Raw genomic sequence first — 72,089 nt, forward strand, 5'->3', positions numbered from 1 at the left:
GTAACTGACGGGAGGTTGAGAAAAAAATTGCCCTCGTATTCAAACATGGAGGTTCAAATGGTTCAAATGGCTCTGAGCACTATGGGACTCAACTTGTGAGGTCATTAGTCCCCTAGAACTTAGAACTAGTTAAACCTAACTTACCTAAGGACATCACATACATCCATGCCCGAGGCAGGATTCGAACCTGCGGCCGTAGCGGTCTCGCGGTTCCAGACTGCAGCGCCTAGAACCGCACGGCCACTTCAGCCGGCACAAACATGTAGGTAAAGTACACGTTAAAGGTGGAAGTTGTGAACGAAGGAAAGGTATAAGACAATGAATTCGCGGAAGTATGGGAAAAATGCAGTATAATGTTTAAACCACTCTCATATACATAGTCAAAATGGCACAAGAATACGTAGAAATTAATTTACAGATATATTAGAAATAGCCTTACGAGCAGAGGATCTGTTTGTCACTTCAGTGCACAGGTGATAACCCAGAAATGGATGATATTAAAAGAGAGAACAAAGACACAACCTCTGCCATAGCATGTACGAGTTCAAAATGCAACGCTAAAAGAACACGATTTTACACAATTTAAACACTCTCGCGGTTTCCAGCCATGTTAATACAACCCGAGTGCTCGCATTTTTATACAATTTCACCGTTATGCTGAAGATTGCTGGTCGAATGCGTCCATATCAGATACAAGAGTTTGGTTGGGTTGTTTGGGTGGAGGAGACCAGACAGCGAGGTCATCGGCCTCATCAGATTAGGGAAGGAACTCGGCCGTGCCCTCTCAAAGGAACCACCTCGCGATTTGCCAGTCGCGGAAAACCTAAATTAGGAAGGCCGGACGCGGAATTGAAACCGTTGTCCTCCAGAAGGAGAGTCCAGTGTGCTAGCCACTGCGCCACCTCGCTCGGTAAATAGTCGAATGACGTCTACTCTGGTGTGGTGCCGAGAATGAGAGACTGTCTTGTGCTTAAAAACTGCACGAGCAGGCCAAGCGAAAAACCATGGAGGTAAGAATAAGGGGAGATGGCGCTACGTATCCCAGCCGTACTACGTTTTGAAGCCATGGGGGCGTGGCTCGCTACCATGACACTCTGACCAAAACATTGCCAGTGTGCTATAGCGCTGCGTGTATTACAGTCGCTAATTGCACCATATACGCATGTAACGTCATCAGATTGGTTGTTTCGAAGTTTTTGTGTAAAATAAAATCTCGTAAAGGCGAAATTCCGTGTTTCTTCTGATTAAAAATAGTTTTTAATGTAATATTACGAATAGCTAACCTTCAATGTAAACGATACAATTTTGTTAATTCAGTAATAAACGTGTATCACAAACTAAATAATAGAAACTGAAAACTAAGTTAGCTATACCCTCCCTCCAAAGCCCCATAAATACACCTCGTTTGTAATACGTACTGGGACATTTCAGTTACGTTACACTACTGGGAAACACTGTTCATTACCACGAATATTTACTGAAATGCCGTACATAGAATGGCAAATCTACACAGTGTCCTGTTTAGGCCTATACTTTACGCCAGTTAAAGCAGTGTTAGCTTTTAATTTGGTACATGATGAAGACAAAGTGAGTTACTCAACACTTCGATTATCGACGATACGTACGTATTATACTGAAACGTGAACTTATAAACTAACAATTTAATTCTTTGAATTAACATACCTTTTGCAAATGTTTTGGGCGTGTAGGGAAAACTGATGGTACAACATTTTCTCGGAGCCTTACTGTCCGGTCTATGTCCTCTTCTCCGAAATGCTTAGAACATATAGTGCTCCATTTAGACGCACGCCAATTCTTCCTCCTCACGGCATTCTCCCACAGATCTTTCCGACTTTCATTTTTAAGAAATCTAAAATCATACAGGAGAAAAACACGCTGCAGTACAAGTACCGATGTAGCACACGTTCATTCACAATGAAGTTGTAAAATCACACTTAACGAGACAACTTACACACGAAATGTTATTCCCTTCGATTTCGCATCACAATTAGAACGATTCGTACATCCGAACACCACACAAGTCACCATAATAGCACAAAATCCTTCCAAAAGCGAGCGACAAGCCTATGCACACAAGCTTACAGCAGCAATGTTTTGGTCGGACTGAGATGGCTACCCTCGGCTTCACATAGCTTCACAGCTGTGACGTCACGGCGTCTCCCTCTATTCTTACCTCCATGCGAAAAACACTTGCTTATTTCTCTGATTGTCCAGCACTGGTCAAAGCTCCGGTATTGCCACAAGAGATACCTACCATTTCCTTTGTGCAAAGATGAACCGCTCTAGCGGCTGGTGACAGATCGTCTGTGAGTCGACAATCGAATTACGCACAGCGCCCGGGTGCTCGTTTTATAAGGGTCTGAGAAACGAAACTGATACAAATGGAGAAAAAGTAAGTTAGCTCTTTATTAATTCGAAAGTAATCTCCAAACTTGTCTCACGTCGTCAGTACCTTCACGAAAAAATGTTTGCAGTTGCCTACGGGATTACGATCGTACCCAGGCGCGTGCACCTCTTCGCCTGAAGAAAATTGGCGGCCTTGAATGGCTTTCTCCAGCGCTCCAAAAATATGGAAACCGCGTAGGGGAAGAAGTCTTCCCAGCGAAACTTCCCCAGCGTAGTCGAAACATCCACGGTAACGTGTGAGCGGGCATTATCTTGCAGTAGATTGATGCTGTCCATCATTGTTCCTGGGCGTTTGGACTTGATGACAAGCTTCAATTTTTGCATAGTGTCCGCCTACCATTATGCGTTACCTATCGCACCATGTTTTGGACAATCAAAGACAATGGTCATCATGATTTTCGCAGAGATGGCGTGCCTGTTGTTTCGACTGTGCTGCAGAAATTTCACTGAGAAGCAGAAAAATTTCCGCTACCAGTCACAATAAAAGATTATTTATTCGTCACACGATCGGTTTCGGGCTTGTGCTCATCCTCAGGTGCTTAAACATTCATGTATATATTGGTGGAGATCACTGTTTGAATACAAAGAAAAGTATTTGCTGGTGACTAAACAGATGCAAGTTGAAACATTTGTAAGTGGCACGTCAGCATTTGTCGAAAATATATCTGTACTTACACAAAGGTGAAGCATCCTTCCTATAATTATGCTGTGATGACAGTGGAATTTTCATGAATGCATAGACACCTGAGGATGAGCGTAAGCCCGAAACCGGCCTTGTGACGAATAAATAACCTTTTATTGTGACTAGCAGCGGAAATTTTTGTACACCCTATAAAGTATAAAGGAACAGTCACGGAGCTCAACAACATCCACTAGAGATAAAATTCACTCACTGGGAAGTCCTTAAACATTCTCCATACAGCCCCGATGCCTCCCCCTTGCGATTTACATAATTTTGAAACATTGAAAAAAGACAGTCAGTCGTGGTGGCCATCGATTTGCTTAGGAAGAAAAAGTGCACGCCTGGGCACAATCTTAGCTCTCTAGCAACGGCAAACATTTTTCCGTGAAAGTATTGACTGTTTTGCCTCACACTGGAATATGTGTGTTTTAACAGGTATAGCGATAGCTTTTGAAATATATGTTTACTTACATTTTTTCCATCTGTCTCATTTTCGATTGACTGCTGTTTATACGAAAAATGTTCACGACAAAAGGGCCGCTTTTTAAGGTCCCAAAACTCGGCCTAAGCCACTTGAGGGAATCACAGAATATTTTGATATGAATGACCCAATGGGGATCTGAACCACAGTCGTCCAGAATGCGAGTCAGGGGACTGAATCACCTTGTCAGACTTTCGAACCGCGGTCGAGCACCTGTTCAATGCACTTCCGGCGTACTCTGCAGTCTCCCTTAGAAGGCAAAAAATTGCTGCCGATGTCCGCTTTTCATAAATGTTGTGGAATTAAGATGGTTATCCATTAAGACGCGACAGTTTCCAATATTTCTGAATGATAGACACTTTGGGGAGCCTCATCCTCCAGTTTTTCTAACAGGAAATGTATTGAACTCGTAAATTCGTTTATAGGGAGTGGAGGTGTCCGGTAAATTCTCGGAAGGTGTAACAAATCCTGTAAGATCGTATACAGAACTCATTTACGACATGTTGTGGCAGTTCTGATTATATGCATGCCGTGATGCACTACGCTACTCGTTCCAAAAAACAGTGTCTATGTTAAACAAATCCTGTAAGATCGTATACATAACTCATTTACGACATGTTGTGGCAGTTCTGATTATATGCATGCCGTGATGCACTACGCTACTCGTTCCAAAAAACAGTGTCTATGTTAAATTTGTTCAATAAAATCCTACCTATTTTCAAGCCGTATCAATTCAGGTAAATTTCTCTAACTCACTACAACTTACATCATCATGACTTTTAGGAATTGGAGCTATTGACCACTAGAATCATTGTTCCCTCTTGATAGTCTTTAACAAGTATTATAAATTGCCTCTCCTCTTAATTCCCATTAGAGAAAGCTCAGTCACCTTCTTATCCATACACCGGTATATATAGGCTGCGAGTATAGTAACAAACCTTTAAGTGTTCGAGTTTGAATGTCGGGGGAGTAAGATATGAAATGGTAGCAGCCTACGAGCTTTTCCTTTTCTAAGGATATGTTTTAGTAATTTCTATGCCCATATTAACTTATTAATTCATACTCATATAATGATAATTAATTTCCATCTTGGTGTAGTAGGTACGTGAAATGAGACGAAAAGTTTGAGGTATTTGTTCATTGACGGAAAGGTGTAATAGATGGTTATATCACCTGAATGCAAATTGTTCAACATCATCCGGTATTAGGTACAGATGGACTTACGAAAACATAACTTATTGCGCATAAATAGACAGAAAGACCGCCGGCCGCGGTGGCCGTGCGGTTCTAGCGCTGCAGTCCGGAACCGCGGGGCTGCTGCGGTCGCAGGTTCGAATCCTGCCTCGGGCATGGATGTGTGTGATGTCCTTAGGTTAGTTAGGTTTAAGTAGTTCTAAGTTCTAGGGGACTGATGACCTAAGATGTTAAGTCCCATAGTGCTCAGCGCCATTTGAATCATTTGAACAGAAAGACCCATTAATATTCGATTTTAATATTGGTGATAAGTCACTGGAAACAACAGCACCAGTAAAATTTGTAGGAATATCAGTCCGGAGCTATCGAAGTGGGACTGCTACATAAAACAAATTGTAGAAGTAGTTACCAGACTGATATTAACAAAGGAAACAGTGAAGATTCACATAACAGCTTTAGTTTCGCTCCCCCTGCGGGTTCGGGGGTAAGAATAGGCCCGCGGTATTCCTGCCTGTCGTTAAGAGGCGACTAAAAGGAGTCTCAAACGTTTCGGCCTTATGTGATGGTCCCCTCTCGGGTTTAACCTCCATCTTTCTAAATTGTTCCGAAGAGCGAGCCAATTGGGGAAGGGCGCCTTACATGGTGCACTGTATCTGTCGTGCATTGAGACCTTTAGCCGGCTTTCTCGTCGTTGCAACAGTGTCCCGCTAGTTTTTCATCTCTTGGGCGAGGATACGTCCCTGGGTGTGATTACCACGCTGCATTGTGCAGTGTTGCTTTTAGCTGCGACGACGACCTTATACATTTTTGCACCGAAGATCCAGCACGGTAGCCAGTCCGTTGTGGTGCGGCCGCCATGTACCCTGTTGGTTGTAGCCCCCTGACAACACAGGGATCGCTCTACTGATGCCTGGGCCGTTTACTCCCCATGTATGCCAAGGAGTAGATGCCCATCTCCCTGGGGCATCAGGACTTCCGGCAACGGCCATCCTGCCAGGTGGCCCTTGCTGTGGCTGGGTGGCGCCCATGGGGAGGGCCCTTGGTCGGAGTAGGTGGCATCAGGGTGGATGACACGCAATGCAGCGTAGCACATCATCTCTTGCTGGTGGCCAGCTACCAGCAGTCTCTAAGTGTTCGAGGGCTCATTTTAAAGCTAACGTTTATGACCCCAAATCGTTCCCATCCCTGGCCACACCATGGGAGGAACGAAAGGCAATGAATGACAGTGACATGTATTCGCCCAGGTATCTCGTCTGTGCCAGAGCTGATGGGGAATCCTTTATATCGGTGAAGCCTCAGTTCTTTGTAGAGCATTTAGAGGACAAGTTTTGGGAGGTGGAGGACTTGTCCAAAATGCGCTCTGGTCAGTTTTGATAAAAACGGCATCCTCCGCCCAGTCACGCAGGTTACTTGCTTGTGACAAGTTAGGGGATGTTAACGTTACCATCACACCACATAAGAGTTTAAATATGGTCCAGGATGTTATTTTCCATAGGTACCTACTTTTGCAGTCTGATGACGAGCTGTGCGCCAATTTAGAGCGTGGAGGTGTGCATTTGTCCAGCGCGTTCATCGGGGTCCGAGGGGCAATCTGGTTGCTACCGGTGCCTTCATCTTGGCCTTCGAGGGTGATACATTACCGGAGAAGGTCAAGGTGATGGTCTACCGTCGTGACGTCAAGCCCTATATCCCTCCCCCGATACGGTGCTTTAAGTGCTGGAAGTTTGGCCATATGTCTTCCCGCTGTACTTCCAGCCTCACATGTCGAGATTGCGGACGCCCATCTCATCCCGATACTCCATGTGCTCCGCCTCCCATCTGTGTCAACTGTGGAGAGCCTCATTCACCTTGCTCGCCAGACTGCAGGATCTTACAGAAAGAACTCAAAATCATGGAATATAAGATCCTGGACCAACTGACTTACACTGAGGCTAAGCGGAAATTTGAACGGTTCCATCCTGTGCACATGATGTCATCTTATGTCTCCACTGTCACTCCTGCTCCAGCTCCTTTAGCTGCACCACAGACAGTCAGCTCTCAGAGTCAGAGGACCTCACCTGCCCCCTTGACGATGGGGGCCCCTTCTCTCACTGTTGCTCCCACACCATCTACCTCGGGAGCAGCACCCACTAAACCACCAGGGACGCCAGTCCCCACTTCTAAGCCGGAGAAGCGTAAGTCTTCTTCGGCTTCTCTCGCTCGGAAGGGATCCCTTGGGTCACTCCCTTCCCAGGTTCCTACCAGCGGCACAGTAGACATCAACCAGTGGCTGAGGAAGCCACAGGTCGCTGGTCGTCGAGCTTCGCGATCATCTTCGGTCCTGGAGACTGACTCCAATAAGCCCTCTCAACAATGGCAACCAAAGGAAAAGCGAGAGAAAACGACATTGAAGACCCGTAAGACCAAGGCACCTGCAGTGGCACCTACTCCACTGCTACCTACAAGCTCTGCGTCTGAGGCTGAGGTGCAGATTCTTGCGTCCGCTGAGGACCTCGATCTCGCTGGTCCCTCAGACGCAATGGATAGCACTTGCATGGGTGCTCCATCGGAGGCAGCAGGTGACCCAGCGGCGTAATCTGCCTTCCCAGTCCCGTCATGCCTTTCTCAGACATGGACAATATCATCCTCCAGTGGAACTGCAGCGGTTTCTTCCATCATCTAGCTGAGCTCCGACAACTTATCAGCCTTCACCCTTTCTTCTGCATTGCTCTTCCGGCAATGCGAACTCCCACCCTCCGTGGCTATTGGGGTTATTATAAGAACCGGGCAGCTTATGAAAGGGTGTCTGGTGGCGTCTGCATCTATGTCCTTAACTCTCTTTGCAGCGAGTCTGTCCCTCTACAAACAGCTTTAGAGGCTGTCGCTGTTCGGGTGTGGACGCCATGAGCTATTACCGTCTGCAGTCTTTATCTTCCACCGGATGGTGATGTCACGCAGCATGACCTGGCTGCGCTGCTAGCCCAATTGCCGCCACCTTTCTTGTTACTGGGCGACTTCAACGCCCATAACCCTCTGTGGGGTGGGTCAGTGGCAACAGGTCGAGGCGCCACCATTGAGCGTTTATTGGCACAGCTTGATATTTCCATTTTAAATGATGGTGCAGTCACTCACTTCAGCATGGCGCATGGCACGTACTCCGCCATCGACCTTTCGATCTGCAGCCCTAGCCTCTTACCTTCTGTCCAATGGAGGTTGCATGACGACCTGTGTGGTAGTGACCACTTTCCGATCTCTCTGTCACTGCCACACCGTCACTCTTCTGGGCGCCCTAGCAGATGGGCTATGAGTATGGCTGACTGGGACTTGTTCTCCTCCATTGCCGCTATTGAGCCTCTCTCTAATGCCGCCATTGATGCGGTGGTCCACTCTGTCGCCACCGTCATCGTTACTGCCGCAGAATCTTCCATTCCCCGTTCTTCTGGGTCCCCTCGGAGGAGGACTGTGCCTTGGTGGTCGCCTGAGATTGCTGAGGCGATTAAAGATCGCCGGCGGGCGCTACAGCGTCACAAGCGACATCCCTGCATTGAACACCTCCTCACCTTCAAACGGCTGCGTGCGCGGGCCCGCCGCCTAACCCACCAAAGCAAGCAGGAGTGCTGGGAGCGGTATGTGTCCACCATTGGCCTCCATGTCTCTCCATCACAGATCTGGGCCAAGATCCGACGTCTCTATGGCTATCGGACCCCTGTCAGCGCCCCTGCGCTGTCACTGAATGGAGCAGTTTGTACAGACTCCGACGAAATTGCCAACAGCTTGGCAGATCATTTTGCTCGGAGTTCCGCTTCCTCCAATTACCCACTGGCCTCCCACTCCATTAAAGAGCGGATGGAACTTCGGAGCCTTTCTTTTCGCACTCACCATCCTGAATCCTACAATGTTCCATTCAGTGAGTGGGAATTTCACAGTGCCCTCACCACTTGTGCTGATACCGCTCTTGGGCCAGATAGCATCCACTGTCAGATGCTGAAACACCTTTCAGTGGACTGCCAGCGACGGCTCCTCGACCTTTACAACCGTATTTGGGTCGAGGGTGAGTTTCCGTCGCAATGGCGGAAAAGTATTGTTATCCCCATTCTGAAACCAGGCAAGAACCCTTTGGAGGTGGACAGCTACCGTTCCATTAGCCTCACCAATGTTCTTTGCAAGTTGCTTGAACAGATGGTGCGCCGGCGGTTGAACTGGGTACTGGAGTCTCGGGGCCTTCTGGCTCCATCTTAGAGTGGGTTCCGTAAAGGCCGCTCCGCCGCCGACAATCTGGTGAGCTTGGAGTCGGCCATCCGTACTGCCTTTGCCCGCCGTCAGCACCTGGTCGCTGTCTTTTTCGACATGCGGAAGGCGTACGATACGACATGGCGTCATCACATCCTTTCTACGCTTCATGGATGGGGTCTTCGGGGCCCTCTGCCGATCTTTATCCGCAATTTTCTGTCGTATCGTACCTTCCGCGTGCAAATCGCGGCCTCCCATAGTTCCTCCCGAGTCCAGGAGAACGCGGTACCGCAGGGATCTGTCCTCAATGTCTGCCTGTTTTTAATTGCAATAAACGGGCTCGCTGCAGCGGTGGGAAATTCTGTCTCCGCTTCCGTGTATGCTGACGACTTCTACCTTTACTACAGCTCTATTGGCATTGCAGCTGCTGAACGTCAGCTACAGGGCGCTATCCTTAAGGCACAGTCTTGGGCTGTAGCTCATGGGTCCCAGTTTTCGGCGGCCAAGACCTGGGTTATGCATTTCTGCCGGCGACGCACTGTTCAGCCGGAGCCGCGGCTTTATCTTGATGGCGAACTTCTTGCTGTGGTGGAGTCACATAGGTTTTTGGGTGTGGTTTTTGATGCCCGGTTGACTTGGTTGCCTCATATTTGGCAGCTTAAACAGATGTGTTGGCGGCATCTAAATGCTCTGCGATGCTTGAGCCACACCCGCTGGGGCGCCGACCGAGCTACCCTGTTACGGCTCTACCAGGCGTTAATCCAGTCCCGCCTGGATTATGGGAGCCTGGCTTATGGCTCAGCATCTCCATCTGCGTTGCGGGTGCTGGACTCTATCCTCCACAGTGGGATACGCCTTGCCACTGGTGCCTTCTGGACCAGTCCTGTGGACAGCATACCTGTGGAGGCAGGTGTCCCTCCACTGCGGTTACGGCGCCAACGTTTGCTGGCCGCTTATGCTGCCCATGTTTTCAGCTTGCCCGGGCATCCTAACTATCGGCTACTATTCCCACAGTCACACGTCCATCTTCCAGAACGGCGGCCCAGGGCTGGATGTACGATCGCGGTCCTCGGCATGAGCTTCTCTCCGGGTTTGGGGCTTTACCTCTTCCGCCTCCTTTCCGGGCACCTCTGCGTACACCCCCGTGGTGTGTGCCTCGCCCTCGCCTTCAGCTGGAATTTGTAAAGGGCCCGAAGGACTGAGTCCCTCCGGAGGCCTTCCGCCACCGCTTTCTTTCGATTCTCGCAACGTATCAGGGCTCTGGCATTGTTTACACTGACGGCTCAATGGTTGCTGGTCGTGTCGGTTATGCGCTAACTCTAGGGGACCATTCTGAACAACGTTCATTGCCGGCTGGCTGCAGCGTTTACACTGCTGAGCCTGGCTAAAGAGGCCACCAGTACACCATCTCTGGACATTGGCCTCCCAGAGACTGATTTGAGGGCAGTCTTACGCCGCAAAGTTATCTCGCTTTGGGACGCTGAATGGCGTGGTCTGGCCACCCCTAACAAACTCCGTGCCGTCAAGGAGACGACGACTGTGTGGCACTCCTCCTGGCGAGTCTCTCGCAAGGAGTCTGTCGTCCTCTGCCGACTGCGCATTGGGCACACACGGATGACGCACGGCCACTAATTGCGCCGTGAGGACCCACCTCTATGTCGCTGTGGCTCCGTTTTGTCTGTTGTCCACATTTTGTTGGAGTGTCGCCTTTTAGCTGTGCTCAGGCAGACATTTGCGCTGCCTGACACGCTCTCTGCCCTTTTAATAGATGACTCTGCCATGGTGGACTTAGTTTTGCGTTTTATTCGGGCAGGGGGTTATTATCATTTAATCTGAGTGTTTGTTTTTTGGTGTTGATTCTGGCTTTTGGCCTCCGATTTTAAACTGAGTTTTTAATGTGTTCTCGGTGGTTGGCTTTTCCTTTTTTTTCTCTATGGTCGGCCAACCACCGTCACACTCTGTGTGATTTTAGTTTGTTTTGTCTGATCTCTGTCTGAGTCTTTCTTGTCCTGTGTCGTCTGACGTCTTTTCTGTTGTTCGTTTTTTATTCTCTGTGGGTGATTTTAGATTTTTTGGAAAAAGGGACCGATGACCATCGCAGTCTGGTCCCTTTAAACCCCACAAACCAACCAACCTTTAGTTCCGTCACGGTTTTTTTAGGAAGCTGTAGACGCTACGGAAATGCTTCATAAACTTCAGTAGCATACGCTATAAGAGAGGCGTTGCTTATCACAGGGAAGTTTGCTGCTAAAATCCTGAGACCGTACTTTTCAGGAAAAGGTATTCAACGAATTGCTTCCTGTTGCATACATCTTGCGCAATGACTACCACAGGAAACTCAAAGAAATTAGATCTCATTAAGGAGGCTTACAACATTCGGACTTACTATCCACCACGGACGAAAGGAACACTTAACGATGAAAACGGCATCTGTGTCAGGCGTGCCCTCCTCCAGATAACGTAAAGTGGGTTGCAGGATGTATATATGTACAGCGTTGAAGATACAAGAGCACAATGGGCAGACAGCAAAAGGGTGGTGCGTGTGACAGTAGAGAGAAGTGCAATTTGCATGAAAATACTATGAGTTGGAGCAGCCATTTGGATGCGCTTACATAACTTTCAGATGTCTTAATCACCCTTCTTATTATTTCCATAACCGCCTAATGCATTTCGGCATACAGTCATTTTCAAAGACTGAAAACTACAACACAAAACTCGTATCAAAAGATATGAAAAGATAGTTGCATTTAACTACTGATTAGCGACATGGAATGATGACTAAGATATGACTTTCTAGGTTACCATTGTTATGTCAATCATATAAAATTGTTCAAAGAATGGAAAATCCAGGGAGGGATAATAACAGTATTATGGAAAGGATAGATTGCTACTTACAATATAGTGCAGATGTTGAGTCGCAGACAGGTACAACAAAAGTATTACTAAACATATTAGCTTTCGGTCAGAAGACCATCTTCTGAAATAAACATATACACGGATGCACGCAAACGTAGTTCACACACGCATGACCACTGTCTCTGGCTGCTGAAGCCAGACGCTGTGTTTGCGTGAATGTATGTGTCTATGTTGTCTATTTCAGGAGAAGACTTTCTGGCCGAAAGGTAACGTGTTTAGCCGTCTTTTTGTTGTGCCTGTCTGCGATTCAGCGTCTCCGCTATATGGTGAGTAGCAGTCTATCCTTTTCATGATATTGTCGTATAAAGTTGTTCAGCAGGAACATCGCATATAAAATTGTCCAGTAGAAACATCGTATCTCGTCAACATTCTCAATCACGAGACAAGTGCCTTTGCCCCCACAGGTGGGAATGGCAATGCATGGGCGCCACCTGTTCTTCACAAGTGAATTCTTCACGCCTCACCTGTTATTTTTATACTTTGTAAATTCTTATAAAATGGTATTGAAACGTCCCCTTTTGAAAATTTACTGACACACAATATTTTTAGCGCAACGCAATCTGACTTTCAAAAAATCCCTACGAAAGAATGGCCCTGACTAACATTAACCTATACCTTTCACAAATCACTTACTTCACAAAAATCTTCGTTACTCGAACTACTGCAATACAGCGAGCGCCACTACTGCCAGCTAAATAAAAGATTCAAACTACGGAAGGCACTAACTACTGATAGGCATAGTTAGCAAATGAAAGATTTTAATAGAGAACAAACAATGTATTTACCTTAATAGTCATAATTGACATCCAGTCTTACAAATTTCAAAACTCCGCCATTTCTCTCCCCACATCCACCACTGCTGGCCGCTCACCTCCAACTGCGCAACGCTACGCGCTGTTGACAGCCCAGCTGCCCAACACTACAATGGCAGACAACAATGCAAACCAGCCACAGACTGCACACAGCACAGCCAGTGATTCTCACACAGAGCGCTACGTGGCGTTACCAATAAGAAAACCTAAACAGCCTACTTACAGTATTTATGACCGCTTACTGATTCTAGTAATTTACACATTGTAAAAATAAAAAAAAAACAAAAACTGTTAACTGCGGCCTCTAACTATGTATTACTATCCACCATTCCAAAGATACGCTAGGCATTGTTTTGTAATGCTTTTTTGTAAAACATTGGAGTTCCATGAATTGTTTATTATGAAATTTTTTATACGATAAATGGAAATGCCTTGTGACTAGGTAGACCGTTCACCGGGTGCAAGTCTTTCGATTTGACACCACTTCGGTGACTTGCACGTCGATGGCGATGAAATAACGATGATTAAGACAGCACAACACCCACTCCTTCAGCGGAGAAATTCTCCGACCTAGCCGAGAGTCGAACCCGGGCCCTTAGTATTGACATTCTGTCGCGCTGACCACTCAGCCACCGGGGGCGGAAGTTTTTTTACGATGTACGATGAAAAAGTACTTGTAAGCAAACAAATGCAGCGTTCACCTTGTACCCAATGTCGCCTAACAGTTTAATCCACTTGGTTTCCAGTTTGTCCCTCTGTAGCAGTTTGCCCTTGTTTCGTGACTGAGAATTTTGACGATATAAAATGTATCTATTGAACAATTTTATATGATTGGCATAAGATTGGTAAGCTACAAAGTCTTATTCTACTCATTATACAAGTCTCCAATCGATGGTGAAATGTAACATCGTTTCATATCTTTTGTACCAATTGTGTGTATTTTATAGCCTTTGAAAATGACGGAAAGTCGAAAAGCGTCAGGCGAGTCTGAAAATAGTAAAAATTGTGTTCAAGACGTCTGAAACTTATTACAGTTGTGAGAGGACTTGGCAGCCATGTTTGTAAACTTGCGGTTGTCGCTCCTCTTCCAGGAAAGCACTAGTCAAGACCGCAATCCCTAGGTTCCAGCGTGAAGGCAGAGATCTGCGAGGTTTGCCATCTCACCGGCTGTTAATGGCCAGTTGTGCAAGCAACGCCTGAGCGTAACGGCACGGGAATACCCCGGCCCGTGCTTCCCCTTCATGTGGAGGGATTACGGCCCGTTGCGTGTGTCAGGTAGAGCCTGAGATACATCTCGAAAATGCTTTCCGTGGTTCGTCTCACCTCATTGTTTGCATTACGAGCTCATCAGAGCCGGCCGCTGTGGCCGAGCGGTCCTAGGCGCTTCAGTCCGGAACCGGGCTGCTGCTACGGTCGCAGGTTCGAATCCAGCCTCGGGCATGGATGTGTGTGTGATGTCCTTAGGTTAGTTCGGTTTAAGTAATTCTAAGTCTAGGGGACTAATGACCTCAGATGTTAAGTCCCATAGTGCTAGTCCCATTTGAACTCATCAGAGAGAAAGCGGAGATACAGCACACTCTAAACTACATTCGCTGTACGGGGTGAACTGAGCCAACAAAAATAAAGACGAAGTTCGCATGAATTACGGGCCTACAACGTGGCATTATCCACTTCCTACTATGCGGCACTCTTGGGGAAAACAGAGGAAGACTTCACTCTTTATAAACCGAACACTTATTTCTAACTGAATATTCTTGTTCTAAGAGAAAAAAAGAACCTTTCACTACTGAATCACCTTTTTTAAATGAGGCACAAAACCCAAGCACAATTCCATACAGTGTTTAAGTTGTATTATCATTACCCCAGAGGAGTGATGTGTATGTTTATGTAAACATTAACGGCGTACAGACAGCTCTGAAGTACTATTCCTACTGTTCGTATACACTCATTCTTGTGAAAGAATGTCGTATAGGTAGACTTTCATGATAAGTCGTCATTGTGTGATATTTGAAAGTAAATAGCGTTGTTCTGTGTTTATTTCAAGCCTGTTTTGTAGAAACCCGTCCTATAGTCGTTTCAGCCGTGTTTCGGCATGAATATGACTTTTTACAGATTCTGGTTGTGTAAGACGTGTATATTTCTATTGTCTATTGTCAAACCACAATTTATGAAAGATGTTTATATTTTATTAATAGGATTAAGTAGGAATAATTAATGTTTGTCATGTTGGAAATAATTGTGGTAGCAGCACCAAAGTATTGTTGATATAATTTTAAAAAGGGCGGGAGAAACCGCGTACGGATACGTTTTAAGAAAAGAGCTGGAAAGACCGTACATTGATACATTTTGTAATGGTAGCAGGGATTGTCTGCACCAGAAAGCATTGTTGGCAGGAGAGACGCACTTTAGCGTTCGTAGGAAGTCAGTAGTAAGCGAGAAGTGAAGCGAGTCGGTAGAGGGTCTGAAGCGAGAGGTTGAGAGGAGTAGTGTGCCTGCCAGCCACTAGCTATGATTTACAAGAGATTATAAACGGATGTACAGAGACATCAGCTAACTATTATAATAAGAGGAACTAATATTATTGAATTAATTTTTTGAGAAACTCAAGACTACTGAAGGTATGTTTGCGCATTGCTAGTTGTAAGATTATTGTAAAAAGTAAGTCCCATTTGAACGTTTGTAATTATTGAATTAATTTTTTGAGAAACTCAAGACTACTGAAGGTATGTTTGCGCATTGCTAGTTGTAAGATTATTGTAAAAAGTAAGTCCCATTTGAACGTTTGTAAAATCATTTCATTCAGAATATAATTAACTTTTGCGAGCAATATTGCATATCTAATTATGTCCATTCCAAAAACCATCAACGTAAAACTTTGCAAAATTTTATCGTTGCCAAGAAAAAGTTTATGAATTACGTAACTTCAGTCAAATTAATTAAAGAATAACGTCAGCTTTGCTATTAAAGAATAACGTCAGCTTTGGTAATAAATACAGCCACTCATTATGAAAGCCCACCAGCAGCTAATAGAATATAGTAAAACAGAGTAAGTATATTCACGTCGCGGTAGCAGTCAGATGGCGATCCAGTAACAGTAAAAAAGGTAAGGAACAGTTTTGGGTTATTGCAGATAACGACTGAGGGCCACACGACGATGACACATTCTATGTTTCGTCGAAATAATCCGAAAATCACTTTTAAAAAGCAGCAATTAAATTTGTATGCGAAAACTGAGAAAGAGAATAAATTTCAAAGGGAAGGTTTCATTTGTTATTATTAAGCAAGGGGTTAAAATCCTAAGGAAAGGTTTCATAGGTTGTTGTAAAACGGAAGGTTGCGTAACAACAAAAGAGATATAGAGGAGACGGTTATTGCGTAAAAAAAAATAAAAAAAAAAAAAAATAAAAAGAGAGAGAGAGATGTAGAGGAGACGGGAAGGTTTCAGTTGCCAGTAAAACGGAGTATTCTGCTGCATAACAACTTGAAATGTTTTTGGTTTACAGAGAACACGGAAGAAACGCCGTTAATGCTATCACCTTAAATACTGAACACTTCCTGGTATGAACACCGTCTCCTATATCGTTTCACCGCGTTCTGAAAGAGTTCACCATTAGTATAAGGTCATAACCAAAGAAAAGGATACTCAGATGACCTGGTAAAACAATGAGATTACACTTTAAGCTGCTATTGCTGTGGACCCCTAATAGTTTTTAGAGATGCTGCTCGTGTTTCAGGAGTATCGTGTCACAAGATTTACCCTCATCATGCCTAGACCTATCAGGAAATTTGTAGCGATTGGCTGATTAATCGCTCCATGTTTAGTCAATGAGCTTGTGGTTAAATAAAAATAAATTCTGATTTTTTTTCCATCATTGTGTGAATTTTAAAATCAGCGATCTTGATCAGTAAACAATTTACGTGGATTTGTTGGCCTTTATTGTTTTGGATCAGTTATATGAACAGAGGTACGCACACTTTCTGGCCGCATAGTTCCCGTCACTACTTGAAGACGTTAGCCCTCAAGAAACGCCAAATTATGTGGTCTCGGTATTATCGTTGACTAACATATTACTCCCAAAGGGTAATTTATTACAATTATACTACCTGCTTGGATTACCGAGCGCGTTAACGAGCCGCTTTCGGGGATATGGGGAGTCGAGCCTGGCCCAGATCGAACATTAACAACTAGGGATGGTGAGCTTGCAGTAATGGTTTTTAGGCGGTTTCGGCACTCCACAAGGTAAATACCGGCTTGGTACCCACGTCAGATACACGCTGCACAAATATTTATCTCTGTTGCACACACGATTTACTGTAAATGCAGACAGATGAGGTGAGTAAGAGACTCATCTTCTTAGACGTATATTATGCAATTCCAATGGACGTTGAATTAAAGGATGGTACAGTAAACTGGCCTCCTGTATTGTCAAACATTACATCTGAGCGATATTTTTCTCTCGCGTTTCTTCAAACAGAAGTTGTTCCAAGAAATATAACACCTCCTTGAAATAAGGCAGAATGTTTGCAGAGAGGAAATGCTATTGCTTTGCATTTTCAGGAATCATCCGCAAGTACAAGGAATAGATGTCTCAGTATTGAGATTGCTGGCCATCGAAAATCCATTGGAGTTACTCGTTTATGGACTGTTTATGTTTGATAGAAATTATGTTTTTGTACATTTTTTGTAAAGTTGTTCCTTATCCTTGTAGTGCGCGTCGATGCAGTTAAAGATGGGGGTTCACATTCGAAATAAACTAAATACATTCGCCCTCTGTTTCACCATCAACAGCTCCATCCAACTGATCGTGCATTGTGCCATCTTCTAGATCACTGTTATTCATGCAAACATGATCATTGCTATTGCCTCGTAGAATGCCTAGTCCTTGCGATACGTTGATGTCTCAGCGGAAGTAGACTCGTCCCTTATTACGGAGAGACCTGGATATTACAATTCTCTCAGGCAGCTCCACATATTAATTTGGAGGAAAAAGGCCCTCAGTTGTAGTGAAATATGTGGAAGCTTTCTTCGCAGAAAGGAGGACAGTACTACTTACGTTGACTGCAGGTTCAGGTGACAAATTACCATTTCGACACGTCTGTCGTATAAATGGTTTACACTTTGCCCTTTTCTGTTCAACTACGCTCGTAGGGTTGATGCTTTCAACAGCGTTAGGAAGAAGTGCATTATTTCTGAAATAAGGAGGGGTCAATTCAATTCATCCATTGTGGACGAATAGATGAAACTGTGGTTTAAATTGGGTGTTTATGTAGAAATAACTTATAACCACTGGTGTTTGGAGTTTGATACGATTTATTGCAAGATTAACTAGTTCTCGAGCTACTACAGGCTCCTCATCACATAAAAATGTTACAGGAACATTACTTGTTAGATCATGCACAGCTAGAAACTATGGTCAGTTTTTAAAATTATATATTTCTCTGAAACACAGCTGCTTGGAAATTATGTTAAAGTGTTGTACTAAGCAATGATACAAACACATTATTATCATTAACTTAAAATGTTTTATATATTTTATTGTAATTATTATTATTGTCATTAGTAAATCATTGGTAGATATAGCATGTTAAAAGTAAGTGGGACGGCAAGTTATATTAGCGAAATGGGGAGACAGTAACAAATACGATTATACCGTGACCCCTCAAAACACACCCTGGATCCGGGCCTGTTTCTTCCTCAGTCTTGCATTTCATCTTGTGAATACTAACTGAGATAAGATTCGACGAGTATTTCACGACATATATATTTGAGGAGAGGTAGCTCGATTTAGTACAGTTGCTTGACTTACCAGACATCCAGAGGCCGTTGAGTGAACTGTCAACATTACTGATCTTCCGGTGTCCCAAATGCCTTGCAGGGAAAAGAACGAACAAAAAACATGTCAATATAGCGAACAAACCCGAATATTAAATGAATGTCCTTGTAACTCTGTCAATGGAGGCAGCTGAAAGGGCACAATGCTTTACGACCTGAGTTAATTGATGTCCTCTCATTATGGTGACTATTAATATCAACCAAATGTTATCTACAGCAAAAGGATCGCTTAAGGCTGCATTAATTGTTTGTGACGGTACCTAACGATTTTCTACTGCTGAGTTTCTTTCCTAAAAAAACATTCCATACGAGCAAACCAGCTGAGACTTTACCTGTGATTATTCGCACTTTAGCTACTTGAGCTATGCTCGGCTCTGTCTGCTTTCATGCCCCGTAGCTAATTCACTGCAGCTAATAACCTGTAGCTGTGATCTTGCAGTCAAATAGTCTACGCACTGGATAAAACTACGAGTTAATAAAATACGCATAAATGTAAAATAAAAGATAAATGAATAATTTAATAACGAGGCTTCTATTCAAACATCTGTAACGGATGTAGACGACAGAAAATTATACTGAATAATGTTTATTCAAGAGAAGACATCTCAAATATTCGGGAATTGGTCCAGCGATATTCATTAAAAATACAGATTGAAAATACCCTTCTCAAATGCAGTAAAGTTACATTGAAAGCGTAATGAGAATGGTGGCAAACTCTCCATACTAAACTATAATCATAGATACACGAAAACGAAGTCCATTTCGTAATCACAATAGACGAAATATTCACCAGCTCAAAACAGTTGAGAGTTCAACATCGTAATTTGCAAATTATCACATGTGATACAAATAACAGTAACTCATACTCTGTCTATCCTCAGTTCCGCAATAAAAGCAGAAAAGTTTAGAGTCCTGTTCTGGAGGACATTCAGACCTCGAGGAATATGAAGTCCCTTCAAAGTTTCAAGTATGGTAGCAGCCATTCACCACCCAGAATCAAACACCTCCACGATCGAATACCACTTGTTACCACAGGCAGGTCCGTCTCCCTCCATAACTCGCGTAAAAGCAGACAGTAGCGGAACACTAAGGGAGTCAAGTGAGGAGTGGGACTTTCCGAGTGAAGAGTTCAAGAGAGCGATTCTGGGCAGGATCTCTCTCTTGAGATCTTCACTCGAAAAGCCCAGTCTCCACTTGACACCCATAGTGTTCCACTAGTGTCTGTTTTTCCATTGGCTGAAGGCCATGAAGGGCGTTCACACCAAAAATACATTGTTCTTAGGTTCTACAGACATCATCTGACTCAAATTTACCAGTTTGCAGACTAAACTAATATATTACAACAATATTTAAATAAATAAATAAATGTTATAAACATTCAGTCACATTCAGACCATACACAATAAATATGCCCATGAATAAATAAGCCGGAATTCTTGCAATTTCTCTCGTGATAAATGGAAACAGATTGTTATTAAACATCGCTTAAACAATTATTTAGGCTCACTTGGCAGAATCTCTTTTTGTACTCTTTTACAAAGACGCTGTCAGCTAACACATGTGACTGACCACTTCTTAAATTACCATGATTTTGAATTATCAGTTGTAATTAATATTTAAATCAAGGTACTGGCAAACTTAGTAAACTGTTCATTATATAAATGCACAATTATGACAAAATGTGTGGTATTCATGTTGTATTCATTTGCTACGTAATTATGGCGGATACGATGTTCTGACAATCATTTGTATAATGAAAAGATATTAAAAGTAATACATGAAGTAATAAAATAGATACAGATATGAAGCTTTCTGAGAAGACAGATACAGTGCAATGAAATCACCTGAGCTATTGTTTGTTGAAATCGCACAAAGTGTTTAAAAGTTGTTGATTCAGAGGTTAATTGTGAAAATGTTTATTCGCTGCTACTGGATGCTCCTCATTTCTATGAGGTTACAGGTGTATTCAGATTTGCTTTAATACTTGACTGTGAATTATTGTAGATTCTTAAAGAGCTGTAAGAAGATACCTTTCTGCTTGTCTGACACTCCACCGTTTCTTGGAACATTGTCTGTCCTCTTCGGCATCAAAACTCCCAGTACTGGGATGTACCCATTTCTGGCCATGCGCTCCTCTATGCAGCAAAATATGCGACGTCCTTGTCCCACCGACTCGCACCAAGCAAAATAAACAAATTCAGGTCTCCAGCACTTTTCTGGAAGCCTACATGGTGGCAATTTTTCCATAACTATAGGGTAAAGTGGTCACAGTTATCACGAACATTCTCCCATGTTCATTGTTCTGATTTTCTGATATATCTTTTAGCCATCTTGACGACACAGTGCTTAAACGAATATCAAGCTGGTGGAGCACACCTTCTTGAATCGGGTTTGTATATTAGGCCAAACAGAAAAGAGACAGTTTTAAATAATATACGGTCTAAGACAAAAAAAAGAAGGTCGACACACCACGAAGGAAATATCAGAATGGGACGGAAATCGGCATGTATGATGTTGAGTAATGACAAACAATCACTAAAATTTCAGAAAAATTGGACGATTTATTCAAGAGAAAGAGCTTCACAAACTGAACAAATCAATGACGCGTTGGTCCACCTCTAGCCCTTACGCAAACAGTAATTCGTCTTGGTATTCATTGACAGAGTTTTTAGACGTCCTCCTGAGGGATGCCCGCAGCTCGTGGTCGTGCGGTAGCGTTCTCGCTTCCCACGCCCGGGTTCCCGGGTTCGATTCCCGGCGGGGTCAGGGATTTTCTCTGCCTCGTGATGGCTGGGTGTTGTGTGATGTCCTTAGGTTAGTTAGGTTTAAGTAGTTCTAAGTTCTAGGGGACTGATGACCATAGATGTTAAGTCCCATAGTGCTCAGAGCCATTTTTGAACCTCCTGAGGGATATCATTCCAAAATTCTGGTCAACCGGTGCGTTAGATAGTCAAAATCCCGTAATGGTTTGAGGGCCGTGTCCATAATGCTCCAAACGTTCTCAAGTGGGCAATTACGGAGCGATCAGGCGAGTTTGCTGGTGAAGGCTGGGTTTTGCAAGCACGAAGACAAGCAATAGAAACTCTCATTGTATGCGGGTGGGCAATATCTTGCAGAAATGTAAGCCCCAGATCGCTTGCCATGAAGAGCAACAAAACGCGTAGAGTATCGTCGACGAACCGCTATGCTGTAGGCAGGGGTGCCACGCATGACAACCAAATGGTTGCTGGCATCAAAAGAAACATCACTCCCGGTTGTCGGGCCGTAAGGAGGGCAACATCCAGATCGTATCCCACCGCTGTTCGCGGCGTCTTTAGAAACGTCTTCGGCCTGGAATCTTATTGACTGTAGTAGAAGTATCTTCAGTGATGAGCCCTTTTTCAAACTGAGTCCCGATGACCACCGAAGACAGCCGTGTGGTACCTAACTGACTGTCTTCAGCCATACGACCCGACAACCTGTGTGATGGCCTGGGATGACATTTCTTTTCATAGTGGGACGCTTTTGGTTGTCATCCGCTGCACCCTTGCAGCACAGCGGTACGTCGACTGTATTCTGCGCCCCTTTTTCTTGGCCTGCATGGCAAGGCATCCTGGGCTTACATTTCAGCATACAAAGCCTACCCGCGTATAGTGAGAATTACCAAGTCTTCGAATGAAGCACTTGTGAAACGGTTTGAATTCACGAATTCCAGGGATACATTATGGCATTATCGTTCATTTTGAGAGATTCTTATGGGGTCTGAAGATCGCATAGTGGAGTGACGAAACTGGTTGTCATCAAAATAAAATTAAGTAGCATCTTAGTTACACGGCTGTTGGAGAATTTCATTGATATTGATAATTACTTAATCAGCTGATGTCCCCTCTCCAAGATGGACCAACAGAGACATACAATGAAGGTTAAAAAGGAATTGAAGGCTCTCTAAGTACCCGTAAACCTCAGTCACCCTAGACCATTCAGTAGTGAGGAAATAACGACAACTCTCAAGAAAATGGAAGCAGGGAAGGCACCTGGTTTTGATGATATCCGTTCAGAATTCCTAATCCATAGTGGGCAGTACATAAAAATTGGCTAACAGAGTTCTTTAATGATATTTTAGAAACTGGTAACGTATCCTACGATTTGAAAAGAGCAAACATCATAACCATCCAAAAACCACGTAAACCAAAGGACAAAAAAATGGTTCAAATGGCTCTGTGCACTATGGGACTTAACTACTGTGGTCATCAGTCCCCTAGAACTTAGAACTACTTAAACCTAACTAACCTAAGGACATCACACACATCCATGCCCGAGGCAGGACTCGAACCTGCGACCGTAGCAGTCGCGCGGTTCCGGACTGCACGCCTAACCAAAGGACAAAAGCAAAATAACAGCCCCTTTACTTAGCACAGGGTATAAATCTTTGGAAAATTGCTGTAGAACAGAGTCACAAAATAGGCAGGCTCCCGCCCAAACCGCAGCTGCACTGACAAGGGTCGCTCACTATAGTTTAATTCTTTTATCTCGGCAGCTCGCGCATGCTCGCCCAGACGCGGGAGATTGCTGCGTTGCCAGTTGCACGCGCCAAGAGAAGCAGCGCCATAGTATAGTACAGTTCGCAAACTTACGTTTAGGAGGGAGCGCGCAGTTTATGAAGTAAAGCCACCACGGCCGCATTAACCCTTCCGCTGCTACAGAGACGTGCTCCCCGCACTCCGCGCTGTGCGCTATTTTGTCATCACTGCACTGCTCGCCTGTGCTGACACATGGTGTTCCGACTGATTTGACACACTTATAATTCGATTTCACAAAAACTATTTGGCCCAAAAATTTGATTTTTACACATCTTCTTGACTGAAAACTTCCCCCCATAAATGACTTAATTTTGTTTCGATGTTCAATGCAGTTATTGTGCAGCATTAAATGTAGTAAACCATTGCACGAAATTTTGAAGAGTTTGCAGAGGTAAAAGTCCATAGCAAATACTTTCCGTATGGTCGATTTTAGTTGCCACAATGTTGAGAATGAAATGTGGACAAGATACATAAATTTCATATAAAATTTACTGTTTAGCAATATCTCATTTAATTTAAGTAACAGGTAGGTGTCGTATATAATATTAAGAAATATTCCGTCTTTCGCGACAGCAATAAAAGTTTTATTTATACCAGAGTCATTTCACTTTTTTCTAAAAAGTTCGGAATAAAATTGGCGAAGTACACAAAACTGAATTGTAGAGGTAATAAAACATAGAAACTAAAATAAATTGTCAGTGAGGCGCAATGCGCAAAAAAGTTTGTGTTTGTCACAACGGACAGCAAATACTTGCAAAAACATAGATCAGTTGACGAAAACATTGAATATGATGATGTTGCCAAAGCAGCGAAGCAAAGAATTGCGTCAGGCAATCAAGTAGCTCGGCAACGTACGAGTCGAAATTCTGCTCTAAATACTTTTAATAGTGTCGCAAAGAATGTATTTCAATATGAATAGTAAAACAGCGACTGCAGAAGAGAAGATATACAAACAAAACAGATAACATGAATATTGTATGTGTGCCTTTTCATAGTTTTTAATTGCTGTGAAAAGAAATATTGGAGGACAAAATTAGAAAAACCGAAAACTTACTATGATTATAATGAAGAGACAAAGAACTAGAAATTTCAAAAAAATACATTCAAACGAATAAAATTCATGAAGTAAGACACTTCGATATTGTTTTTAAATAAACAAAATATTAAGCACCGAACAAGGTTTGAACTCAAAATCTTTTGCTTATCAATAAAACATCTTAACCTTTTTTTTGACCACTTTTTTTTAAGATAACAAAATGCGTACGTAACACAAATGAGCATTTTTTTAGTAGCCAGCTATCCTAGCCACTTTTTTTAACAAAAATTTAAAAAAAAGGAATAAGGATATTGGAAGGTTTGTTTTTCTGCTTTTTTATTTTTATTTTATTTTTATACAAATGGATAAAAGGAAGGCCGTTCCTCTTCGGCTACATAAACAGAATAATAGGAAGTCGTCCCGTTACGACAAAGGATGCTCCATAGTATAGCCCGCTGCGAAATTTTCGATGATTGTCTTCTCGTTGCTGTTTTGTTTCCGTTGTTTGTTCAATCTCATAAAAAAAAAGGAACTGGGAAGAGGTGCTATTTGTATCTTCTCATGTCATCGATAATCCAGCTGCGAGGCGGATTATGGAATGCGCTCCAGAGAAAATTAGAAAAATATTGCCTATATTTAGGGTTCTTGACGATCGCACAATGTCGTTCGTTGAGGTAATACCAAAAATCGAGTACTGTCTTTTCGCCATTACCGAATAGGTAGTGAACAGCGTGGCCGCTTATCCACGTCACAGAGTTCGTTTTTGCTCTTGGGAAATAAATCTTATCGGGGAAAAGAAGTAATCGGGTAGTTATCCTGTCTGGAGTCGTGCGTGTGAGAAAAGCCAATATCTGACGCACCAAATACCAAACGTCCTTTGCCGACCCGCATTCGAAACGATGTTCATCCGTGTCAATCACTTGACAAAATGGTTCAAATGGCTCTGAGCACTATGGGACTCAACTGCTGTGGTCATCAGTCCCCTAGAACTTAGAACTACTTAAACGTAACTAACCTAAGGACATCACACACATCCATGCCCGAGGCAGGATTCGAATCTGCGACCGTAGCAGTCGCACGGTTCCGGACTGCGCGCCTAGAACCGCGAGACCACCGCGGCCGGCCAATCACTTGATACGTGGCACACAAGGGTGTATCGGCGAGGTGGATGTGATGTAGGCGGGACTGGCACATCTGTTTCCCATTAACAGTTACGTACCATGCAGATTGCACGTCAGTATCAAGGGTGATGGCATTCACTGCCTGCCACACAGCGCGCCACTTTGTGTTGGGGTGTTTGCTTTCAATCACATTCGGCGTCCTGTTCATTTGCATGGCAGCATATATCGCCCTCGTCATCATCAAGCGTGTGGGTAGTAGTGCGGTGCGGATGTAGCTTAATTCAAGGAAGAATTGGCTAATGTAGAAGAAGGGTGCTGGGATATCCGATATTATCACAGGGGGTGCGAGTGAGATTGGTCGTAAGGCCTCCAGTAAGAGACTTGTGAGGCACGTCGGACTTCGTCACCACAGTTGCAGGTGACAGCTGACCAACAGGGCCTTCGCTCTGTTCTCAACATGACAAAGGCCTGAACCTCCTCTGTTCCTCGGGAGGGTTAGGGACTCGTAACGAATCTTTAATAACATGCCCGTATTAACAAAGGATCCCAAAACCGCCAACATGCGGTGAGCCAGGGTAGGTGGTATCGGGAGTATCTGTGCAAAATGGGGGATACGTGACGCCAAATAGACGTTAGCAAATCGTGTCCGTTGCAGGAAGTCTAGATGTCTCAGACGGTGGTCACTTATTCCTGCTCTCATCTGATTCAATAAACGCCTGTAGTTAAGGGCTGTTGAACGCTTCATGTCAGATGTGAAATCAATGCCAAGACAGCGGATTGTGTCACTGAGTCGTAGCGGTGCGACGCTCTCGTCGGGTAGGCCTCTGATTATAGACAGGGCGTGTGATTTGTGGAGATTGAGATGGCTCCCCGATGCCGCGCCGTAGGTCGCTAACCACGCCAGTGCTGCACGAACATCGTCATTACTGCGAAGAAGGAGTACCAGATCATCCGCATGGGCAGTGCAGCAAAAAGTGTGTCCACCAAGGGACATCCCAGTCAGGCGTTGTCGGAGGCCGCAGAGGAGTGGTTCCAAGACGAGGGCGTACAATATCGCCGAAAGATGGCAGCCTTGTTGCACCGATCGCTGGATCTGTATCGGCGGTGTGAGACGGCCATTATATAACACCTTGGACGTCGCGCCGCGTAGGAGACGCATGAGTATATTAACTATGACGTCCGGATACCCCATGTGTCGCAGTCCCTGCATCAAAAATGTGTGGTCGACTCTGTCAAAGGCCTGGCTAAAGTCGAGTGAGGCCAAAAATCCTGGCAGTTGGCGAGCTTTGGCTAGCGCGACCATATCTCTATATCGGCAGTGCGAATATTATGGTCACCACCTACCGACGCCTGGTCCTGCGACACAACACATCGTACTGATCGCTTTAGGCGTGCCGCCAGAAGCCGGGTGAAAATCTTCAAGTCACTGTTGAGTAAGGTCAAGGGCCGATAGTCACTGATCCTGGATCCGCCTCTTGGTTTGTGTATGGGCACAATCAGTCCTTCTAGGAAGGCCCCAGGTATCTGCGTCGTGGGAGACATAAGATCGCGGCAAATATCAGTCCATGCTGGTGCCAGCAATTGCTGATACGTCCGGTAAAATTCCAAAGGAAGGCCATCAGGTCCCGGGGACTTATGAGCAGCCCCAGCCTGTATTGCTTCAATGATTTCCTCTTCCGTTACATCTGCAGTCAAATCCACCGCCGCTGTCGGAGAGATCGTGCCATAAGTGAGCTGAGAGACTTCGGCGATCACCTCTGGGGGATGTCGATGTTCCGAGTACAGCCTAGTGTAGTGAGCATGAAGGGCGTTTCCTATGTCGCGCTGGGTATCAAGGCGTCGTCCGTCTTCCGTCGTGATAGCTTGGATCAGTGTCCTGCGTCGGCGCCGTCGTTCTGCAATGACGTGGTACATAGACGGTTCCTTCTGGGCCACTCTGTCGTGAGTGCGCGCTCTGACGACCGCACCCTCAAGGTGGCAACGTGTCAATCTGACGGCCTGTGCCTTGGCACGGTTCACCGTCACCTGGCGTGCAAGTGAGTACGGCAGTGTTGTACATTCCCTTAAGATGCTGTAGTAAAAGTCCACGGTACATCTCTTCCATGCTGCAACGTCTCGGCCGTAGCCTATCAAAGTCTTCCGGAGGGCTGGTTTGGCGCAGAGTAACCACCACGACAGTGTAGACCGGTAGGTGCCACGCCGGCGGCTACAAGAGTTCCACGTGTTCTCTATAAGGCGGCGGCATTCCTGAGAAGCTAGGTGGGCGACGTTCAACTTCCAAGGACCACGGCTGTGCCATACCTTCTGGCGGCCGAGGGTAATAGCGCAGATGTAGGCCTCGTGGTCAGAAAAGGCTGTGGGCCAAACTTCGGCAGCTCTTGTCCCCACAGCTATGGAGTGCGAGATGTAAATCCGGTCGATGCGGCTGGAGGAGTGGCTGGTGTAGTGAGTAAATCCGGGTCGATCGCCACAAACATGTTCCCACGAGTCCAGCAATTGAAGATTATTTATAATTGTTGTAAGTTCTGCGCAGGGAGAATGATGTGGTAACTGATCCTTAGGTGCCTGGCTACAGTTGAAGTCCCCTCCCATTATCAAGGCGTCCTGACGGCCCATAAAGAGGGGCGTGATTGTATGAGCGAAAAAGGTGGATCGTTCGCGACGCCGACCAGATCCTGACGGTGCATAGATGTTAATAAGTTTGACTCCTTGGATAGTAAGAGCCATGCCTCTGGCGTCAGGGAGATACTCGACGTCTTCTGCGGATATACCTTCGCAGAGGAGGATCGCCACACCACTGCCACTGGCAGACGCATGTGAGACCCAAGTCTTGTAGCCATAGGGTCCCTTGAAGTCTGCGACATACACCTCTTGAAGGAGCGCAATGTCGATGTCTACTGCGTTGAGTAGATCCTGTAGCACCGCTAGTTTATGTCGGGCACGTATGTTGTTGATGTTAATCGTCGCTAGACGGTATGTTTGGTCAGCCAGGTCGGCAACTGGATTGTGTAGGAGGCCAGGTGTGGGCAGCAGGGGTGCCCCACAGAGGCTGACGGTACAGCCGTAGTCACTGTGGTTGGTTGGTGCTGGGTACAGCCGAGGGAGCATCTCTGCCTTCGGCATCCTCCTGGTGCTGTGGCTCATCCTCGACATCATCCGCCCAAGAATCAGATGCAGCAATTGGTAACTGTTGATTAGTGCTGTCAGTAGAGCGCTTGCGCGCATGTTCAGTAGCAGAAGTGATAGTGTCAGACCGAGGCTCAGAAATTGTATCCGCCGTAGCATCGTGACGGGAAGGGTGAGTTGTGGTGGTAGAGTCCTGAGTGTCGTCCGACGCCGGATGTTCGTCCGGGTCACACATCCGAAGCAGGCAATCATCGGATGGCGTATGGCGCCGTTTCTTGCGTTTTCGAGGGGACCGTTGTTTCCGGACATGTTGTTCTGTGTCAGAGTGTGGGCGACAATCATCTGATGCGGTCTCCATTGGCAGGAACGCAGAGGTCGGGACAATTTCCGTTTCAACTTCCATCTTCTCTTTAGGCTCGTCTCGGTGGCACAATTGATCACCGTCTTGAGGTAATTCTGCCGATGACGTCGTAGAGGGGGATATGCTGTCCTCCACACTGTCATCGACCACTGACTGCAGTATGGTGTTAGATCCTGGGCAGCAGCAGCTGTTGCGGTTGCAGCCGCTGCATACGTGATGGGGAGTGAAGTAGGCGTCGCCGGGGATGGAACTTCGCCAACCGGTGTCTGAGTCAGCCGGCGTTGAATGCAGGCCGATCGGACATGTCCTTCCTGGCCACAGCCGGCGCAAGTACGCGGTTGTCCGTCGTACATGACAATGGCTCTGCAGCCGCCAATTACTAAATAGGGTGACACATGCTTCGTCAGTTCAATCTTAATCTGTCGCACTCCATTTACGACGGGGTACGTCTCAAACGTTTGCCATTTTTCAGCCAAGTGGCTTAGCACGTTGCCGTACGGTTTGAAAACTGTCATCACAACATCTGGCGGGACTTCGAATGGCAGCCTGAAGACCCTCAGAGTGCGAAGGCCTAATCAAGCGTGGTCGATCGTGACAGTTCCTGAGTGACCACAGAATGCTTAAATTTAAGTCCATGAGCGTGTCGGCACACAACATCAGTGCACGCCTTTTCATTGATCAGTTTTATGTAGACGACACTTTGTGTTATAGAAAAGTGGATCCCAATGATGTCTTGAGGTGCAATATGAAGTTCTTCCCGGATGAAACGTTCAATTTCAAGTGCTCGAGGTCGTGCGTAGTCCGCTTGAAATGTGATCTTAATTGTGGACTTCGATACGAGTGCGCCATGGCACTACCGAGACACGGACGCGTGACACTCGCCGCAGCGGAAGGTAAACAGTAAACACTCGCGCGCGCGGTGCGCTAACAGGGGGCGCAGGCACGACGACCTTGCCCCACCGCTGCTAACAGCGGACTGATAGTAAAACAGCGACTGCGAAAGAGAAGATATACAAACAAAACAGATAACATGAATATTGTATGTGTGCCTTTTCATAGTTTTTAATTGCTGTGAAAAGAAATATTGGAGGACAAAATTAGAAAAACCGAAAACTTATTATGATTATAATGAAGAGACAAAGAACTAGAAATTTCAAAAAAATACATTCAAAAGAATAAAATTCATGAAGTAAGACACTTCGATATTGTTTTTAAATAAACAAAATATTAAGTACCGAACACGGTTTGAACTCAAAACCTTTCGCTTAGCAATAAAACATCTTAACCTTTTTTGTTTTTGTTTTTTGTAATCTCATTTTGTTCGTTATACTTCGTTGCAATTGTTCGTGGCGGACGTCCCCAGACGTCCTTTGAAGTTCGTTATTGATCCATTCACTCAGTTTTTTTTTATTAGAGAGAGTAGCTAACCCTCTTACCGAACACGCTGAGCTACCGTGCCGGCTAACCATTAGGCTAACGCTGTTCGTCATTCAAATCATCGCCTGGAGGAGTATAAAACACCACGCAAAATATCGACAAACATTGTTGGTATGACTATGAATTATTCACATTTCGTCGAAGTACAATAGGAAAGAAACAATTACCGCTGTTCTCTATTGCGAAAAAGCGGTTTGTGAGAGTGATACAAACACCTTTCCTTGCTATCGCTTGAATTAGTAGGCTTATTGCTTGTTTGGTTTAATTAATTAATAGAATATGAAGCAATTGGTATAAGGAATGCTTTTTCCAAACATTCTATAAAAGAAAGTCTGCTATCAAGACATTGATTTTGTTCAATTACATTATTTATGACTGAACATTTCTAAAACTGAAGCCACTCGTCCGTAGTCTGCACTGCAGTCAAGCTTTGGCAACGTCGTTCTCTGTTCATTGGCTGACTGTGTTTTGTGACGTCAGATGGGCAGAACGAACCTAAACTCGGCCGCCGTCGTAAATGACGCGCACTTTAGCATCGCTTACTGAAGTACTGTTTCAAAAAACAATGTTTGTTTATAAATGTAACAGCGGCTTGTGTAAAGGCAAGTGGTAATATTTAAACTTTCAGGGGTCATACCATGTCTCAAAATAGAAAATCTCACCAGTAATAGCCGGCCGCAGTGGCCGAGCAGTTCTAGGCGCTTCAGTCTGGAACCGCGCGACCGCTACGGTCGCAGGTTCGTATCATGCCTCGGGCATGGATGTGTGTGATGTCCTTAGGTTAGTTAGGTTTAAGTAGTTTTAAGTTCTAGGGGACTGATGACCTCAGATGTTAAGTCCCATAGTGCTCAGAGCCATTTTCATCAGTAATATCTTAAGCTATAGAAGCTTGCAAATTCTAATAGGCAATAAGATGAGAGATGAGCTCTCTAATGAAGCTTAGTAATGGCTGCAAACAAAAATCAGAGCTAGCCTCTCTTCTGTTTTCCCTGTAAACAGCAGACCTGCCTAAGACAATACCAAGGGCTGTTGATGCGAGCCACAGAGCTGGATGTCATTTAGTCTGTCTTGACTCTTGTCTTGTTGGCAAAAACTTGTTGGCGAATAATTCTGTAACTGGAGCCTGCAGCTAGGTGATGCTGAAACAGAAGTCACCAGTTGCCACCTTCACAACGAGCTCGCCAACAAGGAAATGAAAATATGTTTTGGAGGGAAACAATTGAGACATAACAGAAGTCCACGTTACCTAGGTATCACTATTGACGGAACGTTCAGCTTTATAGAGCACTTGCTGACAACTTTCACTAAGATGAAGACCAGAAACAACATGTTGCAGAAACTTGGCGGTACGGCGCGGGGATCATCAGCACCAGTGCTGAGGACATCTGCGCTTGGACTGTTGTACCCTGTGGCAGAACAATGCGCTGCAGTCTGGATCAATATCCCATACACCAGTCTCGTCGATACGCAGCTCCACCAGACTACTTGGATCATGACAAGACCCATCAGAAGTACCCCAACTTTCTCCTTGCCTGGTCTAAACCATATAGCTTCCCCATTTTTGAGGCGAGAATCTGCTTTCAAGTGGGATTTTACAAAAACAGCAGGTAGTCCTTATCTCAGTACACATGAGGACATTTCAGCACTCAATAAAAATAGACTTCGATGCCGTCATCAGTCTCTACAAGGTGCAAAATATCTGATGAAGAAAGGAGTTCCAACAACAGACCGATGAATAGAAATATGGCAGAACAGCACTATCCCAGAACAGATTAAGGTCCAGGCTACCAGGTTCGAAGAGCACCCGGGATAGCTGTCATGATGGTGAAGAACGTCATACTGCTCAGCACACCATACATGTGTGTCCACAACGATACTTTCCTGGTGATCAGGAGGCATTCCTGACAGCCATAAAGACATCAGCTAAACGTATGCAGCAGCTGGATCTATGTCTTTAACCCTCTGTGCTTTGTAGACACTTTAAATTTAATTAACCTTCACTTAAATTTTTCTGTGTGTTAAATATGTGTATATATGACTTGAAGCAAATAAGGTATTAAAAAACTATTAACGGAATACAACATTTGGGACCAAACAATACACGTTGGTTATATCGATGCTAATTTTGCATGTTTTAGAATAAAGGAAACCTCATTTATGACGGCAATATTGACGCTGAAACTATTTTGGGAGAGAAAATAAATAAAACAAAAGTATTTTGCATCAAGGTGGTCTCACAATCCCAGATTGCATACATGTTCTTAAAGACACATTTTTTTGTTGTGTGATGTGGTACTAAACATACGCTAAACAAATAATAACAGTTTAGCGTTGTGCAATGAGTACCCGAGCTCACGAGACCATCTGTTACAACTTACATGAAACAGAGGTTTTCTGAGCACCATGCATTTCACCGAAAATATAATGGGCAGTCAAATGAAAATGAGACATTTGGGAAAAGTAATTAAACTGATTATTATGTCAAAAATAATCACCATAACTGTTAACAGATTTATCCCACTGCAAGGCAAAATGGTCGTTCACTTCACGGAAAAATGTTTGTGGATGCCTACGGAACCAGATTGTAGCTAGGGGTGCGTCTCTTCGTCCGAAGCAAAACGACGACAGCGAATGTTTTCCTTCAGGACTTTAAAACTATGGAAATCAAATGGTTAGGGATCAGGTCAGTGTGGAGGATTGTGTAAGGGCTTTGTAGAGGAACGCCTTCAGCGTAGTCGAAACAGCCTTGGCATCACTTGGGCTTGATACGTTTCTTAATTTTTCATCTGTGTCGTTTTCGTTTGATTGTCCTTTATATATTTCTTGGATAGCGTCGTCTTCCAGACAACCAAATAATGCACTAGTATTTTATTAATCAACACCCAGAAAAGTTTCGCAGTAAGTCAAAGCTGTTGAAGAATGAAACAAAGTTGTTATAAATTATCCTTAATGTACAACTGTTGTCAAAAACAGAAATCGAGTTAGAAACACTAACTTGAAAATAGGCACAATTAACTTCAACAAGAGCGTAGCGGCTATTGCAGTGTGGTGTTACAAACGGGTTTTACGGATTGACCAATGAAGATCACCCACTGTCTGGAAGTGGGGAGTGAGGTTGTAAGTAGGCTGTTTAGGTTTTATGTTGGCAACACCACGTAGCGCTCTGTATGAAAATCACTGACTGTGCTGTGTGAAGTCTGTGGCTGGTTTGCATTGTTGGAATATTTGCTATTGAAGTGTTGGGCAGTTGGATGTGAACAGCGCATAGCGTTGCGCAGTTGGAGGTGAGCCGCCAGCAGTGGTAGATGTGGGGAGAGAGATGGCAGAGTTTTGAGAGCGGACGATCTGGACGTGTGTCCATCAGAATGAGAAAATTTGTAATACTGTATATCATGAATATTATTAAGGTAAATACATTGTTTGTTCTCTATCAAAATCTTTCATTTGCTAACTATACCTATCAGTAGTTAGTGCCTTCAGTAATAAGAATCTTTTATTCAGCTGGCAGTTTTGGCGCACGCTGTATTGCAGTACTTGTGTGTAACGAAGATTTTTGTGAGGTAAGTGATTCATGAAAGGTATAGGTTATTGATAGTCAGGTTCATTCTTTTGTAGGGATTATTGAAAGTCAGATTGCGTTGCGCTAAAAAAATATTGGGTGTCAGTTTAGTGTTGATCAGAGTAAGTAAAGAGAGAAATGTCTGAGTACGTTCAGTTCTGCTCCACTGTTTGAACATCAAATAACGTAAGAGGTTTATCCCATATGAAACATCCCCTTACAAAAATTAATGAATTACTGAGCTGGTGAAAGTCATCATATATATATATATATATATATATATATATAAACTCTGCCATCTCTCTCCCCACATCCACCACTGCTGGCGGCTCACCCCCAACTGCGCAACGCCATGCGCTGTTCACATCCAACTGCCCGAGACTACAATAGCAAATATGCCAACAATGCAAACCAGCCACAGACTTCACACAGCACAGTCAGTGATTTTCATATAGAGCGCTACGTGGCGTTACCAACATAAAAACCTAAACAGCCTACTTAGAAGGTGAGCAGGGATTGGGGAGCGGGAGGGAAGAGCTTCATGGCGCAGTTTGACTTACAGAGAGGATAGGTTGATAGGTCACTCTGAATAATTAAAGAATGGTTGATTTGGTGATGGAGGAGAATGTAAGAGGCAAACTCTAAGGAGGGCGACATTATACTGGGTGTTTTAAAAAGACCTCCCTAGTTTTAAGTATAAATTTAATGGGGGAATTAATGAAAAATTACATACATGAGTACATACAATGAAAGAGAATTCCTTCAAGTTTTATTTAATGTTAGTAGACTTCAACGTGGGATACATTTGCTGCCCTGCAGACGTCGAGATGATATTCCACTTCTTGCCACGTATTCACCAACATTTCAGGTGTAACTGTCCAAGCTGCCGCTACGATTCTTTCCCGTAAACGATTGATGTCTCTGATTTTCTCACTGTACACAAAATTTTTTATGTGGCCTCATAAGAAAGTGTCCAGTGGGGTTAAGTCTGGGCTTCGTGGTGGCCAAGGTACTGGGCCAGCCCTGCCTATTCACCTTCCTGGAAAGCAAGTGTCAAGAGCCGCACACACATGGTTGCTGTAATGAGATGGGGAGCCATCTTGTTGGAAAAACACAAGCGGAGTACACCTCTTCGGACTATGAATACACGAAACACGGATCTGTTCAACAAATTCTTCAGAAGTTCTTGGTCTTCCTGGTAATTTTGTTTTTAAAACACTACTGGCCTCCTTGAAAGACTTTAGCCAACTACGGATAGTTTTTCCTGTAGGTGGTTCACCACCATACTGACGTGTAAAATTACGTTGCACTGTTATAAGCGACTCAGTTTTCATAAGCCAACTAACACATTGCGCTTTCTGTTGCAGATTACACAATGTTGCTGAGTTGCTCTGCACTGCACGCACGCCTGGAGTGAACTGAGGGAACAGAGGAAAGAAAAAAGCGCTGGTGCTGTCTCAAGGTCAAGCAGACCTGCCAACTGCAGGGGAGCCAAACTTGGAGAGTTTGTGAATGATACACCACAAACTAGAATAGAGTACCTCATTTCACCGAGTGGTTCTAGGCGCTTCGGTCTGCTGCTATGGTCGCAGGTTCGAATCCTGCCTCAGGCATGGATGTGTGTGATGTCTTTAGGTTAGTTAGGTTTAAGTAGTTCTAAGTCTAGGGGACTGATGACCTCAGATGTTAAGTCCCACAGTGCTTAGAGCTATTTGAACCATTTAAAGTACGTCATTTTGAACAGATTCTAGGACACATTAAACCTAGGGAGTTCTTTTTCAGACAACCTGTATAGTAAGCAGAGTGAAATCAATGTAGGTTGCACTAGGTCGCCAGACATGCAGAGAGACAGCGTGGGGGGCTGTATCAAACTAATGTTCTGGATGAAGACCATAACATTAGCTTCATTTTGTAGGGTTTACTACTAGAAGATTACAGCGACAACAACAGAAACTTTTGATTTAATAAAGAAAACATTTTACGTTGCGTATGATCTATTTACACGTCTTCAAGAAACTTCCGTTCTTTTTGCGGCACCTTGTTTGTTGCGTTTCTTTGGATGACGGTGATGTGAGTTGTTGCACAGTTGGGACCGTTTCTGCCATTAGGCAAGACTAGACGGCCATCTAGTTCAGCAAAATTTTATGGGCGTGAAAGGAAGAAAAAATTAATTTCAAATCAAAAAGCGAAAAAATTGAGCAAATGAGGATAAAAAATGAAAAAGAGGCAAAATTAAAACACTGAATTTTATCAGAAGCGTAATTAACGGTTACTTAATAAGTCTTTATTTTCTTTCACGGAAGTGAGTGCCGAGAAAGGTTAGATTTTTCTCTCATTTTAAAAATATTTCAATTAAAACGCCACGATTATCGAATTGACCTAGTCCGATGCTGCGCCATGTCTGCTATCAACCTAGCATAATTTCTAAGTTCAAGAATAAATTCATTTGCATCAGAAAATAGTTCCACACATTTATCAGCCCATTTTCTTGCAGTTAAATAAATAGTTGATGACAGATTTGGTAGCACTGGTATATTCTGTTGAGCTCTAGATTAAAATGTTCAGCACATTTTTCCTACTTCAATTATTTGGGAAATTTCAAAAATTAAGGTCAAAAATTATTGTTGGCCTCAATTAGTTTTAAAGGAATTGAGGGCAAGACGTGAAAGTTGAGGACTGCTGCCCAGAAAACGATGGTGTGTGGTCATCTTTGTTTAATGTTTTAAGTTTAATGGGAGATTTGCATTTTTGTGCGGCTGGATGTTCGTGACTGTGGAGGGCGGAGGGGATATCGGGGAGACTGATGGTAGTAAAAAAAGAGGGGACGTAATTGTTTAGTTTTCGCACAGGGCAGCAAAACTCATGGCAACGGCCTCGTGCGCAGTGGGGAACAGTAGGTAGATGCAGTGCGCTGCTGGTATCCAGAGGCCGCCGCTCGCTGCCCCAGCCGCGCGGCGCCGCTCAGCTGTTGGCTGGCAGTGCTGGGGAATGCCCAGCATTTCCGGAGCGGCCAAAGTGTGTCGCTCGCGCCCACGGCACAGCTGGTCGGCCTCAGCTCGCTGCTTCTCATCCAGGCCTGTCCCCAGAAACCGCAACAGTACCCGCTTGTGTCTTACAAGGAAGCGAACAAGGCAGATCTGCTGATGTGCCGAGATTTCGGGAGCTCGAGTGACCACTGATTACTACATACAGGGCGCACGACTCGTACGTGCCCTAATTCCAGACAACAGTAATCGTAATCCTAAACTTCTCCAGATGTCTCACTTGCGTACAATGAAGTATCACAAAAATTGAATCATACCTTGATGAGATTTGAAAATGATTCAAAGATTCACAAGTCTCTTTAAAAATTCAGAAAAGTAAAACTAAGAATTCCGCAAGACGCGAAAACTTAGTAGCCTGTGATAACAATATCAGTTAGTTACAATTGGAATTATTCATCTCATACAATTATGTAATTGTAACAAAATGCCGGCCGCGGTGGCCGTGCGGTTCTAGGCGCTCCAGTGCGGAGCCGAGCTGCTGCTACGGTCGCAGGTTCGAATCCTGCCTAGGGCATGGGTGTGTGTGATGTCCTTAGGTTAGTTAGGTTTACGTAGTTCTAAGTTCTAGGGGACTGATGACCACAGCAGTTGAGTCCCATAGTGCTCAGAGCCATTTGAACCAATTTTTTGTAACAAAATGTCTGGATATGAAATGAAATGATCACATAGACTTCGTCGTAGCTGATATATTTCTTTATATAAAATGATAAAATAGGGTCTTCCTTACATCCAACCAGGCATTCTACATATTTTACGTTAACATGCACTGAGGTGACAACAGTCGAGGACTGCTGCGGTCACAGGCTCGAATCCTGCCTCGGGCATTGATGTGTGTGATGTCCTTAGGTTAGTTACGTTTAAGTAGTTCTAAGTTCTAGGGGACTGATGACCTCAGATGTTAAGTCCTATAGTGCTCAGAGCCATTTGAACCATTTTAACAGTCGAGAGATATCTCCTAATATAATTTCCGACCTCCTTTTGCCCGACGTAGTGGATCAACTCGACATGGTATGGACTCAACATATTATTGGAAGTCCCCTGGAGAAATACTGAGCCATGCTACCTCTATTGCCTTCCAAAACTCCAAAAGTGTTGCCGGGGCGGCATTTTGTGCACGAAATGTCCTCCATACTATGTCCCATAACCGTTCGATGAGGCCAGGTGACCTGGGTGGCCAAAACATTCGCTTGAATTGTCCAGAATGTTCTTCAAACCAGACACGAACAACTGTGGTCCGGGGACATGGCGCATCGTCATCCACAGAAAATCCATCGTTATTTGGGAACAACACGTCCATGAATGGCTGCAAATTGGTAGCCGAGCATCTACAGGACCCAATCCATTCCATGTAAACACAGGCCACACCATCATGGAGCCACCACCTGCTTGCACAGTACCTTGTTGACAACATGGATCCATGGTTTCCTGGCTCTGCGCCACACTCGAACCCTACCGTCAGCTCTTACCAACTGAAATCGGGAGTCACCTGACCAGGCCAAGGTTTTCCAATTGTCTAGGGTCCAACCGATATGGTCAAGAGCCCAGGAGAGGCGCTGCAGGGGATGTCGTGCTGCTAGCCAAGGCACTCGCGTCGGTCGTCTGCTGCCAGAGCACGTTAACGCCAGATTTCGCCGCACTGTTCTAACGGATACGTTCGTCGTACTTACCACAATGATTTCTGCCGTTATTTAACGCAGTGATGCTTGTCTGTTTGCACGGACAACTCTACACAAACGCCGCTACTCTTGTCCCTTAAGCGAAAGCCATCGGCCACTACGTTGTCCGTGGTGAGAGGAAATGCCTAAAATTTGGTATTGTAGACATACTTCTGACACTGTGGGTCTGGAAATACTGAATTCCCTAACGATTTCCGAAATAGAGTGTCTCATGCGTCTAGCTGCAACTACCATTCCGCATTCGAAGTCTGTTAATTCCCGTTGTGACGGACGCTGTGGCCGAGCGGCTCTAGGCGCTTCAGTCCGGAACGGCGCTGCTGCTACGGTCGCAGGTTCGAATTGTGCCTCGGGCAAGGATGTGTGTGATGTCTTTAGGTTAGTTAGGTTTAAGTAGTTCTAAGTCTAAGGGACTGATGACCTCAGATGTTAAGTCCCATAGTGCTTTGAGCCATTTGAACCATTTGAAGCAATTACCGTCGTGCGACCTTAATCGCGTCAGAAACCCGTTCACATGAATCATGTGATACAAACAATAGCTCCGCCAAGGAACTGCCCTGTTATACCTTATATACGCGATTCTATCATAATCTATATACGTGCACTTTGGTATCCCTTGACTTTTGCCACCTCAGTGGATATTACGATAAATTTAGAAATTAAAAATCACAGTAGTACAGATTAAAAAAAACACACACTGTTTATATTCGTTCATGATATGTACAATAACAGTAGAAATTATGGAAAAGTAGAGGGCTTGGACAAAAATACGGAAACACCTCAGGCATAACATGCTTAATACGGTGTAGGAAACTCTCTGGCATTCAAAACAGCTTCCAGGCGTCTAGGAATGGATAAATACAGGTCCCGGGGAGTCTTTTATACCGCTACTCCTGCAGAACAGTGGCAACTTCAGGAAATGATGGAGGAGGATAGCGACCACTCACCCTTCTCTCCTAAGCAGACCACTAAGGCTCAAAATTTACACCTGCATCTACGTGATTAATCGGCGATTCACAATAAAGTGCGTGGCAGAGGGTTCAATGAACCACCTCCAGGCTGTCTCTCTACCGTTCCCTCTTGAACGGTGAGCGAGAAAAACGAGCACTCACATTTTTCTGTGCGAACCCTGATTTCTCTTATTTTATCGTGATGACCATTTCTTCCTATGTAGGTGGGTGCCAACAGAATGTTTTCGCAATCGGAGGAGAAAACTGGTGATTGAAATTTCATTAGAAAATCCCGTCGCAACAAAAACAGGTTTTGTTTTAATGATTGCCGCTCCAATTCACGTATCATGTTTGTGGCACTATCTCCTCTATTTCGCGATAGTACAAAACGGGCTGCCCTTCTTTGTAGTTTTTCGATGTCATCCGTCAGTCCCAGCTGATGCGGATCCCACACCGCACAGCAATACTCCAGAAGGCAGTTCTAATTGTAGCTAACAAGGAGTTAAGGGCCACAATAATAATGCAGTTATCCATCAGCCATTGCAACGTCGTTGAGTTACAGATACCAGTGGGAACGGTATACGTCATAAATATGTATTTTCAATGTAGAGGGAACTTCGAGGACTTCCTGGACCACCTTGCAAGAGATATCACGGCGTTGCGCGGGTGAAAGGTCATTATTACGGCCGACATGAATGAAAAATCCTCCCTGTGGTACAGCAGCACTAGAGATGTAAATGGCGAGAAGGCTGAGGAAATAATTATGGCCTCTCAGCTTGTTGTGGCTAATAAACCGGGGAATCCCCCCACCTAGAGAGGTGGACCTGGGCTAGGGGCCAACATAGATGTAACCCTGGCTACACCTAGTGCAATCAACAACATTAAAAATTGGGAAGTTAAAGATCAAGCCACCCCAAGTGACCATAACTTGATTGTTTTTCGTCTCAGTGACGAGAAGTACCGCTGGGACCTGGGGTGGGAAGTTCAATGTAATTTCAACAAAACAAACTGGGAGTGCCTAGATCGAGAGCGTGACGTTCCTCCATTGCCTGAGGGTGACCTAGACGTGGATAGATACGCCGAAGAACTGGTAGGATCAGTAATTAGGGCAGTGAAAGTTGCTGTGCCGACTAGGAGGAGAGCAGCTGCGGCCTCCCCATCACCATGGACCGCCGACCTCGAAGTTTTCGCCAGTCTGTGCGACGGGCGAGGAAGTACTACCAGCGAAGCGCCTGGCAAGAAAAACAGTACTGGTTGCAGCAACACAGAGAAGCAAAAGGCGTCTTTCAAAAAGAGCTAAAGGAGGTAAGAATCAAAAGCTGGGAGAGATATGAACTGAAGCAACCAGCAACTAACGCTTGGGGAGCCCCCTACAAGTTGGTGAGGGAAAAGATAAAGTCTACTGCGGTTCTCTCCACAATCAGAGATAGCGGCCGAACAACTGCGTCCTGGTGAGATACTGCTCAGGTCGTCCTGCGGACTCTGCTGCGAGACGACGAGGACAATGGGGAAACTGAGCTCTAACAGCAAATCCGCAGGGAAGATCAGGAGGAGTACGCTAATGACACCATGGGGTACCCCTTTTCAGAGGAAGAAGTTGCTGCTCACATTAGGTCACTAAAAAGGGGAAAGGCCCAGGGCCAAACGGCATAGTAGCGGAAGTTGCACAGTTCCTCGTCCCGCAGCTAATAGCACCTCTCACGGGGTTGTTCAATGATGCCTCAGGACTAGTATATTTCTAAAAATTTGGAAAAGAGCAAATGTGGTACTCATAAAAAAGGGGAAGGACAAGGATCCCATGGAGCCAGAGTCCTACAGGCCAATATGTCTCCTGGACATCTTGGGGAAATTGTTGGAGAAGCTATTAGCTGACAGACTGACGGCACACAGGATACTGCGCGGGATCAGCGACAGGCAGTTCGGCTTCCGGCCGGGGCGATCAGCGTCTGACGCAACTGCCCTGGCAGCTAAGGTCTGCAGCTCAGGCCTGCGCAAGTATGTGGTAGGCATCATGGTGGACATCAGTGGTGCCTTTGACAATCTGTGTTGGCCCTCGTTCTTCTCCCACTTGCGTGAGAAGGAGTGTCCAGGACCCGTCTATGGCGGTGAGAAGCTATTATATGGACAGGGAGGTTTGGCTACCATCGCCTAGCAAGAAAACACGTAAAACTATCAAAAAGGGGTGTCCCCAGGGATCCGTTCTGGGGCCACTCTTTTGGGACGTTAACATAGAACCGTTACTGGAGGAGTTACAACTCAGTGAGGAGGTGCTAGACGTGATAGCCTACGCTGACGACCTCCTGTTGGTTGGCGGCCGTAGCCGAGAAGACCTCGAACCGAAAGTAGAACGAGCAATACTGCTACTCACTGAGTGGTGCCAAAAAGCCAAGATGAAGGTAGCACCAGATAAATCTACCTACCTATTACTGAAAGGCAGTCTGATCAGGAATTCTACAATTAGAATAGAAATAACACCAGTTCTTCGGCGCAGCGAGGCAAGATATCTAGGAGTCGTAATTGATGAAAAATGGAATTATACAACTTGTTGTGGTTGGCAGGAGAGCCAACACCATGTTACTAGAGGAAGCCGAAAGGCACGCGTTTTAGCTCACGCAGGCTGGCGTGAGGTCTGGAACAGGACAAGGAAATTAGAATTTAGAAAAACGGACGTAGCTGGTGGAATACTTAACTTTAATCCGTTAATGATGAACGTCGGTCTTGCCGGTACATGATTCACAATATCAATGGTAACTGATAATGGTGCCTTGCTAGGTTGTAGCAAATGACGTAGCTGAAGGCTATGTTAAACTATCGTCTCGGCAAATGAGAGCGTATTTTGTCAGTGAACCATCGCTAGCAAAGTCGGTTGTACCACTGGGATGAGTGTTAGGAAGTCTCTCTAGACCTGCCGTGTAGCGGCGCTCGGTCTGCAATCACTGATAGTGGCGACACGCGGGTCCGACGTATACTAACGGACCGCGGCCGATTTAAAGGCTACCACCTAGTAAGTGTGGTGTCTGGCGGTGACGCCACACATCTCACATAGAAATCACAACGCAACGAGCCCTAGAAGTCTTAAACAGTCTAACCAACATAGGATACAAGAGATTTCATCCGCCACCTGCATTAATCAAGCTCTATCACAACAGCATTTTGTCGTCAATAGTAGGATATGCGTGTGGGGTCTGGGCACACAGGCTCACGAGGGTTATGCCTGCCATGACGGTGAGAAGGGTGCAGCGAAACATGATATTACGATCTGTTGGAGCACATAGGACAACTCCTGGGGGGGGGGGGGGCTCTCTACTAGTGTTAATGGGTTTATGCCCACTAGAAATAAAGATACGAGAGCAGGCAGCATGGTATTGGGTTAAAATGGAAAAATAGACAGGACCAGAGACATCTTGGGGGTGCAGGTAGCGGACAAGTTTGCCGTCAGAAGAAGGGGGCAGGAGTTGCAACAATCCTAGGAAAATGAAGGTACAGGGAGAAGGGTCTTCCAGCTATTCTTTCTCACTGGACACGGGCCATTTCCGACATATCTGTGTCGATTTGGTAAACGAGCTACACTAGCGTGTGACTGTGGTGCTCAAGACGGTACACCTGAGGACATCATCTATGACTGTCCGTTATATGATGATGTGGCGCATGATTTAAGAACTCAACTACCGAGCAATGACACTTACGCCTTAATACGACGAGCCGATACCTTCAATGTCCTCAACAATCTGGATAACGAGGTATCACAAAAGATCACGAGGGATTTCATTAGTAACCAAAACGGTTAATTGCAAAACCGATAAAGACTGAGGTGTATTCGCCTAAACCGCCGGGCGCGGAATTGGCCAGTCGCTCTTACGACTGGAATCCGTCACGCTACAGGATCAGGCCGGCGAGTGCATCATATCACAGACAACAAACAGCCTGCACTCTAAATTTAAGTACTAGGTATTAGTAGTAGTATTAGGTAGAATTAGAATACTAGCAACACTAACCAATTAGGGACTGTAGCGACTCAAACTAACTTGGCCAGCCCAATGCCAGGGGCAGGCTCACTGGGGTTAGCTCGGTGAGCAGGCCACAACAGTAGGTTTATATATGAACTGGCACAACTGTAACGCTGCTGAGTTGATCAGAATTAGAGAATATTAATAAATTAGATTAACCTTCTCCATAGTTATGTCAGCAATTGAAAGTGTTTATAACGCTGCTGCTTTGTTTCCATGTTGTAGGACATACAGATCCACTAATTAGTTAAGGTGGTGGGTTCTGTTGTATCATTTTATTGTATATTGTATTGTATTAATAAAGATTTAAAAAAAACTCTAGAATAGGGCGGACAAACGTGGTGTAAGCAGTCTCTTTAGTAGACCTGTTGCACCTTCTAAGTGTTCTACCAGTGAATCACAGTCTTTGGTTTGGTCTACCCACAACATCGTCTATGTGATCGTTCCAGTTTAGGGTATTTGTAATTGCAATCCCTAACCATTTAGTGGAATTTACGGCCTTCAGATTTGTGTGACTTACCGCGTAATCGAAATTTAGTGGATTTCTTTTAGTACACATGTGAATAACTTCACACTTTTCTTTATTCAGGGTTAGTTTCCACTTTTCTCACGATACAGATATCTTATGTAAATCATTTTGCAGTTAGTTTTGGTCATCTAATGACTTTACAAGACGGTAAATGACAGCATCATCTGCAAACAATCTATTACGGCTACTCAGATTGTCTCCTATGTCGTTAATGTAGATCAGGAACAATAGAGGGCCTATAGCATTTCCTTGGGGAACGCCACATATGACGTCTGTTTTACTCGATGACTTTCCGTCTATTACTACGAACTGTGACCTTTCTGACAGGAAATCACGAATCCAGTTGCACAACTGAGGCGATATTCCATAGGCATGCGGCTTGGTTAAAAGACACTTGTGAGGAACAGTGTCGAAAGCCTCCTGGAAATCCCAAAATTTGGAATCAACTTGACATTCCCTGTCGATAGCATTCATTCCTTCATGATTATGAAGAGCTAGTTGTGTTTCACAAGAACGATATTTTCTGAATCCGTGCTGGCTATATATCAATAAATTGTTCTCTTCGAGGTACTTCATAATGTTCGAACACAGTATATGTTCCAAAACCCTACTGCAAATCGACGTTAGTGATATAGGCCTGTAATTCAGCGGATTACTCCTCCTTCCCATTTTGGGTATTGATGCCACTTGAGCAATTTTCCAGTCTATAGGTACGGATCTTTCTGTGAGCGAGCGGTTGTATATAATTGCTAAATATGGAGCTATTTTATCAGCATACTCTGAGAGGAACCTGACTAGTATACAATCTGGACCGGAGGCCTTGCCTTTGTCAAGTGATTTAAGCTGCTTCGTTACTCCGAGGATATTTACTTCTATGTTTCTCATCTTGGCAGTTGTTCTTGATTGGAATTCAGGAATATTTACTTCGTCTTCTTTGGTGAAGGAATTTCAGAAAACCGTGTTTAATATCTCTGCTTTAGTGGCACTGTAATCAGTGACTTCACCGTTGTTACCGCGCAGTGGAAGTACTGATTGTGTCTTGTCACTGGTGTGCTTTATGTATGACCAGAATCTCTTTGTGTTTTCTGCCGGGTTCCGAGACAGAGTTCCGTCGTGGAAATTACTAAAAGCATCTCGCATTGAAATACGCGCTACATTTCGAACTTCTGTAAAACTTTGCTACCTTGCGGATTTTGCGTTCCTTTAAATTTTGCATGCTTTTTTCGTTGCTTCTGTAATAGCGATCTGATCCGTTTTGTGTACCTTGGGAGATCAGTACCACCACTTATTAATTTAAATGGTATATATCCGATATTGCTGTTGATACTATCTCTCTGAAATCATTCCACAACTCTTCTACCCTTACATGATCAGAACGGAAGGAGTGAAGACTGTTTCTTAAAAAGGCGTCAAGAGCATTTTTATTAGCTTTTTTAAACAGATATATCTTGCGTTTCTTTTTGATGGTTGTAGGTTGGGATCTGGTGACTATGGTGGCTAGGTCTTCCAAAAACCAGTCCTGGACGATGCAAGCTCCTTGAAAAGGTACTCTGTCGTCTTGGAATACGTCACTATTGGCGAATTGACATTGTACCATGGAAAGGACCTGATCAGCCGAAATACTCACATAATCCTTGGCAGTAACATGATCTTGCAAAGTAACAATGGGGCCTATGAAAGACCATGAGATGGCTTTCTAAAGCATCACCGAATCTCTGCCATGTGTCATTCTTGGCATATAAACTCGACCAGAAGTTGGGAACAGTGTGAAACAAGACTCATCGGACCAAATAACTTTCATCCATTGCTCTATTGTCCAGCTTTTATGGCTTTGGCTCTATGTTTTCGAGTTACGGGACTTGGAATCACTGACGAGTTCTTCCTTAATTCCACCTCGCCCTGCAATTCCCAACTTACGGAGCACCGTTGTTGTTGTTTTGGCACACAAGTGCGACGTTCAGTGCTGTAGTCATTTCTGCAAGTGTCGAGCTTTCGCTTTTTGCCACCTTCTCTTCAGTGGCGATCTGTGACGATCACTCAACACTCCTCCGTCCGCTGTGTGACTTAGCGGATGACATTTTTGCGCTCTTTCTGGATGCGGTATAAATCTTCGATAGCGTGCCTCCTGACACACCAAAGACATCGGCTCCCTTGGCAGCGGAAGCATCCAACATACGAGCATCGACAATTTGCCCACTTCCCAAATCAATTAGCTTCGGCATACTACACTCACAACCACACAGGACACTGTCCCGAGCACGACTGACACTTGCAACATATTGAGGACGTCGCAAAGGTGGCGTTCTTGGTCAAATACAACAGCGCAACATGTAGACTTTATCTAGTATCTGCATTTATGTTCAAGCGCGTATTTCTCGCGCTGTTTCCGTAATTTTGTCCAACCACTGGAGGTTTATCTATGAGCGCTAACAGGAACTGGTGCTCGAGGAAGTGGTGGAAGAGAAAGAGGAACATTATGACACAGAGTTAATGAAGACAGGAGAAAATAAAGTGGCGTGATTCATGGAGAAGGTGAAAGACGAAGAGGTGTAGCTGGGGAGGATTGGAGCACTAGTTTTGCTTTGTGCTCCTATTTTTGCTACACTCCTGGAAATTGAAATAAGAACACCGTGAATTCATTGTCCCAGGAAGGGGAAACTTTATTGACACATTCCTGGGGTCAGATACATCACATGATCACACTGACAGAATCACAGGCACATAGACACAGGCAACAGAGCATGCACAAAGTCGGCACTAGTACAGTGTATATCCACCTTTCGCAGCAATGCAGGCTGCTATTCTCCCATGGAGACGATCGTAGAGATGCTGGATGTAGTCCTGTGGAACGGCTTGCCATGCCATTTCCACCTGGCGCCTCAGTTGGACCAGCGTTAGTGCTGGACGTGCAGACCGCGTGAGACGACGCTTCATCCAGTCCCAAACATGCTCAATGGGGGACAGATCCGGAGATCTTTCTGGCCAGGGTAGTTGACTTACACCTTCTACAGCACGTTGGGTGGCACGGGATACATGCGGACATGCATTGTCCTGTAGGAACAGCAAGTTCCCTTGCCGGTCTAGGAATGGTAGAACGATGGGTTCGATGACGGTTTAGATGTACCGTGCACTATTCAGTGTCCCCTCGACGATCACCAGTGGTGTACGGCCAGTGTAGGAGAGCGCTCCCAACACCATGATGCCGGGTGTTGGCCCTGTGTGCCTCGGTCGTATGCAGTCCTGATTGTGGCGCTCACCTGCACGGCGCCAAACACGCATACGACCATCATTGGCACCAAGGCAGAAGCGACTCTCATCGCTGAAGACGACACGTCTCCATTCGTCCCTCCATTCACGCCTGTCGCGACACCACTGGAGGCGGGCTGCACGATGTTGGGGCGTGAGCGGAAGACGGCCTAACGGTGTGCGGGACCGTAGCCCAGCTTCATGGAGACGGTTGCGAATGGTCCTCACCGATACCCCAGGAGCAACAGTGTCCCTAATTTGCTGGGAAGTGGCGGTGCGGTCCCCTACGGCACTGCGTAGGATCCTACGGTCTTGGCGTGCATCCGTGCGTCGCTGCGGTCCGGTCCCAGGTCGACGGGCACGTGCACCTTCCGCCGACCACTGGCGACAACATCGATGTACTGTGGAGACCTCACGCCCCACGTGTTGAGCAATTCGGCGGTACGTCCACCCGGCCTCCCGCATGCCCACTATATGCCCTCGCTCAAAGTCCGTCAACTGCACATACGGTTCACGTCCACGCTGTCGCGGCATGCTACCAGTGTTAAAGACTGCGATGGAGCTCCGTATGCCACGGCAAACTGGCTGACACTGACGGCGGCGGTGCACAAATGCTGCGCAGCTAGCGCCATTAGACGGCCAACACCGCGGTTCCTGGTGTGTCCGCTGTGCCGTGCGTGTGATCATTGCTTGTACAGCCCTCTCGCAGTGTCCGGAGCAAGTATGGTGGGTCTGACACACCGGTGTCAATGTGTTCTTTTTTCCATTTCCAGGAGTGTATGTGGTGCGAGACGACGATGGCGTTAGCTTTTGAGGAAACATTATGAGGATGCGTGAGCAAATGGTTAAGCTGCTTTTTAAAAGCAGAAGAGCAGCAGTTTTGCGCAGAGTACTAGGCAGCTTGTTCCAAGTTGGACGGCAGCAATAGCGATGATGTTTGCGAATGCTACTGTTTCATGAATGGACGGAGGTAGGATACTAGATGAGTGGGGCCTTGTTTTACGAGTATGATGAGATGACAATAATTTAGTTTTTGATGCGTGGTGGTTGTGGTGGAGGGGGGGGGGGTAGCGGGGGGACGAGCGCTGAGTACTAAGCAGCTGATGAAACAGACGTAGCGTGTGTGTGGTAGGTCCCATGACTGTAGCGTGTGTGTGGTAGGTCCCATGACTTGTCTGGCTGCAACCACCCTATGTGAGAGTATTAGCTTAGCTCTGACATAGTCATACAAATGAACGTAGCACATGTAACGTACACAGACATTCATGGTTAGTTCTAACCGCATAGTCGTTGCATTCCTCGTGCTGCGTTGTATTGCATCACAATAGTGCAGATTCGGTAGAAAGAAGGACTGAACAAGTTTACGTTTCACATCTTATGGAAATTTGGAGATGGCAGACTTTGGCTGGATACTATGAAAAAGCATTCAGTCTGATGAACTCTTCCCAGGTTATCAGCCGAGTGGTGGCGTCGTCTTGTCGCAACGTTTCAATGAGTTTCGTACCTGTCATCTTCTGGCGAAGTGCCGGGGTGCTGTGTTCTGAATTCTTGTAGCAACGTTTCAATGAGTTTCGTACCTGTCATCTTCTGGCGAAGTGCCAGGATGCTGTGTTCTGAATATCTACACTCCTGGAAATTCAAATAAGAACACCGTGAATTCATTGTCCCAGGAAGGGGAAACTTTATTGACACATTCCTGGGGTCAGATACATCACATGATCACACTGACAGAACCACAGGCACATAGACACAGGCAACAGAGCATGCACAATGTCGGCACTAGTACAGTGTATATCCACCTTTCGCAGCAATGCAGGCTGCTATTCTCCCATGGAGACGATCGTAGAGATGCTGGATGTAGTCCTGTGGAACGGCTTGCCATGCCATTTCCACCTGGCGCCTCAGTTGGACCAGCGTTAGTGCTGGACGTGCAGACCGCGTGAGACGACGCTTCATCCAGTCCCAAACATGCTCAATGGGGGACAGATCCGGAGATCTTTCTGGCCAGGGTAGTTGACTTACACCTTCTACAGCACGTTGGGTGGCACGGGATACATGCGGACGTGCATTGTCCTGTTGGAACAGCAAGTTCCCTTGCCGGTCTAGGAATGGTAGAACGATGGGTTCGATGACGGTTTGGATGTACCGTGCACTATTCAGTGTCCCCTCGACGATCACCAGTGGTGTACGGCCAGTGTAGGAGATCGCTCCCCACACCATGATGCCGGGTGTTGGCCCTGTGTGCCTCGGTCGTATGCAGTCCTGACTGTGGCGCTCACCTGCACGGCGCCAAACACGCATACGACCATCATTGGCACCAAGGCAGAAGCGACTCTCATCGCTGAAGACGACACGTCTCCATTCGTCCCTCCATTCACGCCTGTCGCGACACCACTGGAGGCGGGCTGCACGATGTTGGGGCGTGAGCGGAAGACGGCCTAACGGTGTGCGGGACCGTAGCCCAGCTTCATGGAGACGGTTGCGAATGGTCCTCGCCGATACCCCAGGAGCAACAGTGTCCCTAATTTGCTGGGAAGTGGCGGTGCGGTCCCCTACGGCACTGCGTAGGATCCTACGGTCTTGGCGTGCATCCGTGCGTCGCTGCGGTCCGGTCCCAGGTCGACGGGCACGTGCACCTTCCGCCGACCACTGGCGACAACATCGATGTACTGTGGAGACCTCACGCCCCACGTGTTGAGCAATTCGGCGGTACGTCCACCCGGCCTCCCGCATGCCCACTATACGCCCTCGCTCAAAGTTCGTCAACTGCACATACGGTTCACGTCCACGCTGTCGCGGCATGCTACCAGTGTTAAAGACTGCGATGGAGCTCCGTATGCCACGGCAAACTGGCTGACACTGACGGCGGCGGTGCACAAATGCTGCGCAGCTAGCGCCATTCGACGGCCAACACCGCGGCTCCTGGTGTGTCCGCTGTGCCGTGCGTGTGATCATTGCTTGTACAGCCCTCTCGCAGTGTCCGGAGCAAGTATGGTGGGTCTGACACACCGGTGTCAATGTGTTCTTTTTTCCATTTCCAGGAGTGTATATAGCTGCTTGGCCGTCGCCCGCCACTGTAGGGTACCGCGTCGGCCATTTCGCCATGCACGGTATACTTTAACCACTGCCGCCAACGAACGGTTTAGGAATTTAGCCGTTTGGGAAATGCTTCCTCTCTTGGCCCGACAGCCAGTGATCATGCCCTTTTGGACGTGAGAGAAATCGCTCCGTTTTCGAATTACGACGACGACACCATTGTTTCCCGAGTGCCCTCGAGAAGCTTAATTCACCGTCCATTATGTCCGCCTCGGCATCTGTGCTGTTAGCGCAGTGAATTGCTAATCGAAGTGGCTCGGGTTCGGTTCCTCTCCGGGTCGGAAATTTTCTCCCTTGCAGTCTGCATGTTGTGTTGTCTTCACGTTCCTATCGTCGCAACTGATGTTCAGCTATTGTGATGGGCTTATGGGCGCCTCCAGAAAGCCAATTAAAAAAGAAAAACCTTCCACTGCCGTTGCTGCCACCTGCCGTCTCTGAGTGGTTATTGGCCGGCCGCGGTGGTCTCGCGGTTCTAGGCGCGCAGTCCGGAACCGCGCGACTGCTACGGTCGCAGGTTCGAATCCTGCCTCGGGCATGGATGTGTGTGATGTCCTTAGGTTAGTTAGGTTTAAGTAGTTCTAAGTTCTATGGGACTGATGACCACAGCTGTTAAGTCCCATAGTGCTCAGAGCCATTTGAACCATTTTTTTGGAGTGGTTATTGTACGTTGTCATCGAACATAGACGGTGGGATGTGGAACGTATACAAAGAAGGTCAGCACAGATAGTGACAAACCTTTTCGTCCATGCGAGAGCATCCAGGAAAACAAGGAGACCTGATATGGCTGAAGCTTGAAGACAGCTGTCAACTCATCTGCGAAAGCTTACTAAACGAAGTTTCAAGAAGTAAGTTAATACTGAGTGAGGAACCTAGGAACATTCTTAAGACTTGTACGCACTGCCATCGGAGTGACCGCGAACACAACCCTAATAGCAATTTGCAGTAGAATTTTGGAACGTACACTGTGTTCGAACATGATGAATTACGTCGAAGAAAACGATTTATTGACAAATAGCCAACACTGACTCAGCAAATAACGTTCCTGTGAAACACAAACAGCTCTTTATTCACTCGGAGTAAAGTGGGGAATTCAAATGGACTCCATATATTTAGATTTTCAGAAGCCTTTTGACACCGTTCCTCACAAGCTATTTCTAATCATATTCCGTGCCTATGGAATATTGTTTCAGTTGCACGTATGGATTCTTGATTTCCTGTCAGAAAGATCACAGTAAGTAATAACTGACGGAAAATCATTGAGTAAAACATCTGCGGTATCTGCCGTTCCCTAAGGAAGTGTCACAAGCCCTCTACTGTTACTGATTAATATAAACGATTTAGGAGACAATCTGAGCTGCACCGTTACATTGTTCGCAGATGGTGTTATCATTTATCGTGCAAAGAGTGGCAACTAATTGTAAATTACGAAAAGTATCAAGACAATGACATGAGAACGAAAAGAAATCCGCTAAATTTCCCCTTCGGGAAATTTATATTTTACTGTGCTGGAAACCCATTACGTTATTTGATTTTCAAACAGCTGAGCAGAAATGAACGTACTCACGCATTTCTCTTTTTACTTATTCTGATTAACACTAAACTGACACACAATATTTTTAGCGCAACGCAGTCTGACTTCCAATAATCCCTACAAAATAATGGCCCTGACTAACAATAACCTATATCATTCGCGAATCACTTACCTCACGAAAATCTTCGTTACTCGAACTACTGCAATACAGCGAGTGCCAATACTGCCAGCTAAATAACAGATTCTAACTACTGAAGGTACCAACTACTGATAGGCACAGTCAGCAAATGAAAGATTTTGATAGAGAACAAAACAATGTATTTACCTTAATAGTGTTCAAAAGTCATAATATATTTGTCAGTTCATGACATCCAGTCTTACAAATGTTCAAATGTGTGTGAAATCTTATGGGACTTAACTGCTAAGGTCATGAGTACCTAAGCTTACTCACTATTTAGCCTAAATTATCCTAAGGACAAACACACACACCCATGCCCGAGGGAGGACTCGAACCTCGGCCGAGACCAGCCGCACAGTCCATGACTGCAGCGCCTGAGACCGCTCGGCTAATCCCGCGCGGCCCAGTCTTACAAATTTACTCTCTCTGATGGACACACATCCAGATCATCCGCTCTCAAAACTCCGGCATCTCTCTTCCCACATCCACCACTGCTGGCGGCTCACCTCCAACTGCGAAACGCTACACGCTGTTCACATCCAACTGCTCAACACTACAATAGCGAATATTCCAACAATGCCAACCAGCCACAGGCTGCACACAGCACAACCAGTGATTTTCATACAGAGCGCTACGTGACGTTACCAACATAAAAACCTGAACAGTGTACTTACACAATAAATCATACAAATCTAAAGGCTGCGAATTCAGCTAAATACTTAGAGATTACAGTTACGAATATCTTAAACTGCAACGATCATTTAGATAACACTGTGGGGAAAGCGAAGCAAAGACTACCATTTATCAGCAGAAAATTTAGAAGATGGAATAGGTCTCCCTAAAGAGACTGCCTGCACTACGCTTGTCTGGCCTCTTCTGGAGTATCGCTGTGCGGCGTGGGATCCGCTTCGGATAGGACTGAAGGAGGACATAGAAAAAACTCAAAGAAAGCCTGTGAGGGTGTGGGTTTTATTTTTTCAAGTTGTGCAATGGATTGATCCACCACATTCCCTTTGGCTCCTGCAAGAAACAATTTCCACCTCACACTACTACAGAAGTCAGACAGATGCTCCTAATGTACCAACAAGAACTGCTTGAAAAACGTCCAGCAACAAATATCTTCTGGAGTCGTCCGCTGTAAGGAAAACACACTAAAATATTCAATATTCTTACGTAACGAGTGGAATACTTGGGTACTGGAGTATTGCTAGTTAGTGTAAGAGAAACATTAAACGAGCGAAAAATATTATTTATTGTAAAAATATTCTGAGAAATCAAGTGAAACTTTTTCTTATAAATTAATAAATTTCCGGGTTCTTTTCAGAACAGTAGATTGCCTCTTATGGATAGGAATGATATTATTTTACGAAGTATGGAAAGGTTCTTTTCTCCCTTTTCTTTAAGAAAGTTATTTACTCGGCAGAATGGCTGAGAGCCGCGCCTACTCCACTTGAATAACTTTTCTAGGTCCGGTCAAGGCTGTCGCATGAGAAATGTAATGGAGTGTACTGTTATGGAGGACAGATGGGGCTCGCATACACTGAAGTGGACAATACCATGAGCTGTGACGACTGCTGCCTGCGTCGCTCGCTGCTGACAAATAACACAACTATCTCTTTCTATCTGGATTGACCTTCGCCAATCAAACTCTCCCTACGCCTTGATGAAGTCAAGGACTCTTATCTGCCCCTAGTCTAACTATTGACGTGGTACACTGGTCAGATAACCAGTCCACGATTATGCCACTCAATATTCACTTGCAGGCGTTTAACTAGTACTCTGTCTGTGTTCACACCGCACAATATGTGTGCTGGCCAACACAGTGAACAACGCTTAATAGCGAGCGACTCAATATAGAGTATCACTCCGATTTGCTAACGACAGAGGTGCCCTCCCAGTTAAGTACTGAGGAAAGACTTTGTTCCTCGCTCTTTGCGTACATGTACAAGCGCACTCGCTCTCGTTATGTGTTCCCGCTCCACGAGCGACAATGGAACGGCTCCTTTTTCTGGAAATCTCGGAAGGGTATATCACTCCACGTCTTTCCTCACTCCTCTGGCTCTTTGCATCAGAAATATTCCGCCAATCAGCATTGCTCTTTTAAACAGGAGAATGACGTTTCATTTAAGTTGACCAATGCCGAAAGATGTAGCGTATACTGTCCTCCTGTGAGAACTCCGTAACTACGCAGTTGGTCTGTCGAAAAATTCGTCTTCTGGGCGCTCCCACACAATGTAGCAGAATTTGCTTTTAAGTCGAACATGGGGGTCGTTATCCCTTCGCTCTGGCAAAAGCTGTCCTCTCTCTGGGCAGTCGTTCCGGCCAAAGTGGGTGTGCGCCAACCCACCCCTCTGAAAGGACGGGCCTCCCAGCGGGCCAGCCGCCTCCCTAGAACGAAAATTCCTGTGGCCGTCATGTTGTGTACACCAGCCTCGACTTTTTCAACCTTGGTGCGCACTTCTGACTTACTTATTAGATTTGCATATCGCTTACATGAATTCATACAAAATTGACTCTACCTTATCGAGTTTGGGTTCGAATGAAGCGTCTTGATGTGCAGAATACGATTGTGAGAGAGACTATGTAAGAAATGAAGGTCAGAAGACCACGCCACCTTACAAGCCAGCTCGTGTTATCTCGAAATAGGGGGGAGAGTGCTACCAACATATGGGCGACTTGGAGTGGGGATCATTAAAACAAAAGTGTTTTCTGTTGTGGCAGGATCTTCTCATGAAATTTCACTCACCAATTTCTCCTCCAGATGCGAACATATTTTATTGTAGTCAGCCTACGTATGGAGAAAATTCATCTCATAATAAAATAAGAGAAATGAGAGTTCCCACGGAAAGATTTATGTGTTCGTTTCTCCGCGCACTGTTAGATAGTGGAACGGTAGAGAATTAGTCTGAATGTGTTCCGATGAACCCTCTGCCAGGCTCTTAACTGTGAATTTCTGATTAATCATGAAGATGTGGATGTAGATTACGCTAATTATAGCGAGCACAGATGCATTTTAGCAGTCATTTGTCCTTCGCTCCAGATGCGAATGGAGCTGTAAGAAACCCTACTATGCCGGCCGGAGTGGCCGAGCGGTTAAAGGCGCTGCAGTCTGGAACCGCACGACCGCTACGGTCGCAGGTTCGAATCCTGCCTCGGGCATGGATGTGTGTGATGTCCTTAGGTTAGTTAGGTTTAAGTAGTTCTAAGTTCTAGGGGACTTATGACCACAGCAGTTGAGTCCCATAGTGCTCAGAGCCATTTGAATTTTTGAAACCCTACTATGTGGTACGACAGGAAGCACGCTCCCCCACGCACGTGACAGCAGTGTGCACAGTTTAGACGTAGATGCAATCGCTCCTAAAAGCATTTGAGTGTGCTACTGTTTACGTAACAATGAATACCAGAAACCATGGTCTCTATGAACCAGTACACATGACTCCGGACTTTTGTGGGACTGAGTCAGGAATGCCTCACGAAATGCAATAGGACCTCCCATGTTCTCCACGTGCATAAACTATCTGTCAGATAGGGGAGGAACCAGTCTGAGACCGTTTGTTGATGGCGCAGATGTACGCAGGAAGGTGTCGTCATTGACTGTAGAGGGATTCAGTATTGCTAGGACAGAATTTCTGTTTGTTGGGATGAATGTGTATTTTGAACGTAGGTAGGCGTAAATGTAAGTTAATTGGGACGGTGGGAGGCACATTCTTGTAATGTTCAAATACGGTATAAATAATGTGCTGCTTGACACAGCTAAGACAGGGCCAGGAGATATCTAATAAAACTAAAAAGGTTGGTGGTGAACTGAAGAATCAAACCAAACACAAATAAAACAGAAATGGTTCTTTTCCTGCACCGACACATGACCCTTAAGAAGTACCAGGAGGACGGAGACTATGGAACTGGCCACTGAAACAAGATAACACAACCCGATAACTAGGATTTCACCACGATAAAAACTCAACTGGAAACCCCACTTGAAGTTTCTAAAGGAAAAAGACCCAAAAAAGACAATTAGTAATCATAAAAGTCCAAGGCAGGCTACACGAGTTTAACGCCAGGAGAGCTGTGAATACTTGGAAAATCTTTGTCAGGCCAGACCATCAACAAAACAGTGCCAGACAAGCTATTCGCTACAGGAAGACGGCTATCGACGTGTTTCCTAAGGCTCTTACTTGTAACAACTAGTGATAATGTATATGCCGTAGCGAGAACAATGCTTCTCCAGACCACACCAGTAAACTTGGGAGAGATAGTCTCTGCAACAGGCCCGATATGTAGGAAAAAAATAAGAATTCGTTCTATAACAACAAGGAAGTCAATAAAACGAATTGTACCAACCAGAACGATCCCCCAGAAATCCTCAAAAATCTCTGCAGACTTAGTCTCAGCCAAGTTCCCCCAGAATGCCACAGCTCAACATCTTGATGAAACGTAACAAGCACACTTAGAGCAAATAGTTTAGAAATTGCCAACAATTGTTAACTAGATAAATGTTATGTAAAATTAATATAGACATTCCATAGCAAGAGAAGGGGTACAATAAAATTATATAGCATTAGCATATCTAGAATAAATAGCGTAAATATAAAATTTCACACTAAGAAACCAATTTCACAGCATGAAGCCCAAGCTGCAAAAGGCAAAGCATAGTAAAAATGAGAGAGTTAGCGACATACGGTAAATAAGGAAAGTTATCTGAATTATACCCAACAAGCAAAACATGTACAATAACAACTTGTAAATTAGTATAAAAATTAGGGTAGGAAATGATAACATTTGTGAAAACCAAAAACTGCACCAAAAGCAGTAAAAAATCACGTAACTAGTACATAATTCCATTTCATTGTAACAACGATAACTTAGAAAACAAAAATTGTGAAATAAACAACTGTATGAAAGCAGTAAAACATTGTAAAATATAGTATCTAGCTATTTCACGGTAACAAAATACAAAAGAATCAAATTTTAATTTAAGAAGAAATAAATTAAAATTGTAATAAAACAACAACAAAAATAAATGTTGGACCTATGGTTCAATAGAGTATGGAGTAGCTCTCGAACAAGAAGAAGGAACTAAAAGTAATAAAAAACAAAAAGAAAAACTCTGATACTTCTATTAAACTGCAAAACGACAGTAAACGGAACGAGCACGTAAGGTCAGTTGTAGGGTAAAAGAATGATTGGCTACGTTGTATTATTATGCAGGAAAATTACGACAATTACCTACATTTTCGTACGCTTCAAAGTTAGAAGAGTGCTTGCAAAACATTTTGATTGACAGTGAAGAGTGATCTTTCGCTGAGGTATCGCATTTTCCGTGCCGATCAGAACCGGAGTTTTAATTTAATATACAGCAGCAAATGTGGATGAAGCTAATTACTGTCGTCGTCCCTACACTGCACTTACAAACATTTCTACATTTATATTTCATATTATTAAAAAAATTATTTTGCGGCACTACTAACATTTAATTTAGAAGATGTATGACCTTACCATCGTCTGACTTACCCTGTCAGTTGTAGCGACACATATGTTACGTGAAATCAGAACAAAGACACAACTTAGCATTTTTACGTTCACAAATCATTTACGCAAATGAAAAAAGGATAAAAGATACCAACAAAAGATCGAAAGGAGGGCCATTGCACCTGTTGTTTTTTGTGATTACGCGAATCACATTTATTACACTTAAACTAAACCAAAAAATTATTAAGTAGTTACTAAATTTTGTGTCAGCTGTCTGAACATACTCGTACATAAGTAATCTATATACGTGGCAGCACCGTGCTTTGGTGTAGGGTTAACGTCTGACTTATTCGGTATATTTCTCTGTGGAATTTTGTGCTTGAGGAATCTGTGCCGCATTTTTGTGATTCTGCTAGTATTTTGACCTCGTACCCCACGAAATTAAAAAAAAAACTAGGAATTTTCAAAGTTTTCCAAATCTTTTTCACATTTTAGATATACTCCTGTAACCATAAACGAAGTTAAGCGCTGTTGGGCGTGGTCGGCACTTGGATGGGTGACCATCCAGGCCACCATGCGCTGTTGCCATTTTTCGGGGTGCACTCAGCCTCGTGATGCCAATTGAGGAGCTACTCGACCGAATAGTAGCGGCTTCGGTCAAGAATACCATGATAACGACCGGGAAGCGGTGTGCTGACCACACGCCCCTCCTGTCCACTTCCTCCACGGAGGATGACACGGCTGTCGGATGGTACCGGTAGGCCACTCGTGGCCTGAAGATGGAGTGCTGTAACCATGAAGAATCGTAGCAGAGATACTCCCGTTGAAAATTTCATCTGGTTCACTCGTGACATACCATTTAAGGACGTTTTAAATAAATAAAATAAAATCTTCCCCAGACATGAGCGTTATTCGTAGTGAGATATTTACTGAGCGGCCGAGCAATATTTTTCAATCTAATCCAAAAATTAGACATTGTTCAACACCGAAATTAACGGTAACGCACAATGATTAGCGTTTTACGCAACACGAACATGCATGTTCCTGAAAATTAGCTAAAGGTCATGGTTTAGCTTAGTCACCCAGGATTTTGCGACGCGAACCTTTTTTTGTTACCCTGTTGTCCGCCTACATTCGCCATTCTGTGATTAGCAAATTTCTCCGTGTGTACAAGGGCGTGCTGTAAAGTACCAGATGTAGAAGTATGAAACCGGAATTTTGTTGCAATAACTACATGTCTGTTGTTTGAAACTGATAAACAATATTTTATTCAAAATAATCTCCACGGCTATTTATACATTTCTCCCACGTCTCCGGCAGGCTATGAATGCCACGCCAAGAAAACACTTCTTATTTTGAAGAGAACCAGTCAGCGAGCTATTTTCGTACGTTCTCATACGAAAACGTTGTTCAGCGAGGGCGTTTTCCATTGGAGGAAAACAGATGATAATCGGACGGAGCCAAGTCTGGGGAACAAACGGCATTTCCCAACTGAACGCCTCGATCGTTTCCCTGACACGTTTTGCTGAGTGTGATGCGGAGTTACCATGAAACAATATGACCATGTGTTGCCTTTTTCCATATTCCGGTCGTTTTTCACGTAATGCTCGACTTAAATCGCTCATTTACTTTCGATAGCGATCAGTATTAACGGTTTCACCAAGTTTTAGCAGCTCATAGTAGATGATACCCTTCTGACCCCAACAAACACAGAGCATTGTCTTCTTTCAAAGCGATTTGGTCTTGCAGTGGATGTCGATGGTTTGCCTGGATTCACGCATGATTTGCGACGCTTGCTTAGGATTCTCAAAACATATCCACTTTTCATCACTTGTCACTATTCGATGGGGAAACGACTTTCTTTTGTATCTGGTGAAAAGAATTTCACAAGTGGTCTTTCATTTTGCTTGCCGTCTTTCATTCAGATCATGCGGAACCGATTTTCCCAGTTTCTACACCTTTTACAAAGCTTTCAACCGAAGAGAAACGGCGTTCTACGTTACATTCAATTGTTACGCGAGTTCCTGTTGAGTATGAGTTTCATCTTCATCCAATAAGGCCTGCAATTCTTTGTCTTCGAACTGTTTCGGTGGTTTCCCGCGCTCGTCGTTTCTCACGTCAAAATCACCAGTTTTGAATCTTTTGGACCACTCGAAACACTGGTTTTTTTTCGCAAGAGCATGTTCACCGAAAGCTTCGACAAGCATTCGATGCGATTCTGCTGCACTTCTCTTCAAATGATTACAGAAAACCAATGCTGTCCGCAAATCGGATTTCGTATGCGCAAAACTCGGCATTTTTACAGGTTTGAAACAGATACCGATGTATGGAACTTGGGTTACTGTGTATTGACATTTGTCGTCAGCCGTTACAGGAAGCAGATGGCGTTGCAGACGCGGTCTCACGGGCCGTAAACTGACGGCTAGCACCATCTATAGGAAAATTCCACTTTCACACTTCCACACCTGGTAATGCCTCCGAATTTTGTGTGTGATAGGCTCTTAAACCTCTTTCAATAAAACATACGTTATTAATATTGTACAGTTTTATTCTTCATGTCTACATATTTATTTCTCAGTATAGTCACACTGGCAACCAGCACATTTCTCCCAACGGAAGAGCGGTTTGTTGATGCCGCCAGTACAGAATCTTTGACTTTGTTGATGGACCTACAACCTCATCACTGTTTTCACTGTTTCATCAGTGTGAAAGCGATGTCCTGGAAGGTTGTAAGTAGGCTGTTTAGGTTTTTATGTTGGTAACACTGATGTACATGTTTATTTCTGTTCTTTTGTAAAGCCTGTATTACTAAAAATATTATCTGTATTATTATGTTTTTAATGATGTAATTGTATTCTCATGTTATAAAATTGTAATTGACACCAGTTGATTAAATTAAGTAACTTGTAAGCATTCATTTCAGTGCACACATTTCTGGTGGTCATTATTGGTCTGTTGTTGTATGCACGTGTGTTAATAATTCAGCAAGGGACTGGTTAACAGCATTGCTGGTTCTAAGGAGAATTCCAAAAACTTTGTGAGTGCACAAGTGGTGGTTTATGGACTTGCTACATTGTCCGCAAGACTCTTCGATGGTGATTGGGCACCTGCACAGTCGCAACAGATGGCTACTGGCCATCTCTACAAGGACTGCAGTGGGTCTGCTCCTTTGATGATCCATCAATACCATACTCTCTACTAGGACTACAGTAGGTCTGCTCTGTGATTACCTACCTACCAATATTCTTCAAAACTTTGACTGACTCTGATGTGTGTTTGCTCTGTTGTGGCCCATTACCTGTCTTCATGTCAAGAGTCACGATTGTCTTTCCTTTGGAAGGACAACATTACTTCTTCAAGACTGCATGGAAATCCACTACTTCCCTGTGCATTTCCTTTTACTGCTCAGACTTTGAGAAAAAAACTGCAATTACTATTGTGATGAATCATCAGGACTGTCTTTATGAGAACAATTTTTGCTTTTGACCAACATTGCATCAATAAGTGTGAGCATTTAATATCTTTGTTAATGTAATTATGAAAAATTTTATCAAATCATTATTGGCCACTGCCAAAAACAATTTGTAAAATTTTTTGTGGGGAGCATGGGGTCTACGTAAGTGGGCTGTTTAGGTTTTTATGTTGGTAACGCCACGTAGCGCTCTGTATGAAAATCAGTGGCTGTGCTGTGTGCAGTCTGTGGCTGGTTAGCATTGTTAGAATAATCGCTATTGTAGTGTTGGGCAGCTGGATGTGAACAGCGCGTAGCGTTGCGCAGTTGGAGGTAAGCCGCCAGCAGTGGTGGATGTGGGGAGAGAAATGGCAGAGTTCTGAGAGCGGATGGTCTGGACGTGTGTCCATCAGAGACAGTAAATTTGTAAGACTGGATGTCATGAACTGATATATATATTACGACTTTTGAACACTATTAAGGTAAATACACTGTTTGTTCTCTATCAAAATCTTTCATTTGCTAAGTATACCTATCAGTAGTTAGTGCCTTCAGTAGTTAGAATCGTTTATTTAGCTGGCAGTATTGGTGCTCGCTGTATTGCAGTAGTTCGAGTAACCAAGATTTTTGTGGGGTAAGTGATTCATGAAAGGTATAAGTTATTATTAGTCGGGGCCATTCTTTTGTATAGATTATTGAAAGACAGATTGCGTTGCGCTAAAAATATTGTGTGTCAGTTTAGTGTTGATCAGAATAAGTATAGAGCGAAATGTCTGAGTACGTACAGTTCTGCTCAGCTGTTTGAGAATCAAATAACATAAGGGGTTTATCAGCACAGTAATTCATTAATTTTTCTAAGAGGAGGTTTCAAGGTGTTCTTTTTTCTCTTGGAAACAGATTAAAATCGGATGGGGCCAAATCGAGACCGTATGGAGGAGATCTGTGACTGTGAAACAAAAGCGTAGGATTAGTGTTGAATTCGCAGCGCTCGTGAGTGGTCTGGTATTGTCATTCTGAAGGAGAGTGTACTCTATGTGTAGACAAACTCTAAGAATTCGAAACTCGATTACAGTACGCTGTTTCTCACGCACCAACATAGCTACTTTACTCACAGCCATGTTACATGCTACAATACGGAACCCCCTAGCAGCAGGGGGCTGCAAATATGTAGCCTTGAGGAATAAAGACGTAGAATGCTAATAACGTAAGTTTTGTTTAAAAAGCTTTAAGAGTGTTCACATTACAAATTTGGAGACATCATTCTGCAGTACACCTTCATAATTGTCATCCGTCACTACAGATGAAGAAGGTAAGGAACGCTTTGGACTCGTTCAGTTTAAGAAAGGGCGCACTGCTGGGTTCAAACCCCCCCCCTCCCTCCCCCCCCCCCCCAAGTCCTCTTGTATTCCCCTCCTCTGCTTTTCCCCATTCCCTGTCGCGGTTTCCCAGCAACCCCCCGCCCCCCCCCCCTCTTAAGGGTCCACGTCCCCATCCCCCCCCCCCTTCGTTTTTCCTCACCTTCCCTCTTTTCTTTCCCATCATCTGTGCAGGTTCCCCCGTCTGCCCTCGGCTGTGGTATGTTGTCATATACGAGGTGTGGCTAGAAAAAAACCGGACTAGTACTGGTGAAACAATAAAACGAATGCAATAAGGCTGAAAGTCGCGTGGCCTGTCACGTGACTCTCGCTCCGCCTACTGCTCGAGTTTCATCTGCCTCCTGCACTCAGTCTGCCCGTGGCGTCTGTTTTAAGTAGTTGAGGTTTTGTCTGTGCGTCGGAAAATGTTGAGTGTACAGAAAGAACAGAGTGTTAACATCAAATTTTGTTTCAAACTAGGAATATCTGCAAGTGAAACGTTTGTAATGTTACAACAAGTGTACGGCGATGATTGTTTATCGCGAACACAAGTGTTTGAGTGGTTTAAACGATTTAAAGATGGCCGCGAAGACACCAGTGATGACACTCGCACTGGCAGACCATTGTCAGCAAAAACTGATGCAAACATTGAAAAAATCGGTAAACTTGTTCGACAAGATCGCCGTTTAACAATCAGAGCAGTATCTGAGTTAACAGGAGTTGACAAGGAAAGTGTTAGGCAGATTCTTCATGAAAGTTTCAACATGAACAAAGTGTGTTCAAAAATGGTTCCAAAGTGTCTCACAATTGAACAGAAGGAACGCCGAAGAATGATTTGTTCTGACATCCTGGAAATCATTGAAAGTGATCCCACCTTCTTACAAAATCGATGCATTGGAAAACTCCTGGTTCTCCACGACAAAAAAAAGCACGAATGTCAAAATCGAAATTCAAGGCAATGATGATTGTTTTTTTTTTGACATCAAAGGGATTGTGCACATTGATTGGGTACCAGAGGAACAAACAGTGAATCAGCATTACTACATTAGCGTCCTGGCTATCCTACGTAAGCGAGTACGGAGAAAACGGAACGATTTGTGGAGAAAAAAGTCATGGCTCCTTCACCAAGACAATGCCCCAGCTCACAGTGCGTTGTCAGTGAAGACGTTTTTGGCAAAACACAACATTCCCATCTTAGATCATCCACCCTACTCACCTTATTTGGCCCCCTGTGACTTTTTTCTTTTCCCTAAAGTCAAGTCAGCTTTGAAAGGAACTAGATTTGAGACTGTTGAAGCAGTAAAAGAAAAAGCGACGGAAGTAATGTATGGACTTACCGAAAATGATCTGCAGCATTGCTATGAACAGTGGAAAATTCGTATGGAGCGGTGTAGAGACCGAGGAGGAGAGTACATTGAAGGAGATAACATGAAATTGTAAATAATTGTAAATAAATGTTTTTTCCAGCATCAGTCCGGTTTTTTTCTAGCCGCACCTCGTATGTGCCAACTTTTTAGTGCAGTGTTCAAGTGAATGTTCAGTGTTGTTCGTCTTTCCAAAGTGTTGCGATCAGAAATCATGCTGTCGCTGGGTGTGAATTTTATATCTCTTGCGAACAGAAACCAGACTGTCGCCGTGTTTTTTAATTGTCTGTCTATTATTTTACCTGTCTCCTTCATATGTATTTTATTAGCATCATCAACCCTTTGTTCTATGTTTTAAGTTCCACGATTTTCCGCCATGTTACCATTTAATTCTCCGATTTTATCGCTTGTTTTTATCAGTTATTGTCGTCATATTTTTAAAACAAAGTCTGTAGGCTGAAGAGCGACATACTAAGCTACTGCCAGCCCGCCTCTTCGGGAGGAATCGAAACTCAATAAAGAAAAAAAAATAGAAAACAAAACTGGGTTCGAACTGCCCTCTTACGTAACTTCCAACGTCTTTTGTGCCATTTCACATACCATGTGCAACGACTCTGCAACCGATGGGAGCACAAAATATCTCACCAAATGAGGCGGACAGGTTTTCAGATGAGATGCACGTCTTACCGCAGCAGCGCCTGCAGCCATTCCGATCACATGCGAAAATTCCAATCTTTCGTAATCCACTTAAATGTCTATAAGGGCAGCGTCTGGGGCAGGATTAATTATGTAGGCGTCACATATGTTGTCATCTCATTAACGAATTAAATAAATTTCCTATAGGAGTCCGCTATCACTGTGGAGATTTTGTGAATAAAACCGTCTAGATCGCTTGAAATATGTGTTCATTTATAATGCAGTTTCAGATACTGCCATATTCAGCTCTGTAATTAAGATGAAAGACACATAAGAACGCGAGGCATTTATTGCACATTATCAGGGTGCAAAAGATGGAAAATTAAAAACTAAAACAAATTGATGAAGTTCACTCACCAAACCCTGGAACTTGTAAACCAAGGTTCAGTGTCAGTATCAGTAATGCCAGTGCCTAACTGTCTGTCACAATGGATCAAAAATTTTTTACAAAAATGTCCGTGCTACTCGTGAGATGGTACTAGAGCAGGGAGTAGGGGTGGAGAGGGCCGTTGTCTTTGACTTTTTTTTCCTTTTTCTGTTATATAGCTATTATTGCTAAGCATTTTCAATGAATATATGACTTCAGACTTCGGCGAACTCCATAAGGACTACCATCGGGAAAGATAATTTCATGAACGTGCAGCTACATTCATTTGATAGTATTTTATAATTTGACTTGGAATGTGTCTAACTTAAGAACTGTCACTTTATACGTAAGAAGTAAAAAAAGTAAAAAAAAAATGAAGACAACGTGTCCCAAAGTAGTACCACCTGGCGTCTAGCATCTTTGTAAAGAAAAAGATTGTTGACGCCCCGATTGGTAGGTTCTATTGATACTGACGCTGAACTTTGTTTTTCAAGCTTAAAGTTTTTGGCCGGCCGCGGTGGCCATGCGGTTCTGGCGCTGCAGTCCGGAACCGCAAGACCGCTACGGTCGCAGGTTCGAATCCTGCCTCGGGCATGGATGTTCGTGATGTCCTTAGGTTAGTTAGGTTTAACTAGTTCTAAGTTCTAGGGGAGTAATGACCTCAGCAGTTGAGTCCCATAGTGCTCAGAGCCATTTGAGCCAACCCGGAACCGCGAGGCTGCTACGGTCGCAGGTTCGAGTCCTGCCTCGGGCATGGGTGTGTGTGATGTCCTTAGGTTAGTTAGGTTTAAGTAGTTCTAAGTTCTAGGGGACTTATGACCTAAGATGTTGAGTCCCATAGTGCTCAGAGCCATTTGAACCATTTTTTTTTTAAGTTTTTGTGAGCGAGTTCTTAAAATTTTTACCTTCTTCGGTTTCATCTTTTGTAGTCTGATAATGTATAACTAACGTCTCTTTTCTTATGTTTCTTTAATCTTAATTACAGATCTGAAGATGACAGCAGCCGAAACAGCGTTATACATAAAGACATATATTAAGCGATCTAGGAGGTTTGATTCACAAAACGCCGTCAGCTATTGGTGTCTCAAGAACTGCGGTGTGCTTTACGTAGCTGCCCAGTTGGTGTTTCGAACGTTGCTTTAGGAACAAGGGATTTGCCTGTATCAGCGTTAACTAGCGTGCGCACGAGAGGCCCGTTGTGGAGTGTCACTGTGTCACGACATGAGACATTGTATACGAGTTTCGACTTGTGTCGCTATTGTTCAGGAAACAATGTGATGTAATATCCAACCGAACATCAGTAAGCGTGTGCATATGTGATGCTCAGTAATAAAAGCTGTAAGGAATATCAGTGCCTGTGTGGTGTGGACTCTGATTACAATGGCACGTATACACAAAAACAAAACAATAAAACAATGCAAACACAAACGCCCCCCCCCCCCACCCACCCACACACGCTATAGTTAAAATGCTTTTACTGTTCACTTCGCAGCTGTTTCTCTTATCACCTGTGGGTCTTTCCTTCCGGTCACTGCCTCTCATACTACCAAATCTCGTTACACCTGTGAGTTCACTATAAATAAACACTAGTAATTTGCCATATTAATAACACGTTATTTCTTACTGAATGCCGGCCGCGGTGGTCTAGCGGTTCTAGGCCAGTCGGCTCGCAGCCGTGCTAGCGTGCGGAGCTGCTCCGCGCGCCGTGTGACGCTCCGCTCTTGGCGGTGTTTACTTCCGCGTCGCGGTGTTTGTATCTATCGAGTCCAGTACTAACGTACACCATGGCGCACTCGTACCGCCGTGCAACGATCAAAGTAACGTTTCAGGCCGAACATCCACGACCCAGAGCTTTCGAAGTCGAACAGTTCATACGTGAGGATCTACGTTTGAACCCCCAGGACGTAATCGGCATACATTTTTCCATCACTGGAAGTGTTGTCTACATCAAGATGTCGACGGAGGAAATTTGCAATGACATAATTCACCGTCATGCCACCGGACAAAAATTTAAACACTCTGATGGACATATGGGTGCTGTGACAGTCGCCCATGCTGGATTCGGTCTCCGGACATTGCGGGTGTTTGAACTCCCGTTCGAGGTGCCTCAGGATGTGGTCATTGCCGCTTTCCAACCATATGGCACCGTCTTGGGTCACGTCGCGGAGAAGTGGCAAACATTTACGACCTATCCCGTATTAAATGGCGTCAGGCAAATAAAAATTGAGCTGACGAAACATGTCCCATCGTACCTGCTGATTGGCGGTGTGAGGGCCATCGTCATGTATGATGGACAGCCACGAACGTGCGCAGGATGTGGCCAGGAGGGACATGTACGTTCCGAATGCTTACACCGCCGTTTAATACAGACGCCGTTACGTGAAGAGACCCAGGCTTCGACGGTCACGTCCTTACCCATCACCTACGCCAAGGTTGCACAGGACCCCGTCGTACCAATCTCGATTGCGCCAGCAGCATCGTCAACGCCACCCGCCGCAGCACAACGCGCCGAGGACACAAGCACGGCGTCACCTCCAGCGCTCGCTTCAGGACCGTCCGGTTTGCAGACCGAAACCGATGTTCCTGTTGGAACCATGGACGTCGACCTCGGTGTCGTGCCGACGTCTGCCTTTGTCCAGACGGGTTCGGCGTCAGACGACGGGCGACCACATTCTGATTCAGAAGGCCACATCAGAAAACAGCGGTCGCCTCGCAAACACAGGAAACGACGACGAACGCCTTCCGATGACGCCCTTTCTCAGACGGCCCCACGAGATGTCGACCTGATGTCTGACGGTGATCTCCCACATTGCGTCCAGTCACGCGATGCGGCAGCAACAGGAGCCCCTCCTGTGACGCCTACTCTCCCAGCCAGGGACGTGTCCTCGCCGTTGTCAACGAATGATGACGGCGGTCCCCCTGCCACTCATGTTGCGGAATCCACAACACCCGTTCCGGAAGTACGTGACCGTCACATGTCCACGTCGTCAGCTTCCTGGGCCGATGACGTTGAAGAAGAAGCGGAACAGACTGCCAGCGTGTCTGCACAGGAGTCCACCTCGGCGACACTGGGGCTGGCGCCCCGCCAGTAATTATCACCACTGCGGGACCACCGGCGGGTCTCCACCTGCCAGCTACTTCTACCGCACGTTCTGCACATCCTGAGGATGGCCGCACGCAGCAATATCGTATCGCCACGATGAATCTTGCCACCATTCGTGCCCCCCATAAACTGGCCATGTTCAGAGACACTATTTACTCTGCGGATGTGGATATAGCACTCTTACAAGAAGTGTTTGTGGCTGACTTCCTCGTTCCCACCGGATACAACGCCCATGTTTCCCCCGCATCCGATACCGGTAGCGGCGTCGCCATCCTGCTACGTGACGGACTCCCTGCAGAGGACGTCATCTACCTCCCCACTGCGCGAGGTATGGCCCTCACACTGTTCGGCGTGCGTATTATTAATATCTACGCTCCGTCCGGCACTGGCCGCCGTCATGACCGACAAACTTTTTTTGCCGAAAGCGTCACACCCCTCTTCACCGGTCCGCAGGACGATTTGGTACTCGGTGGGGATTTTAACTCGACACAAGAGCCCGCGGACCAACTCCCGCGACATTCCCCTTGTGCATCTCTCTCAGTGGTCATCGACCGTCTCCGACTTGTTGACACATGGAAGAAGCTCCACGGAATTCAATCGGGCTATACATTCTACACCTCTCACTCGTCAAGCCGCATAGATCGCATCTACGTTACCCGCGCCCTTGCTGATGGCACACGTCATGCGGAAGTCTGGCCCTTGGCCTTTTCAGACCATTATGCATACCTCTGTGACGTCACTCTCGCCCGACAGCAAGTGTGGCATAGTCGTGGTCTGTGGAAACTCAATGTCGCTCACCTGACCTCCTCAGACTGTCGCCGTATGGTCGAAGAAGCGTGGGCACGCTGCCACCATCGTCGAGAAGCCTATGACTCCACCTTATCATGGTGGCTCTCCTGTGCAAAGCCGACCCTCAGGAAGACTCTGATGAGTTTTGGGAAGGAATTAAAGGCGTGGCAAACTAATACCCTGCATTTCTACTACACCATTCTACGTGACTGTGCGACGATGCCTTCCTCGCCAGCCCGGCAGTCGATGGTCCATCGCACGAAGGCGCAGATCTCCTTGATCATGCGGCGTAACTTGGAAGGCACTGTAGTCCGTTCTCGAGCTTCTAATCGAATCCCTCAAGAACGTCCGTCGATGTACCACCTCCTTCAGGAAAGACAACGACGACGACGAGCTCTGATCCAAGTCCTCACTGATGTGGAAGGGCGCCGGCACGACACCCAACAAAGCATCGGTCGTGCTCTCCATGCTCATTTTGCCGGGCTATACGCAGCCGTACCGCATTCTGCAGCACTGATCACAGAAGTCGCTCAGCTCACTACGAACACTCTTCCGGAGGATGCTGTGCATGACCTCCAAGACGACGTAACCACAGATGAAGTGGTAGATGCTATCAAGGCGGGTTCCGATAACAGGTCTCCTGGACCTGACGGTATACCCATCGAATTTTATAAAAGTTTTCAGTATTTGTTGGCTTCCACGTGGACGGCAATCGCACAAGAGCTGATGTCACCGAGGACAGTGGTCCCGAGCGCCTTTCTAGAAGGAATTATTATCCCCGTACATAAACCGCGCGGGTTATCGAGGGTCCAGGACTATCGACCAATTACTTTGCTCAACAGCGACATGAAAATATTCACACGGCTACTGGCATCGCGACTCAAGAAGGTCGCACATTACGTCACATCCTGCGACCAGACTTCCCTAGGAGGCGACAACAACATCCGTACGGCCCTTTGCCGTTACAGAGACATGATAGCATTAGCGCATCATCAGCGTCTCCCTGGCGCCTTGGCTTCACTGGACTTTAGCCAGGCTTTCGACCGTGTTGACCACTTCTATTTACGGACAGTTCTTCAGCATATGGGTTTTCCTGGCGGTTTTGTAACAGTGGTTATGCGCCTGTTGAGTAGTGCAACCTCTAAAATCATGTACAATGGTCGTCTTACACCGTCCCTGGTCATCGCACGATCTGTACGGCAAGGATGCCCTCTTTCCACGATTTTGTATGCTTTCGCCTTGGAACCCCTGCTCCAGGGCATGCGCCAACGTTTGGAAGGCATGGCTGTGCAAGGCCACCGTTTTTGTTGTACAGCCTACGCAGACGACATACTACTATATCTGCGCAGTGAAGATGAAGTACGAGCAGCACTGACATGGGTGGCGACTTACGGCGAAGCCTCGGGGAGCTGCCTCAACGTGTCAAAATCCAAGGTCCTGCTCATTGGTGAGGGCTTGCCGGAGAGATGCGCTGCCCCCCTTAGTGTCGCCGCCACCATACGGTGTCTTGGACTTGATTTCACAGCAGACCTGCGCCGCTCAGCGGCTATCAATGGTAGACGCTTGCTACAGACAATCAGAGCAAATCTCGCAGATCATCGGCTACGAGCTCTCGACGTTATCCAACGCGCGCAATACGTGAACATGTATCATGCTTCCCGTATACCACACGTGGCTCAAGTACTACCAGTCCCAAATCTCCTGGCGCGACGACTGTTGATGGCTTTCGGCTCCTTCGTCAGCTCGGGGATGTTATTCAAGGTGCAGTATGAATCCCTTGCACTGCCACGAGATCGTGGCGGGGTGGGACTCATCCACGTGCCGACTCGTGTCAAGGCACTATACGTCAGCTCCCAACTCAAACTTTGGCATCGTTGCCCGCAGAGCCTTACTAGCCTCCTGCTTCACAACTTTGCACCGGCCTCCTTGTCCGCCCCAGTACTGATCTCGACCATTCCAGCCCCCTTTTTTTACATCCAACGATTTTTCCTGGAGTTCAGTTATGTCTGCCGGTCCTTACCACTTCCACGTTTGTACCTCACGAAAACAGTCTCCGAATTGTTACAACAGTGCCGCCCGTCCAACCCCATCGAACGTAAGTACCCACAGTACGTGTGGCGACACATATGGAAGGCGATCCATGCGCGTTTTCTCGAATCCGACGTTCAATCAGCGTGGTACATCACCGTGAATGGCAAACAAGTTAACCGAGATCGTCTGCACCGCATCCATCTCGCCGATTCATCCCTCTGCACCCACTGTGGCGTGGATGACACGGATGTCCACCGATTCCACTGTGGCACAGCGCTAGACGTCTGGACACTTGCGCGGCGAATTTTGGCGTTTCTTACTCGCCAGACACCGGCTCAGATCGACGTCCACATGCTTTTGTACCCCAATAAGACTTTCTACCCCTCCGCCAAAACTAACTCTGTGAATTGGATCTGTGGCCACACGATCCGCTATCTTTTTACTTCAGGCGACAAGTCTACGATAGGATATTGGACTTATCTCAACGAACGTCACTGCGTCCTGATACGTAACCCACGCTATAAACAATATTTTTCTAATTTCTTACGGAGCACTTTCGATGACCCACCTAGTAGCTGGAACGTCCAAGCCCTGAGAAGCTGAAAACTGTATAAAACGAACCGAACTGATTAGATCTGCTACCCAGAACTCACGCCTACGCCATGAGAAGACACGTTTGGACGAGCTGGCATGCTGTAGGCGGATACACATCAGGAGCTCCTGTAAGAACTAGACTTTAGCTACAAGTCGCATGACGACTTAAAAAGCTTTTCCTTATTTCTTCCTCATAGTTTGTTCTTAAAGGAAAAAGAAATTTGATTTTGGCTTTGAGAAAAAAAAAAATTTTTTTTTTTGTTCCAAAGGATTGCTTCTTCGCCAACAAGACGAAGGAGACTCATTTTTGTTTACTGGAAGGAGAAACTAGTATAATCGGAGTCTTTGTTTTCTTTAAAAAAAAACAAAAAAAAAAAAAAAAAAAAAAATCCTCACAATTTGAAAAAAAAAAAAAAAAAAAAAAAAAGGTGTTGGGCTGCCAAGTGAAAGGTTATGAGTTCAAACCTTGTGCGGTGCGTAAGATTTTCTTTATTTAAAAACAATATTGGAGTGCCTTACTTCACGAATTTTATTCGTTTGAATGAAATTTCTAGTGCTTTGCCTCTTCATTAACTTTTTCGCTGCTGAAGACACGTGCTCCCCGCATTCCGCGCTGTGCGCGATTTTGTCATCACTGCACTTCTCGCCTGTGCAGACACAAGATGTTCCCACTGCTTTGACACACTTATAAAAAAAAAAAAAAAAAAAAAAAAAAAATAAAAAATAAAATAAAAAAAAGGTGGCGCAGTGGTTAGCATACTGGACTCGCATTCGGGAGGACGACGGTTCAATCCCGTCTCCGGCCATCCTGATTTAGGTTTTCCGTGATTTCCCTAAAAAAAAAAAAAAAAAAAAAAAAAAAA

Source organism: Schistocerca americana, chromosome 4 (assembly GCF_021461395.2).
Source record: "Schistocerca americana isolate TAMUIC-IGC-003095 chromosome 4, iqSchAmer2.1, whole genome shotgun sequence".
Lineage (NCBI taxonomy): Eukaryota > Metazoa > Arthropoda > Insecta > Orthoptera > Acrididae > Schistocerca > Schistocerca americana.